The sequence below is a fragment of the Felis catus genome, chromosome F1, assembly GCF_018350175.1.
Source record: "Felis catus isolate Fca126 chromosome F1, F.catus_Fca126_mat1.0, whole genome shotgun sequence".
Lineage (NCBI taxonomy): Eukaryota > Metazoa > Chordata > Mammalia > Carnivora > Felidae > Felis > Felis catus.
In genome coordinates this window covers 31,604,514-31,674,668 of record NC_058384.1, presented here as the reverse complement: position 1 = coordinate 31,674,668, position 70,155 = coordinate 31,604,514, and the positions used below count along the sequence as shown (strand labels likewise).

General features: G+C 49.9%; 1 protein-coding gene across 4 annotated transcripts; it reads right to left on the bottom strand.

Moving 5' to 3' along the window:
- Positions 1-11,462: 11,462 nt before the first annotated feature.
- On the bottom strand, positions 11,463-24,632 carry RD3 (RD3 regulator of GUCY2D). 4 transcript variants are annotated; one of them, XM_019821847.3, is made up of 4 exons: positions 24,328-24,632; positions 15,936-15,978; positions 15,104-15,453; positions 11,463-13,287 (listed from the first exon to the last, which is right to left on the bottom strand). In XM_019821847.3, the coding sequence occupies exons 2-4, from the start codon at positions 15,936-15,938 to the stop codon at positions 12,990-12,992; spliced, it is 651 nt and encodes a 216-aa protein (XP_019677406.1). In that variant the 5' UTR covers positions 15,939-15,978; positions 24,328-24,632; the 3' UTR covers positions 11,463-12,989. The 4 variants fall into 4 exon arrangements, with proteins under 4 accessions (XP_019677406.1, XP_011289347.2, XP_019677409.1 ...); XM_011291045.4 differs by having other exon boundaries at positions 15,104-15,413; XM_019821850.3 differs by lacking the exon at positions 24,328-24,632 and adding an exon at positions 20,544-20,646 and having other exon boundaries at positions 15,104-15,413.
- Between the last annotated feature and the right edge of the window lie 45,523 nt (positions 24,633-70,155).

Here is a 70,155-nt window from a genome sequence, read left to right as displayed (position 1 = left end):
AATATTTTACAGTTTTGTCCGTTTACCTCTGTACCAGAGAAAAAAATATTGGCACATGGCTAGATGGACAGGTCAATGAACTAACACCAGAAAAAAAATACAGACAGATTTGATATCTGATAAATGAGTCACCTCAAATCAGTAGGGAAAAGTTGGCTTATTTAAGAAATAGTGTTGATACAATTAGCTATCTGGAAAAAAAATTAAAGCCAGGTCCATACTTCAAACTTGTATTCAGGTAGATTCCAGATAGATCAAATAGCTAAGTGCAAAAAAAAAAAAAAAAAAAAAAAAGAAAGAAAAAAGAAAAAAAAGAGAAACCAAAAAGAGTCGAAAGAAACCACTAGGAGATTATTAAAATAATCAACTGGAGAGTAATGCAGGGTCATTGAGTGCAACAGTCAAGAAAGAATTCTTGAGACATTTACGGCACAACTTACTAAGTTTATTTAAACAGCATGGGGACATGACCTGTGGGCAGAAAGAGCTGCACTTGTGCTGTGTGAGGCTGGTGGTTACGTGCTCAGTAATCAGAGGGAAGGGCCCATGCAGGGAGTATCAGATTACAAAAGTTTCTTCAAATTTCTTTGAATTTCTACTTGTAAAACTACTTTTGCAAGATTCCTCTGGTGCTTATCATTCTTCAGTATTAACTATCGGTGAGATATACGGGCAGTCAGGAGACCCTTAAAGAACGGAGCAAGCAGCACATTTTTGATCCTTATTGAACCTATGCAGGCTTTAGGTCAGCCATCTGGGCTAAGGGTAAACATTTTTCTGCTTCTGTCCCTCATCAGAGAGGAAGGCCTTTGTGAGATGTGTATATCTCACAAAACCCAGAAGCCATGAAATAAACAATGATAAATTATATCAAATACACATGAAACACCTAGCAGTCATACTCCTAGATATATTCTCTGAGTAAATTCATGCACTTTTATCCCAGTATACCTTCATGTACAAGAATGTTTATGGCAGTTTTGGTCATAACAGTCAAAATATAGAAAGAACCCAAATATCAATCAACAATAGAATACATACATAAATTATAATACAGGTGTATAGTAAAGAATTTAACCTTGCCCAAAGAGAGGTCTAACCTTTGCCCTTGACTTCTGGGTGGTAATATCGAAACCCTTGGAATGTCTTGCCTGGTAGTGTCTTTGTTTGCTTGGGGGCCTTGGATCATGTGATTTAGCATGGGGCATAGGCTGATAGTCAGTTTCAGGTGGACCTCCAGAGGGGCTAGAGATTGAGACCAGCCATGTGGGTAGTCAGTCATGTCCATGTAACAGAGCACTAATAAAAACTCTGAGTACCAGGGCTTGGGTGAGCTTCTCTAGGTGGCAATACTCCATGCATATTGTCACACATCATGCTGGGAATCCCTAACTTTTCAATCCATGTCAGAAGTGAGCGTGCTCTTGGGGATCCTGGAATATCCTTACAATGGGATACATTGCAATCATAAAAAATATTAAGGAATCCTTTTCTTACTGATTAGGAATGGCCTTCCAGTTATTAAGTCACAGATTGGTGTATAAAATATGCTACTGTTTATGGAAATGGTGGTGGAGGAAAGAACAGTTATACCTATTGGCCTATAACTGGATACAAATGTTTCTGATACACGAGAAATTTGCAAAACTTGTTGCCTTTGAGAAAAATTAGGTGGATGGTTGATAGGTGTGGAAAGGAGACTTTTTAACCTTTTAAATTTTGAACCATGTGAACATAATCCTTACTCAAAAGTAAATAAATTTAAAGAAAGTCTATGTATCTCTATTTTATTGAAGCAAATGATTATTTTTGTCTTTTTAGGACAAAAGATGAATCATAAAAAAAGAAAAAAAAAAGAAGTAGAAATAAAAGGAGGAAACAACCACATGTTAAACCTTTCCGAGGCATTGTGCACATCATGTTTAAAGAGTTTATTTTGTGATTGGTTTGCATTTTCACTGGTTTGTCATGATTACAGTCACAGTGTCCAATTTGTTAAGGAAAAAACTATGTGTATAATTTTGCTTGTTGATTGCATGCAATGTAAATACACTTTAAAATTTAGATTCCTAGTGCCATCTCTTAAATATCTCTATCAAGATTAGTAGAGCAGACCCACATACTTCAAACCATCAAACAATGCCAGTTGGGTTATTTTTACCTCTGTGCCTTGAGAAAGATGGCATTCAGTAAACAGTTGTCTCCTTTCAAATTTTATTTTTAAAAATACGTGTTAACCTAGTTTCATATAATGATACTAAACTCAGTGTGATTGATACACAGAATTGCAAGTCCTTAGTAAAGGAATCTGTTGAAAGCAAAACGATGTCCAATGACTCTCAAAGTAAATATGATCAAAGCAACAAAGATGGTTTTCATCTTGTCTTCCATTTTCTGTGGAACAGTTCGGGCAGTAGCTGCTCTTCCCCATCAGGCCTTAAAATCACACTTTAAATCTCTATGTAAGAGCACATAGCAAACAGTACTGTACTTGTTGCCAGTGATAAAAGTTGAGCTCTCAAGGAGAAACCAGAATTTTGGTAAATCTGTATCCACTACTCATTTTCCCTCTTTGTCTTACATCATGAGGTTAACAGTTTATCCAAACTTAATGACTTTTCTGATGAGATTAGTAATGATGTTAATGAATATGTATTTTTTATATTGTATAACTAAGGGAGTTAATTTTTAGAAGATCTGCATAACTTAGTAGACCAATATTTCTCAGATAATCAATGCACGATGTTACAGAATCATGGACCAGTAAAAGCCATTTGAAGTACGAAGTTGACTAATGGATTTTAGAGGAACAGAGTATGAAAATCATTGCTATGATTTCATATTCCACATTGCAACTAACTGTTTTGGTCTCTGAACTGTGGATAATTTGTTTTTTTTTTTTTTTAATTGTGGTAAAATGTACATAATATAAAATTCACCATTTTCACCATTTAAAAAATTTTTTCAATGTATTTATTTTTGAGAAAGAGAGAGAGAGGGTGAGAGAGAGCGCATGAGCTGGGGAGGGGCAGAGAAAAAGGGAAACACAGATTCTGAAGCAGGCTCCAGGCTCCGCGCTGTCAGCACAGGGCCTGATGGGGGGCTCAAACTGCAGGATCATGACCTGGGCCAAAGTTGGACGCTCAACCAACTGAGCCACCCAGGCACCCCTTAACCATTTTTTAAAGTGTACAGTTGAGTGGCATTAGGTGTAACCACATTAGGTGGTTGTGCAACCACCACCCATTACATCTCCAGAATTTTTCATCATCCCCAACTGAAATTCTGTACCCATTATAATAGTACCCTAGTTCCCCCTCCCAGCAGGATTGAAAAAAAAAAACTAATAAAATACTTTTCCCTCTTCTAAGTGCATATCTGTGAGAGGGTGAATTTTCTTCAGATACTTCAGTTAAAACGTCTTATCACAATAGGTTGAATGCAGAAGCAGGTATAAGTAGTCATACGTATTCATTTCCCATTACTGTGTAAAAAATAACCACAATCATAGCAGCTGAAAACAACACCCATTTATATTAGTTTCTGTGAGTCAGGAGTCTGGGTTCAGATGGGCCCCTCAGGGTCTTTGTACAAGGTCTCGCAAGGCTAAAATTAAGACGTTGGCCAAGGGCGCAATTTCATCTGAGGCTCAGGGGTCCTTGTCCAAGTGCACTGCTTGTTGGCAGAATTCAGTGCCTTGGAGTTGTAGCGCCAGAGTCCCTGTTTTCTGGCCAGCTGTTGGCCAGGGACTGCTCTCGGCAACCAGAGGCCGCTCACAGGTCCTTGCCATGTGACAACATTGGTCTTTGCTTCCCACAACATTGTAACTACTTCTCCAAAGCCAGCAGGAAAATCTCACTCCAGTCTGCTATGATGGAGTCGTATATAACCTAATACAGTCACAGGAGTGACTCTATCATCACTTTCGCCACATTCTTTTGGCCAGAAGCAAGTTGTCGGTTCTCCCTCACTCCCTTGGCTCACTGGGGTCACCTTAGGGTGTGTTTACTCCAGGCATTACAGATGTTCAATAAACGTAAAAACAACATCACTCTTCTCACTAATATACTAATATGCAATAGTATATGCATATTATAGAATATGCATATTATATGCTATGTATATGCGTATATACTATGTATATACTCTGTGTATACTATATATACATATATATGTATGTATGTATGTATATTTGTGTGTGTGTATATATATATATATATATATATATAGGATTAAAAATATGTTAATGTGTAATGGGTTTCTAGTTGTTATTTTAAATGAAGTTAGTAAAGATTGAATTTATCAATTTTAATTTCTAATACAGTAAATATTGATAGATATAACCCTTATAAACAACAGTTCTTTGGGCTTCTTAATAAATTTTAAGAGTATGAAGTATCCTGAGACAAAAAACATAAGAACTGTTAATATAATAAATCCTAATGGCAATTCTACACAACAAACAGTTGGCATTTTCCAAATCCTTTCTGGGACTCATAGAAATACATTTAAAAAAATTTACAATTTGACAATAAATTTCATAATAAAAAATAAATAAATAAAAATAAAATTGGAATGACACAGAAAAAAATTTGACATTTTTATTTACTTTTGAGAGACAGAGTGTGAGTGGGGAGGGGAAGAGAGAGAGAGAGAGAGAGAGGGAGACACAGAATCTGAAGCAGGCTCCAGGCTCTGAGCTGTCAGCAGAGTCCAATGCGGGGCTCAAACCCACCAACTGTGAAATCATGACCTGAGCCGAAGTCAGATGCTCAACCGACTGAACCACCCAGGTGCCCCTAGAAATACATTTTACATTGTGACCTAGCATACATATACATATGCATATATGCATATTCACGGATACATAACCAAGGCAAAAGTTTCATGAAGTAATACTTATGTGAGGTACACACTGATATTTTCTACTCTATTGCTAAGAAAAGCAAATTCCTAGTCACAACTCAATACACTGATTTCATGAACCACTCAATAGGTCAGGACCTTAAGTCTGGAAATCCAGGTTTATCATAGAACCGCTTGAAAAACATTTAAAAATACATATTTTCAGGGCTAAGCAAGTACTGTTTCCACCCAAGTGAACAGGAAAGGGGAAGAAAAAGAGTGAATCTATGCTTTCCTTCCCCCTTGAAGCACTCTTAGGAGAATAGCCAGGGTTGATATTTTTCTGGGGATTATCTGATTCTGGCCATGGAAGGACTGAGTCATGAGAGTACACATCCTGGGTTATTCTGCATTAGACATTTAGTTATCCTAAGCAGAAATGTTTCCAAGCAAAGAGAAGGTGTTACTGAAATGCCCAGCACTGTGCTTGTGGCAACTGTGAGCGTGCTAGGCTGTTCCTAGAGGATAGGATTTTATTGGAAGAAAAGCAGTTTTCCAGGAATCCAGGTCGCTGTTGGAGAGGTGGGGAGGTCTTTACAGCGGATGAGAAGGGGGTTCAAATTCTGGTATAGCAGTTACTCTCTGTACAACTTCGGAAAACTCACACACTGCCTAAACTCTGTAGAGTGGGATAAAAATACCTGCCTCACCATGTTGTTTGTGTGGATAAAATGACCTAATTGTGCACTGTGCCGAGCACACATAGTAAGTGTCCCAAGATGGCAGGTTGTTTTCTTGCTGTTCTTGCCACGATGTGCTCTTTGGTGTTGGGCATGCTAGCAGTGGTGCTGCTGCCTCACCTACCTCCCAGAGGAAGTGTGGAGGTCAATGAAAAAATGGATCACAGGACAGAAATATCGTGTGCTGTTAGATGGGAAGGAGGTGCCCAGAATGGAGCCTGGGGACAGGGCCCTGAGGACACAGAGGGCAGGTGAGTGGGTAGAAAGCAAGAGCCCACGGGTAGAAAGCAAGGTGCCTCTTAGCATGGAGGGAGGGACTCAGAGTAATCCCCTTCTGGTTCCAGGAGCTTTATGTGCCTTAATCTCAGTTAATCCTCACAGCAACAGGGTCATGTAAAAACTATTACTCAAATGAGAAAACAGACTCGACAAGTTTAAATTTTTTTTAATCTTTATTTATGTTTGAGAGAAAGAGTGTGAGCAGGGGAGGAGCAGACAGAGGGGGAGACACAGAATCCGAAGCAGGCTCCAGGCTCTGTGCTATCAGTACAGAGCCCGACACGAGGCCCGAACTCACAAACCGTGAGATCATGACCTGAGCCAAAGTTGGACACTCAACCGGCAGAGCCACCCAGGCGCCCCAGGACTCAACAAGTTTAAATAACTGGGCCCAGGTCACACAAAAGGAGAGGATATGATGTTGGAGCAGTATCTGCCCCTGCCCAGGCCAAGAGCCATCCCAGGCAGCCTTGTGGTTGGAGAGGAGAGGTAGTCTGGCTGTGGCCAGTTGGGGCGGGGGGGGGGGGCGGAGGGGAGAGACCTGTGTGTCGAGCTCATCCATGGGGACCCACAGCCCATAGGATAGACTCTCTGGCTGAGCTTCCCATGACCACCAGGGGGCCTTCATGCATCTTCTGCAGGTGAGACCCAGCTCAGTTTCCCAGACTGACTTGGGTCTGAAGACTGCTGTAAAGCCTCATGGGTCAGAGTGTCACCAGCAAGGGCACCTCCCCCCTCCCTCTGGCTGTTGCCAGCTGCCTCCTGGTCTTGCCACCTACTGGATTTCAACTCTCTGTCTCTCTCTTACACACACACACACACACACACACACACACACACACACAGCCTCATGAATAGTTTTCTACAACACACACCAGACAATTGTCATCCTACCCGATTGTATGCTTCCAGGTTTATATGAAACAACTCAGAATCCGTCATTCTCTCCATCTTTTCAGTTGCTATAAACTGGTCTTTTCAGCATTCTTTAAAAGATACATCTCATGTCCTCTCCAAGCATCTCCTGAACATTGCTAAGCAAAGATGATAAACATCTATGTGACAGTCTTGCAATCATCTGTCTCTAACCTAAGGCCAATGTAATAGTTCCAAAGTGCATTCATCTCCTATTGAGATGAAGTTATTTAGGCACGTGTTAGATTCAGATAGATTCAGATGTGACAACAGAGAATTTCCTGAGCCCCCCCCCCCCCCCCGAGAGTAACCTAAAACAGTGGTTCTCAGCCTTGGCTGCACAATGGAATCGCCTGAAGAGTTTTAGAAAACCTGATGCCTGAGACCCATCCTGAGTTTCTGATTTATGGAGTCTGGGTTGCAGCTGGGCACTGGAATAAAAGCTCTCCTGATGATCCAATGTGTAGCCAAGCCTGAGAACCACAGATCTAAAAGATTAGGGCAATCAGGTTCAAGAGCAATGATTAAAGAGCTGAGTCTGGATATCCCAGAGGAAGGAAGGTGACAAATGATCTTCAGTGTGTCCCATCGACTTTCCATTATCCATACTAATTGAAAGGAAAACTGTCACGAACAACGGTCAGATCTTAAATTTGAAAGTTCCTTTATAGTTTGCAATGCATTTGATCTTATTTTAACCTCACCACAAGCCCGGGAGGTAGACAGCATAGCTATGCTTATCTGATAGATGAGGAACAGGAGCCTCAGAGAAGTGAGTGATTTGCAAAGATGTAAGGGGAAAACCGTTTTGCGAGAACTATAACCCAGAATTTCCAGCAGCCCCAAAGTCCCCACAATTTTATCTGCACTGTTAAACTCCCCTCCAGCCCCCGAGGCAAGGCAAAATCTGTTTATGAGTAAAAGATAGGAAACCTTTTAAGAGCAGATGGAGTGGTAGAGAGAAAACCAACCAAAATGAGAAGTTCCTCAGCAGATGAGGAAGGATGTCCCATGGCTTCATCCAGGGATTATGAGAAGTGTCGCTGCTTTATTTCATTCACCACCTACTATGTGCCAGGCATATTTTGGGAGATACACACTCAAGTCAGACATGCACCCTGGCCTCATAGAACTTCATCCACTGAATGATATGGATACATCATAAAAGCCTTAGTGTTCATCCACAGCTCCACAGGGTCCAGCCCTCCAAGCTGGTGTCCACATGCACCCATCTGTTCAGCACATTTGTAAAGTGCCTACCTGCACCCAGAAGGTAGAGCCCGAGAGAGGAAAGACCTGGTTCCTGCGCTTAAGGATTTCACAGAGTATTGGAGGCAGCGGAATGGCTCAGAAGGGGAAGGAGTGAACAGAAACACCACATACACTTACATCCCTGTGTGATAAGTACAGCGATCAGGATCTGGGGGGCTGTACTGAGAGGACGTAAGGCTCTATAACACCGAGGAGCAGTGACACAACGGAAGGATCCGTGGCTTCCAGGTCTAGGCAGGCCACTTGCCTACAGCCTGAGACAAAACATAATACACCTCACCCAATGGTCAAGATCAACTGGAGATAAAGGGAGTAAACTGCAAAGGACCATTCAAATGTTAATAAAGGAATTTGCTTGAAGACAGAGCCATTTCCATCCTTAGCAATATCGATGCACTGGCTTATTTGGATAAAAGATGTATTCCTCCCGTTCCTTGTGCACATTAGGGTGGTTTCTTTGCCTGGTACCTTGATTTCTTTTCTACTAAGGACAGGCTAACCTCAACTAGATCCCCTCTGTCCTGTGTTCTGGAGCCTGGACCACTTGGCGAGAGCCGAGCAGAGGCCCCCAGTCCTGAGCAGGGACCAGAAGTAGATGCTAAAGCTGTTAACTTCAGGACTCAGCTACACAGAGACCGACAGCTTGTTCCCAGCATGGAATTCTCCCCACACCAAATCCTAGCTGGGAGGGGAGACTGGGCTGGAGAACTTCCAAGTTTGACTGCAGGGCTTTGGGCATGTTGCATTTGTTCCGGCAAGGGAATTATAACTGGAACGCAATACAATCAAATGTGCTAGAAAACACTCCAACTTCTGCTGGCTTGTGAATGCCTTTCTCACGAATATAAAAACTCTCAGACATTTTTAGAAACTTTAAAAAATCATTCTGTTATTTTTGCCTTGAATACGATAAAGTCATGATTTTTAGTCAATGTTTTTATTTTTAGATTAACACCTGACTAAATAGAATCATGTTAATTTAATACTCTGTGCAATAACACTCGTAAAAAGGAACAGATGCCAATTTCCCCATTTAACAAATGATGTGAGGTGTTAAATTGTTTTAAAATAACTGTCTAAAAATGATTTGTCGATAAATAAATTTTGAAATAACATTTTGTGTTATGTTGGGGAGCCATATGAATATTAAGACAGACCAAAATTTCACTACATGTTGAATAATGGCAATAAAAACTATTTTTATTACCTACTATTAGAATTCTTGAGATTTCCCCCGAGTTATTTTGATACATTTTAGTGTATGGCAAGAAAAGAGGAGGCTTTAAGGTTGCTATTTGCAAAAATGTCTCAGAAAATAAAGCACACAGACATGGAGAGCATTTTCATCAAATGAAAAGTCAAATTAGATATATTGCCACTATCCATATTTTAACATTACTTTTTAAGGTATTAGAGAATCTTGGTTGCTGTGGAAGAATTTTAATCAAATGAAAATAACAAGGATCTGAGTAAAGAGCATCCTTAGGCTAATTTACAGAGTTGTTCTCATTTATGTTCAGTCATTAACTTCTTGCATATTAACACTAATGTTCCATAAACACTTTGTTTAAGCAATTCTTCATTGTGAAATTAAATAAATGCTATCTGACCAAGTATAAAACAAATTATAAATTTTGTGTCAATGTGTGAGGCTTGATTAGATCCTCAGTTCAAAGAAATGAAACTGCAAAAATCACTTGTTGGGCATGGTTAGGGAAAATTGAATATGGACTGGCTATTAGATGATATTAAGGAATTACTGTTAATGTTGCTGGGCGCGATAGTACTGTGCTGGAGTCACGCAGGAAACTTCCCTCATTCCTTTGCTATGCAGAGCGAAGTATTCAGGGGTGAAATGTCATCCTGCCTGGGATTTATTTGAAAATACTTCACCAAAAATTAGATTAAAGCAAATATGGCAAAATGTTAATAACTACTAAGCCTTGGTGACAGGCATATGGGGGATTCTTACACCTTTCGCTATCCCTTTCTTCTGTTTGTAAATTTTCATAATAGGATTTTTAAAAACTCCGCGAAGTAAAATAAAATCTAATCACCAAGGGTTCCAAGCCCCCACTGGCGCCCTCTAGTGGCTGGTGGTGTTGAGCTGAGGGGACCAGGGCCGCCCTGCGGGGCCTTGAGCGTGCTCTACCCGTCCTGCCCAACTGTGACCGCCGCTACCACACGCTCACAAGGAGGCTCTCCAACTGTTTTGTTCTTTTATTTGTTCTTTTTGTTCTTTTAATGTTTGTTTTTGAGAGAGACGGGGCACGAGTGGGGGAGGGGCAGAGACAGAGAGGGAGACACAGAACCCCAGGCTGGGCTGTCAGCACAGAGCCGGAGGTGGGCCTCAAACTCAGGAACTGTGTGATCATGACCTGAACTGAAGTCCGATGCTCAACCCACTGAGCCACCCAGGCGCCCCTGTTCTTTTATTTGTTCTTATTGGGGATTTAAACATAGGAATTGAGTCAGAGATCATTACTCTCTTGTCATGACTTGAATCCAGAGGAGCGATTGGAATCCACTGCAGGACAACCGGTGTCTGAAGCTGGTGGGTTCTGCCTTGACCGGGGTGGGCAGGGAAGACTTTCACGGACGGCCCGTTACTTCACCTTAAAAAAGAATAGGACGTTGCGACGCCTGGATGGCTCAGTCGGTTGGGCATCTGACTCTTGGTTTCTGCTCTGGTCATGATCTCATGGTTTCTGGGTTCAAGCCCTGCATCAGGCTCTGTGCTGACAGCAGGCAGCCTGCTTGGGATTCTCTCTCTCTCCCTCTCTCTGCCCCTCCTCCCCTCAAAATAAATAAACAAACATTAAAAAGAAGCACACAGCATTGAAAGTCTCAGATCTTCTTTTTCTTTGGGGAGGATAGGGACATGTAAGGTGGTGGGAAAGGAGGAAAACAGTAGATATTCTCTTAACTGACCTCCTCTGAATTATCTCCTCCACAACCAGGTTGACCCTGACACTCCCTTCCCTCAGAAAAAACACCCTGACCCACATCCCGTGTATCCAGAAAGCTCACAGCTAGTCGATCCTATTCTAACTCTCCCTGCCCCTCCCAACTGAGTTGTCTGCTCACCAAGGGTCACTTCTGCTTGTTCCAAACTTGTTTGTGCCCATTATTCTTATTGGTATGGTTAAAGTACACACAGGCCAATAAAACTGAAGTGTGGATCTCCCGTCAGACAATCCACACATGTCACAAAATAATGAACACAGCTTGGCAATTGAATGAACTTTTTCTTACGTCTTAACATAAAATATGTAAGATGTTTGAGGTATATATTTTTATTTAGGTGATTTTCTTTTTTTTTTTTTAAGTTTATTTTATTTATTTTGAGAAAGAGAGTGTGAGCAGGGGGAGGGGCAGAGAGAGAGGAGAGAGAATCCCGAACAGGTTCCACACTCAGTATGGAACCCCCATGCAGGGCTCGAACCCACAAACCATGCGATCATGACGTGAGCTGAAATCAAGAATTGGACTGCTTAACCGACTGAGCCACCCCAGTGCCCCTATTTAAGTGGTTTTCAACTGCCACCAATTATGTAATGAGACAACTCCTTCATCTTGATAGTGTTCGATAAGGGGTTTTCCACCATCTTATGATTTTCTGTCCAGACTTGAATGAAAATAATCCCAAACCAGATGATTAAAAAAGTTTTTTTCTACTGAGCTTGGTCAGGGAATATTTGGACTTTTTTCCCTGTTGACTGATCTCCTGGCATTTTATTTAGACTAATATTAAGATCCACTTGCATTTTCTGAGCATGCACTGATAGTTGGGGACAGACACTTCCTCCACCATCCCACCACACCCCACTTCAGCCCTGGGTATGTGGGGAAGCCACTAGACTTTCCAGACACCGGAGCACCACATGTCCATTATAAAGGTCTAACCGTATTAGAAATGGAAGGACACCAAATGAAGCCTGTAGGGAGGCTCTTCTAGAACTTTCACTTGGTTCTTTGAGGCCAGTTAGGGGTTTAAGCATCACTTTCCTTGAGGACAGCCAAAGAGCACGTGTGACCAGATACAGAAGGTGCCCTGGAATCAGAGACCTGGGCTCTCAGAGCAGCGAGTAGGAAGGCCTTGAAGCTCTACCTCCGGAAGGAGCTGCGAGGTGTTGGCTACATCCTACATGATGACACTCTGGGGTGGGGCAAGGGTAGCCTACTTCTGATCCCAGCCACCTTAGACCCTCATGCCAATTCCAAGGTAGGAGATGTGTCAGACCACAGGGGGTGGAGACATGGCCCTTGGGTCTGTCCCATCATAGCCCAGCACTCAAGGACTCAGGGGCAGAGACTATGCCTACAGGAACAACCTCACTGGCTGCAGTTTAAGGTGTAAGAATGAGGCCCTCTCTGAGCCTCCGTTTATGCATTTCACTAGCTGAGGACAGTGGACCTATTGGCCTTTGTGGTCCCTTTCAACTCTGCCTGACCATGGGGCTGTGACCCATCAGCAGTGGTGAAACCAGCCAGTCACAGCAAAGAATGGACGTCACCCAACAAGTCCCACATTACCCAGGGTGAGGGGGTGAGTAGGACATCCTTGAATTGGGGATGAGAACCCAGGTCTTGGCAAAAAGGGCAACTCTTCCCCTTCCGGACAGATGGGGCCGGGGTCTTTCTGCCAAAACCCTGAATCTCTGCGAGGCAGGGAAGGGGACGCTGCAGCGGACTTCGACTTTCGCAAGGGAGGAAGGGGGGCCCGCTGCGGCTCCAAGCCCTGACCCTGAGCCGTGTGGCTGGTGGCAGAGTGTGGGCCAGAGGGTTGCTGCATCTTACAGGGCTGTCTTGGGACGGGGCCACCTCTTGGGCCCCTTGTCGAGGGCAGGTGGGGAGGTTCCAGGACTCGGACCCGGTCACCGGCCTATCATGCCCTCCCGCAGGTGTTCTTGGCTCCCGGGCAGGGTAGGGCACGGGTCAGTCCTCTTTGGGCGCCCGGAACTCGGGCAGGCTCCAGGTCCGGAGCGGCGGCGGCGTGTCCCGCTCCACGTCCTCCGAGATGGTCCGGATGTCGCTGGTGAAGGGAGAGATGCGCGCGCGGGTCTTGAAGGTGGCCAGCGCCAGGTTGCCGCGGGGCCGCAGGCTCCACTGGCGGGTCAGCTTGCGGGCCTCCTCCTCCTGCTTCATTCTGTCCAGGACCTCCTGCAGCACCGAGCGGAAGAGCTGGGACACCTCCCGCACCTCGGGCTCCTGCTCGGCCAGCAGCTGCCGGAACCTGCGGGCAGAGCGGACATGGCTGTGCGTGAGTCACGAGGCGTGGCCCGTGGCAGGTGGCGGGGGGCGGGGGGGGGGCGGGGGGGGGGTCTAACCCCGGGGGCTTCCCGTGCATGCCCAGGGGCCAGTTCCCGGTTCAGCCACTTCCCCGCTTCTGACGTCAATCAGAAACCACCCCACCTCCCCCACTGCTCCAGCCTATCCTGAGCTCAGCTCCCCGCTCGGCTATTTCTGGCTTCTGTGGGCCTCAGCTTCTTCATCTGTAAACTGGGGTCATAAACCCTTCTGTGGGGTTTAAAGAGCTACCACAGGTGAAGATCCTGACATTAACGTCAGGTTCTCGGTGCCAGAGAATTAAGGGTAGCCCACTTCCGTGTTAGCATGGCCCGGCCTTACCAATGTGAGGCTTTCTGGCTAACCTCTCCCACCCTTCTCTGCCCCCTGGCCAGAGCGATCTCTCCCAAATGTGTATCTGATGATGGCACCGGCCTGCGATACTCCTTCCAGAGCTCCACGCTACCCACTGGGTGAGGTTTTCCTCTGCCTCAAATATCTTTGCTTAGAGCTCAAAATGAATAACAGTTATTAGCGAGTCCATTTAACATCTGGTTTCCTCCACCACCTTGAGAATCAGGACCTCTCAAACTTTTCAGCAGTGAGACAGGAAATGTGAGTGGACAATCATGAACACATGTGTGTCCCCAGCCTCCTCCTCACTTAGGAGGTTTGGTTTACCAGCCTGAATTCTGTCAGCAACCCCCCCCCCACGACTCACCCCACCCCTTTCCCCAGGTGCTTCTGGAAGTAGGTACATTTGGCGGGGGAGGGGGGGTTCCTTGGTACAGAACAAGAGAAACGGGAGAGGGTAAGAATTCTCATCCTGGAGGAAGAAAGGGGGCCGGGGGTGGAAAAGACTACAAAATCCAAAGGAGTGTAGCTAGGACGGAAGAAGAAGGAGTTTTAAGGAGAATTTTCAAGAAAAAAAAAGGTATACAATAGATGCTTGTGTTGGTTAAAGAGACGGGGGACTAAAGATGTGGGGAGACTAAGTGGGGTGTTCAGATGCTTTCCTGTGGATCTGTATTCCTTTACGAGTGCTTGGGGAAGTGAAGCTAAAGAACTTGAGTGACTTTGGAAATTATTGTTGGTTGTTGGGACCACACTTCTTCCACATCACATGAATCCAACTAGGACCGGGCCATGTGGGTCCAAGCTTTAGCAAGGTTACATTTATATTCATGAGCATTGTGGTACCCACGCTCTAAATCTCTAAATGTTCAGTGCCCCAGGCCTCCGGACGCTGTACACACACGCATGCACACGCACGCACACGCACACACACAACACAAGCCCACGCACACATGCACTCACACGTGCGTGCACAGCCCCCTTAGGCGAGCTAATATGAAAGCTGGCTTGAAATAGGATAATTGAAAACTCAATTTTGGAGAGATTACCTGGAAAGCCTTTCTAAGAAGGTAACATAGAAGATGAACTGATGAAGGAGGAAGAGCCGGCTACGTTAAAATCCAGGGCAAATGTAAGCCAGGCGGGGAGAACAGAAAGCTCCAAGGCCCGGGGTTCTCTCCCGTCAAAACTCCTGTGCCTCTGGGAGCTGCCTCCTGCCTCCTTCTGAACCCCCAGCTCTGGGCTGGGATCTTTCAGGGTTGGCCTCCTGCCTTGCTCCTCTTAACAGGTAACTGGGTCATCTGGGTGCCCCGGCTCCCGGTCCAGTGGCCTCAGGCCACCGCCACGGCAGCCACACCCCTGGAGCCCACAGTGCAATGGCTGGGCCCGGTGCCAGCGGCAGGGGTTACCTGAGGATGGCGGGCCCGCAGTAGGACGGGTGGATCTTGGCACAGACGTCCTCCAGCTGCAGCCGCTCGCCAGGGCTGAGGTCGTAGGTGGGCCGCGGTGTGCTGGCCAGCCAGCTGTAGTCCACCCCGGTGCAGATCTTCCTGACCGCGTTGCTGCGCTCCCATTGCTGCCTCTCCGCCTCTCGCATCTGCCCCGCCAGCTCCATCATGAGCGTGTCCAGCACCATCTCAGCCGGCCTCCGGGATGACGGCCGCGGGGGGCCTTCATTCCACCGAAGCCATGGGATGAGGGACATGGCCCCCCCAGGCCCTGCCGAGACAGGGCAGGAGTGCGTCTTCCTTGGACCCCTCTGTCAGTTAAGGTGGGGAGAACAAGGGGGAGGGAGGACAGCTGGGACCCCAGCGAGAGAAGAACTGCTCCGCCCTCACAGCTGGGTGGCCTCAAGTAAGTTGCTTAACCTCTCTGAGCAATCATTTCTAATTCTGTAAGACAAGATCGGGCTGTCGTGAGAAGCAGTTGTGAATAAACTCGGGGCTCTCTGCACACCACGTACAAGTAGTCTCACGTTATAACGATCCCTAATGCACACAGATGGCTGAGCCCAGAGACACTGCCCTCCTGAATCTCTGCTAATTCCAAACAAAGAAGGAAATATACTGTGTATGGCTGAGCACAGTCTTATCCCTATGATTTAAGGGGGAAAAATACACACCTACATCTTATGTTAACCTGACAGGAAAACACCCTGAGTTTCTTAATGCCCCAACCTGTTGCTGAAGGAAGCTTGGAACTGTATGGGGTTGACATCACCCTGCAAAAGACACAACTTACCATTCATTTATTCAGAAGCCTTAATCAGGTACTGTGTGCACACCTGTGGGAGGAACACAAGCAAGAAAGCATGTCGGGGACCCTGCTTTCCAGCAGATATCAATAGAAAGAGGTAAACGTGACTGATGAAGCATAGCATCAGTATTGATGGGGAGCAGAAGGAGTGACTCTGGGTGATGACAGGGGTCATGGAAAGCTCGTGGACGAGAGCAGGGTGAAGAGGGAATGCAGGCTTCAGACACATGGACTGATGGAGAAGGTGTCCCAGGTGGCGAACCCAGCCATGATACAAGGAGTATCGGGTGCAGAAGCAGAGACCCTAACTCATATATCCACAAGGTCTTGTGCAATACAGGTTTGGTGACTGACTGACTAGATGAATAGATGGATGGATGGATGGATGGATGGATGGATGGATGGATGGATGGATGAGTGGATGGATGGATGAGTGGATGGATGGGTGGATGAGTGGATGGGTGGGTGGGTGGATGGATGGGTGGGTGGGTGGGTGGGTGAGTGGATGGATGGGTGGATGGGTGGATGGGTGGGTGAGTGGATGGATGGATGGATGGATGAGTGGATGGATGGATGGGTGGATGGATGGGTGGGTTGGGTGGGTGAGTGGATGGATGGATGGATGGATGGATGGATGGGTGGATGGGTGGGTGAGTGGGTGGATGGGTGGATGGGTGGGTGGGTGGGTGGGTGGGTGAGTAGATGGATGGACGGGTGGATGGGTGGATGGGTGGGTGGGTGGATGGATGGATACATGATTGGATGGATACATGAACTGCCATCTCAGACACACCCCAATGCCTGTCAGAGGTGGGTTTGTTCCTCTGATAGCAGTGAAGATGAAGGCCATTCCTGGGCCCAAATCTGAAGTGGGTCTTTAAGATGCCCCAACTGCCTTTTCTATGACCTTCCCCCTCTGGGGAACCCTCTGTTCCATGCACCAATGGTCTTCTTCCTGCCCAGACCCCCCAGAGGCCGAGGAAAGTGATTTGATGAACTCAGCCTCCACAACATGGCCATGAGGCATGGACACACACACATTTTTAGGCAGCCCTCCCACCACCCTGCAGAGAAATGAATTGTTAATGCTGGAGAATCCGACACAAAGAGGAAAAGTATTATGGGGTAACAATAGCCTTCTGGGGTGGCACAAAATCAAACCTCTTCTTTATTCATGAACAATCCCTAGCAACCATTATACCTAGGAAATTAAAAACCTTCATCTTCCACTCAGCCTAAGTCTATCACGAGTGGGGGCCTCAGATTACACCCTGATCCCTTCCTGGGAGGTTGGGAGAGAAGGACAGACCATCAGACCCTGTCCTTGGGGTCTGGACAGTTAGGATCTTTTCTTCTCCACCCTTAACTGCTTCGTGTGTTCAGAATAATTGAGGCTGGGTTGTAGTGTGGGGAAATGGGTTTGGGGGGGGGTGGGCTATGTTCTGTCCTGAGAGCCGTGAGCACCAGGATCCTCTGTCCGAAGCCAAGGGATCTGACTGAATCAGGCAAAAGGACACCTTGTAACTGTGTTTGTGTTTTCAAAAGTGCATGGGTCAGGTTGATGCTTAATATCAAAAGAGTGAATGGTGTCTTCATGGTGCCTCATGAAGGGCACCCCAACTAGAGATGGACGAACAGTCCTGTAGGTGCTGCCGAAGATGCTGGCCACCCACAGCTCCATACTCTCTCTCTAGTGTCCCTCCCTCCTCTGCCTGGGGACTTAGCTCTAGGGTCAGCAACTCTTCTGACACGCGTTTCCTGATGTGACCACTTTCCAGCTGGTACCCTGAAAGCATCCTGTACAGACATTTTTCATAGCACCAGGGACACTTAATGGAGTGTGACAATTTACCTTCCACCACCCCCTGCTCTGTGTCACATGGGGGCAAGGACTGTGCCTTAATCATCCTTCCATGCCTGGTGCTGGGTAGTACTGCGAATGAATGAGTGAATAAATGCATGCACAAAGGAATGAATGATTAAAGAATGCATGCATGCGTGATGGTGAAAGAGCAAGTCCCCACAGACCTGACCTTCCCCAAGTGAGGGGGCGTTTGTCAGCGGCCACGTGGAGGACAGTCTCCTCTGGCCCCCATGGCACCACACTCTGCTGTCGCTCAGAGATCCCTCCTGAGGATGAGACACTGGCTGAGCTGTGGGGTCAGAGGTCATGTGGGGACCCCTGATGGAATAGTTCCCTCTCTGCCCCATGGAGCCTCACCCAATGATGCTTCCAAACCTGGCCCTGGCCCTCCTTCCCCAGGAAGACTTCCTTGGTTGACCTCCCTCAACCCCTGCACCCCAACATCCCCGCCCCCCTCCCCGCTATCACCAGTTCATCCTGCACCTGCACCTGAATGCTGGGCACCCATCCCTGGAAGATGATTGGAGGAGAAAGAGACTGGTGAGGCTCAAGGCAGAGGGATGTGATGCCCTTGAATGGTCTCTTAGTGCAACCTGCCACATACACCCTCACCCCCACAACCCCCCCCCCGCCACACCCCTGCCGACTGGTTAGCACATGTCCCAACTCACCTGAGGCTGCCCAGCCCAGCCCACTGACCTCTCCTCCCTGTGGAAATAATCTTTCCTTGGCTTCCATTAGACCACAACCCTGGGTCTACATCCTGCCTCCGTCTGCCTCCTGGGACTCCCTCTCAGAGCCCTTATGGGCACCCCTCCCCCGGCCTTCCTTGGGTTGTTGCTGTTCCCTGGCGCTCCATCTCAGGCTGTCCATCTCATTTCAACCTGCCTCATCCGTTCACGCGTCTCCACTGACAGTGGAGATAGTTCCCAAATCAAAATCCATACGCCACTTGTCTCTTCAACCTGAGGTCAGGGTGACCAGATGCTTCCTGACACCTCCCCCTGCAGGTTCCACTCACACCGTAACCCACTTCCCTCCCCACTGGCTGCTGCTTCTCCGTAGCCCCTGCTTGCCAGTGGGCATCACCTCATCCCTTTGCTTCATCTGTCAAGTCCTGCATCCAATTCCTTTTGATTCTCTCAAATTTAAATATTATAGTTCTCCTAAGTCTGTCTGCTCTCTCTCCCTCCTTTAGTTCAGGCCTTGCCCATCTGCCAGATATATTACAGCTGCTGCCTCCTAGCTGGCAACCCAGGGCTGGTCCTTCTGAGCCAATCTCCACTCCATTTTCCTTTAATTGTGGTTAAAAAAAAAAAAAAAGACAAATAACATAGGGGCATCTGGGTGGCTCAGTTGCTTAAGTGTCTGACTCTGGCTCAGGTCACGATCTCATGGCTTGTGGGTTTGAGCCCCACGTTGGGCTCTGTGCTGACAGCTCAGAGCCTGGAGCCTGTTTTGGATTCGGTGTCTCCCTCTCTGCCCCTCCCCTGCTCATATTCTGTCTCTCTCAAAAATAAACATTAAAAAATAATTTTAAAAAAGCAAATAACATAACATTTACCACCTGAAACATTTTTAAGTGTACGTAGTGTGAACTGTTTGGATTAATCCCAGAGTGATGGATGGGGTTGCCTTGTGGTGCTTTAGTCCTTGTTCTCTCTCTCTCTCTCTCTCTCTCTCTCTCTCTCTCTCTCTCTCCCCACCGGCCCCCCACCCTGCCCCCTTGGGAGCCCCTTCCTACTCCAAAACTTCTCACCCTTCCTAAGACCTATTCTGAGGGACTCACCTTAGGGTCAAGCATTTCCCCCTCAAAGAGCCTTTTTTCTTCTTAGCCTGGATTTGACCTGAGCTGGAAGGAGGCAGCAGGAGAAGGAAGGGCCCGGCCTGGAGGGCCTTCCTGTGGCAGGGGGAGCACAGAAAGGGGGGATTGGGAGGCACTGAAGACTTTCCTCTCCACCCCAAACTGGTCTCCAGAACGCGGCAGCAAGGCCACTCCAGGCCCGGCCAGGGCACCACGCATTTGCTAGGGGACTCGGGCAGTATCGCAGATGGAACCTCACATTCCATGCGTCTAAATATCCGTAAGTTACAAATTGGGCTAATGGACTATTAAATAAAATATGTTTTGCTTCCTTGTCAACCGTACCTTCATAACAACTTGGAGGCTCAGATTCAAACTGAGAAATCTTGGACTCCCGAGAGGGCTCTGCTAGAACACGGAGGCGTGGGTTGAGCGGGCTCTGGCTCCCAGCCTGACCCCTTCTCTTCTCACCCCCTGAGGGGCCTGGCAAAGGTGTGGGGACACCCCAGCCTTCACGTCCAAGGCCCATCGGCACGCCTACCAACAACCACTTCTTTGCCACTTCCGTAGACCTGGGATTGTTTACACTGGTGGTGTGGCTCACCCTGAGGGGACGGGGCCCTGGAGGGGACTTGCTCACGTTCTGGAAGTAGGCTGGGGACTGTCTGGCCAGGGAGTCCCGGGTCTCAAAACTTAAGGCCTGACCTGGAGGGAAGTGACCTCAAGATGTGCACGTCTTCCTAACCCCGAGACTCCTTGCTCCAGGTGGGTGAGGCCAGAAGAAGGCCAAAATGCGGCCGAAAGTACAACCCCAGGTGGAGTCCCTTTCCCCTGGTTTCAAGGCTGTGCCCCTGACCCCAGCTGGCCTCTCAAGACAGGTGCTCACCCCACGGCAGATGGCAGGGGATGGGCGGGGTGACCTCACCTAGGTCCTGGGTTCTGTGGGCTCTCAGCGTCTCTGGTCCAGATGGTGGGGGCCCCTGAGGGCAGGGGGCAGGTTCTGAATCTTCCTCCCACCCCCCCCCCCATGCTCCTCCCCCAGCCCTCACTGGGGCCGGAGCTTTTGACAGAGACCAGGTTTCTGCCAGAGCTATTTCTGTCTCTGGTGCCAGCTGCTGTCCCGGAAGGCTCTTCAGCAGCTCTGATTAGGTTCTTAAAAGGGCAAAGGAGGGAAAGAGGGATAGACACAGGGACAGCCAGGAGAGAGAGTCAGGCTGGCTACCCAGATGCCAGAGGTCATTGGCTTAGCTCACAGCAACCCCAGGACCTGACCCACAGCCGAGCGCCCATGTGAGTCTGTGTTGTGACTTTGTGTTGTGACTGGGGAAGAACGTGATGGCCAAATGTGGTATGACAAAGACACCCAGAGGGTTCATCAGAACGGCAAAAGTCATCTTCTCTGGGCACTTTGCACAATGTGGATTTGACTCCTCCCTACCCCCCAAATCTGGATTAACCCCCCTCCCTCTGTGGCAAAGCCAAACTCCTCAGTGTAAGCTTCAGGTCCCCTCACACTCCCGCTCACCGCCAGGCCTCACCAGCACCGTGGTGACTCCAGAACCTTCCCATCATGAATACCTGCTTCCCATTCAGTCAACGGCACCTACAACCTGCCTCTGATGCGCAAACATTGATTGAATCCTTGTTGAAAACAGGACTTTGGGGGAAATTTGAATATGAACTGGAGGTTAGGGAATGAGTGTTGATTTTCTTAGGTATAAAAGTGGTGTTATGGTTGTAGGGGAGTGTGGACAAATAGCCCAACTTAGGAGGCCATGTTGATGTGCCCATGGCTGAAGTGTCCTGATGTCTGCAATGTCCTCCCTTCCAGTCCCTGAGAAAAATGTCACCTATATATGTGCGCGCACACACACAGGCAGGGCAACTATGGCAAAGTAGTAACGGTCCACCTTCTAGGGGGATTTTATGTGTGTTTACTGCATTAGTCTTTCAATTTTCCTGCATCTTGGAGCATATTCACAATTTAAAAGTTGCGGGAAAACTCTAGTTCAAGACTCACTTTCTGTAGGAAGCCTTCCCAATTCGTTCTACCCGGTGGGCTCGACTCCTCAGCCCCTCTGCCCGCTTTCCGTCAGATTTGTTGAAGCGCTGCAGGTTTCTCCACGGAGGGGCGTGGGCGCGGCAGTGGGGAGCCGCGGTCTGCGGTGTGGACACCGAGGCCCAGGCCGGTCTGTGACCCATGAGGCCCCGCACACACAGGTGGGAGTGTGCAGGGGGCCTGCACTGTGCCTGCTTCGGGGCTCCATCAGGGAGCGCCCGTTCAGGAGGGGAAGGAAAACAGGGAGAGGGGCAAGGGGCAAGGACCTTACTGCTGAGGGGCGTGCCGGGTGGCGGTGTAGCCCCTCCGCGAGGGCACTGCCGTAACCCGGCAGAACAGCTCGATGGAGGGCGTACCCGCCCTGCCCTCTGGTGATGGGGTGATCGCCAGCTCAGATGAAGCAGGCCGGGGTTGGGGGCTCTCGCGGAGACAGCCCGAGTTCCTATGCCTTTTCCTCCCTGCCAGAGGCTTCCTGTGTCCAAGTCCCTTTCACTGCTCCCAGCCTCAGTCTCCCTGTCTGTAAGATGGGGTAGTACGAGTACCTACTCCATGGTACTGTGAAGAGCAAAAAAGGATGTTCACGTAAGTGCTTTATAAATTAACAAGAGGCATCGAGGTTTATGGATTCAGGTAGGAAAAAAAAAAAACATCTCTACTTTCACTAACTTTAACTGAAATGTGGGATTTCTGTCAGTTATGAATGCAGGCCACCACCGGCCAGAGCTGTATGGGTGACTTTATCTCCAGCAGAGATCACAGGTATTTTCATAACACTTGAAAGCTGTCATTCTTAAAATATGGCTTATGTTTATCACTACTGTGAAATCATGATATTAACCCTGCCACTACATTTTATTCTTTTACATGTTGATAGGCACATATATTACCATATCTTAAACTGATTAAAAAAAATATATATATATGTATATATATATATGTATATATATATATATATATATATATATATATATATATATAACTACATTTCAATATAGCTGGTTTCTTTCCTAATACTATGGACTTAATTTTCTGCATTTAGAAACATTTTGCTAAGAATATGTCCAAAGCCTTTACAGATTTCCAAAAGGGTCTGTCTGTACCATAAAAACTAAAGGATCCCGTCCGTGGTTTTGGTGCAAGCTTCACTCCAACCTTGTTCCTGGCCTTGCCCTAACCCTGAGTTCTGGTCATGACATTGGGAGAGCTGAGCCCCCTGGATGAAGGGAAAGCTCGGGCGGGGGAGCCTCAGTTTACCCCCACCAGCAGGAAAGTCCTCCCATGCTCTCTCTGCCTTTTGGCATCGCTCAGCTAAGCCCTCTCCCTTTCATTCTCTGCTTTACCCTCTCCTCCCTCCCTTCCCCTTCATTACCCTTTCCACCCCCACACTCTCTGAGCTCCTCCTTCAGCCTATTTTTGAACATCCCTGGGGATAATCTTTTCCATGGCTCCCTGGGAGACACTACCACCAGCTGTGGCTCGTTAGATAGTCTAGAAAAACCATCCCCATGCTCAAGGGCAAGAGGAGGGGTCTGGTTCCAGAGGAGATCGGGGATGTCTCTGGTGGGAACATTCAGGGGTGTGCCCTCGGAGTTGGGAGCCAGCCTCCGATACCCAGGCAGCAGGCATGAGAGCTTCACCTGCTTCTGCTGAGATCAGGCCACCAGCCCCCTGGCCAACCAGGGAGGGGCCGTGCAGTCCCGGCCAGGAAGCAGCTGTCTCAGTACAAAGGGAGCCACGCCCAGGCCCCTCCTCCGATGCAGGGCTCCAACAGCTGAACTGGGTGTCTGCTGCTCAGGGCGGGGGCTGCCTCGCATGTCCCCCAGGCCCATGGGCATGGAGCGGTAATTCGCTGGGCTGTCCCAAATTGCCCACTGCTTCATAGAGCAGGCAGGATGGCCCTGCTGAAGCCAGACCCTCTATCTGGGCAGAGGCCTCGAAGCAGGTGCAGAGAGTAAATGCTCCCCGCCGTGACCTTCCTTCCAGCCCTGTTTTTGCCAAGGCCCACGGCCAACTTCATAGATTACAAACTGACCTTATTTCTTTTTGGCATCATAGAAAAATAACCTGGAATCCACCAAGCCAGGTGTGACTCGGGCTGACTTGCTGATCTGTGGGCTTCCGTCCTCCTTGTGAGTCCTCCTTGTTCTGAGGCACACGTGCAACCAGGAGGGGTCAAATGCTCAGGTACTACTGACCACGGTCATGGAGGAGGTGGTCCTCCATGGAGGAGGAGCTCCACCGACTTCGTGGGTACTCAAGTCGCAGTTCTCAAATCGAAGAGAGAAATCTCTGGCGAGTTTCCCCTTTCTTCCCCCTGACTGGGTCCTCCCCAGCAAAGCAGGAGAGAAAATGCTGGGGCTTGCAGAGCAGATGAACCTATGGCTTCCCACGGGACAGGCCACGGCCCTGAAGATACTGCGGAATCCACCGACCCTTGTGGAACAGATTAGGACCGATGAGGCCTCCCTGAGGCCATCTGGACCCTGGACTCAGACTGCTCGGTAGGCTGTCCCCAACCTGCTGCAGCCCTGAAGCCACCCCTCCCAGCTCTCAGCCTCTGCTCTCATGTCTAAAAGGTTTCGGGACCGGGTTCCTGCTTCCAGACTTCAGGTGGGGAAACCACAGTCTCCTGGGGAGACCACCCTCTTACCTGGCGTTTTGAGGTCACCCTCTCCGGAGGTGAAAGTTCTGGTGGGGGGCCTTTCTGCTTCCCAGCCTGGGAGAAGAGAGTGTCCAGGGGAGGGTGGGGTGGAGGGAAGACTATACTCTAAACGTCTTCTTCTTCTTTCTCTTCTGCTGCTGCCTGCTACCTCATGCTCTTCCCTCTTTCTGTCTCTCGGAAGTTGTGCTGAGAGAGAAAACAATCTTGACCAGAGGAGGGATCCAGCCCGGGCTGGTGTTAGTGGAGTGTGTGTGTGTGTGTGTGTGTGTGTGTGTCTCAGGAGGCTGGAACCACAGCTCCTCCTCCTGAACCTCAGAGGCGGGCCAACCCCTGATCTGCGTTGCCATGGCGACCCACCTAAGCCTCTTTCACCTGGAGCTGTATTATCCGTAGAGGGAGCCCGCCTGACCTGCCACAGATGCCTGGGAAGACCCAGGTGGTGACAGGGCACCTGTGTCCAGATGGCATTCCTTACTGCGCTCTGGCTGGCGCACCTGCTGGGGACAGATGATTCCATCTTGGCGAAGCTCCCCTCTTCCCACGTGCTGCCCTCCACCAGGAGAGGGGACGTTCTGGGGGCTGTCCCTGAAGAGCCATGTCTTCGCCTTTGCCTCACCACCTGTCCTCCTCTTTGCTAATTGAAATTCTCTCTTTCCCTCAAGCAAGATCAAGGGCAGGAAGTTCTGCTGACTTTCTCAAGGAGAGGTGAGGCTGAGAAATAATCTGGGGAGAAGAGGGAACATGGATCATGGGGATGGATTTTGAGGTATTTGAGGTAAATGCGGGACTGGCAGGAGTCTTCTGTTGCCCTTCTCCCGTATCTGATACTTGAGTCTGAGCCTCCCGTCTGTCTCCAAGCTCTGGTCGCTTTATCGCTTGCAGAGTATTTTGGTTAGGGGCCCAGTGTATCCAGGCTGTGTGCCCCCCCCAGACATTAGTGGGCACAGACACGCAGGCATGTCGCCCTGTGAGCGGCATCGACCTCCAGTGATGGGCACCGAGCTGCGTTATAATAGATCTCAGGTGATGCTGTGCCAGGTACCAGCTGATGGAGTGCCTTCTGGACACATCTAGTCCTAACTGTGTTGAAAATAAAGCAGAACGCATAGCCAAGGAGAAATTACACTATGATGAACTGACTCGGCTTGTCCACCTGCCTGCCTGTGTGTTTTGACTTTCTCCCTGGGTGCTGTGCCACTTGGTGCTTGCTCTGTGGTTGCATCCCCTAGGTGAGTCTGCCTCCCTCATCCATCTTCTCAAGCAGGAGTCTTAAGTCAGGATCTGGGCCATTCCTTCTCTCTCTCTCTCTTTTTTTAAAGTTTATTTATTTTTGAGAGAGAGACAGAGCGCGCGTGTGCTCATACAAACTGGGCAGGGGCAGAGAAGGGAGAGAGAGTCCCAAGCACTAACCGTGCAGAGCCTGACTCCGGGCTCGATCTCACAAACCGTGAGACTGTGACCTGAGCCAAAATTAAGAATCAGACACTTAACCGACTGAGCCACCCAGGTGCCCTGAGCCATACATTAGTCTTAATACTTCACCCTCAAATACACACACACACACACACACACACACACACACACACACACACTCACAAGTAATGTAAATGAGGTTATACAGGTCAATGTCGTCAGCTATCAAAAGGAAGATCTCATTGCAGCAAGGGGTGAGGGGTGAGCTTCAGGACCCCTGACCTGTGACTCTGGAGAACATGCACACAGATGACCAGGTTTTTTTGTATCTTCCTTCCTGGCACAGCTGGCTCCTTCCTTGCACTTTTCAGTGATGTCCGTGACCAGGAGAGACGGTCATCCCCTCCCTCCTTCCCTCCCTTGCCTGCTGCCTTAACACTGTAGCTCAAATAGGGCTTGGCGTTTGTGTTGACTGCTAATTTATTTTGATTTGTTAGCCTGTGGAGGCTTTGTGATTATCCATGCTGAGTGTGAATTTGTACTAGAGAGAGAAGGTGGTGGTTGTTTTTTCTCTCATTTGACATCAATGGAAGTTGCTGAAGCGTAGTTAAATATTCAGCAGCCATTCAGATGGAGAAACACCAGTGGGGCCCATGACATTGCCTCACAGATGGCGCTTGATTAATAAATTGGAGATGTGGATTTAGGAAGCTGTTGAGCGCAAGGCTAGATTAAACACCATGAGGAGACTGGAGAAGATCCCCTATCCCAGATGTCAGGCTGCCCTTATGGGGGTTCTCCTCCTGTTTCCTCCTCCCTGGCTTCCTTCCAGGCTGTGAGGAGTGTTCCAAACCACTTCTAGCCGCTCGGTCATGCATGGGGCTTTCAGAGTCCTGCAGAAAGTCCATGTAGCCCAAATCCTGAATGAGATTGGATTAAACTAACATAATATTCATAGATACAGACCACACTCGTGTTTACTCACACCTCTTCTCTCCAGGAAGCCCTCTTGCCACTCCTGTGGCCCCATTTCCTTCTCCAGAGAAAGGCAGCATTGTATCTGACTACAGGAAAAACGTGAATGCTCGCCTTCCTCCTCCCAGCTGGCTGGCTTAAGCCCCTGTTCCCTTTCTCTGTCCTTCTCCCCTGCTCCTCCCTCTAGCTTCATTCAGGCTAAACTACATTAGGCTAAACAGAACTCAGGAGAGAGACATAATGCATTTCTCATTCATTCATTCACCGCGTTAACTGACCATCTACTCTGTGCTAGACAGATGGCTCATTTCCATAGAATCCAATCACTACCAACTTCTTTTAGATTCTGCCCTGTGTTTTGACAGACTGACCTGAGAGCCCGTGGCAGAAACAGCTAGCTATCCACCAAAGATCCATGCCCCCTCTCCAAGTGTAGGCACATTTCTGGGAAGCAGCTGTCCACCCAGGGACTTCATTACCCAGCCTCCCTGGCATCTAGGGAGCACCACATGACGACGGAATGTGGGTGGAAGGGATGTGTGCGACTGCAAGACTTATGGAAGTCTCCAGTGTAATTCTCCACCTCCCATCTTTTCCCGCTTGCTGATGGACAGCAAGGACTCGGGCTCTGAAGGATGGCAGAGCCACAATTTGGAAGGAGCCAAGGTATAAATTATGTGGAAAGCCGCCTGCCAGTCACCTATGCTGAGCTCTAATGGCACAAGAAATGCATTGGGTCAAGCCATGTGGAGTGTCTCTGCCACAGCAGTTGGCCCTACCCTAACAGAGAAGGAACGGATGTGGGACCTTTCTGCCCTTCCCTTGGTTCCTGGAGATCAGAGCTCTTCCCGACATGTCTCCTCCCAGGTCTCCCATCTTCATCCCAAAGAAATTAACTACCTCACTCCCCATTGTTTCATGACTTTGCGCACAATGCACCCTCTGCCCCACACGTGCCCGCCTGGGGAAGTCTCACTTCCCCTTGAAATTTCGCTCCAGTGGTAAACCCCAGTAATCCTTCCTGTCTTCCTGGTTGCTCCATCCTCTCCACAACCTGAAACTTCACTGGATCTTCATTACTCATGGATTCTCTTTTTGCAAATGTTCCTACTTGCTAAAATCTGTCGTCCCCAAATCAATGCTCACAGCACTTTTGTGGTCATTCTGGACCCGTACAAAGCATTGAAAAATTTGACTTGCCTGGTGAGCACATTCCCAGCTGAGGTTGAACAAAGCCACCCTCCGCCTTCTTGTCTCAGCTCTCCTACTATAAACATGTGTCCCTTTCATGGTCTAGTTTGTGCCACACTTTTCATACTTGGTGGCTTTTGTTGGTGATTTCTCTGCTTGAAAAGGCCCCAAGTACAGTGCTGAAGTGCTCTGTAGTGTTCCTAAGCACTGTGACGTGCCTCACAGAGAAAATACACATTACGTAAGCTTAGTTCAAGCATGAGTTATGGCACTGTTGGCCATGAGTTCAATGTTAATGAATCGACATTATATATAAGTAAAGTGTCTTTAAACGGTAATACACATGCAACAAGGTTATATATTGATTGATCGGCAAAGATGTCATGACCAGAGGCTTTTAGGAAACTAACCCTGTATTTCCCCAGGAGCGATTGTTCAGTATTTGCTATTCCAGCATTTGCAGTGACTTTGAGAACGTTCTCGTTATCTCAAATAATGAGAATCAGCTGTGCTTCACACTGTTTCTTGAGCGTTTGGTTCAGCATCCCTGCAGAGTCCAAGCTCCTCAAGGGCAAGGAGCCCAAGGCCCAGCACATGCTAACTGCATGTTTGTCATACATGTGATTTAAAGATGATAGCTAGAGCGGCACCTGGGTGGCTCAGTCAGTTGAGCGTCCGATTCTTGGTTGCAGCTCAGGTCATGATCTCACAGTTCATGGGATGAAGCCCTGTATCAGCCTCTGTGCTGACAGTGCAGAGCCTGCTTGGGATTCTCTCTCTCTTTCTCTATTCCTCCCCCACTTATGTCTGCTCTCTTTCTCTCTCTTAAAAACAAATAAACATTTAAGAAAAAAGATTATTATTAGAGCACCCTGAGCCTGATGCCTGTGCTAAGCAAATGTCACAGACCTGTCCCTGGGCTTTCTGGAACCCGAAAGAGCCCCAAGAGATGAATTGTCACAGGCTCAAGGACACACGGGCACCAGGCACAAGCCAGGCAGGAATGGACTGTGAGGAGCTCAGGTGCACATGCCAGGGAAGGTGGGTAAAGCCGGGGGGCCTCTGGAGGGTGGTCTGGGAGCCTGGCCATTCTACTCCCAGGTCCAGGCAGGGTCGGCCTAAGAAAGCCAGAGAGCCCCTTCCTCTCAACCTGGAAATGTTTTTGGGAGGAGGCCAGGTCATGGAAAATCAATGGGAAGAGGGGGCCTGCCATGTGGCATTGCATTTGAGAGAACCAAACCTGAAGGGGCACAAGCAGATGGGGGCCCTGGGGGTAGACACCGCGTGAGACTATGGGGGAGGGGTGCCCTGGGGCCTGGGAGAAGGTATGACTGTGCAGGATGAGACAGATTGTCCCATGTGGGCCTGAACATCGCATGTGGATCTTACTGGATTCTGATGTCCGTTCCCAAGGAAGGACATCAGTGAGTCCGGAGCAATGGTGCCAGCCCAGTGATTAGCTCCCTGCCTGACCACCAGGAGGCTGCAGGGACTGGGCGTGGAGAACAAGGGACGGGGGATTGTCTGGGAGCTCTGACTTCGATGGATGGTGGTGAGACATGACACCCACGGGGAAGCCAGGCTCAGCTCTAGCTGTGTGGATGTGGAAGAGACAGAGATGGGGTGATTGTCGAAGATACAGATCTGGGAGGTTGTCAGGGGCTGGGACCACAAGAGGAGAGCGCCTGGGACAGACCCCCGGGCCCCAGAGGAGCAGGCTGAGAAAGCGCCAGGAGGCCTGGCAACATGTCCTGCCTAAACTCGTACAAAGGAACACAGGGAAACTAATATAAGCGTCCCTTGGCCATGTGTCTCCATACTGTCCTGACACCATCCCAGGGCCCTGGCAAAACCCTGGGCTGTATTAAATAGTATGTGAGCATTTAGAAAAGGGAGTGGAGTGGAGCCTGGGTGGCTCAGTCGGTTCAGTGTCCAACTGCGTCTCAGGTCATGATCTCTCATTTCGTAGGTTCAAGCCCGGCGTTGGGTTCTGTGCTGACAGCTCAGAACCTGGAGCCAGCTTCAGATTCTGTGTCTCCCTCTTATTCTCTGCCCCTTCCCACTTGTGCTCTGTCTCTCTCTCTCTCAAAAATAAATAAACTTAAAGAAAAAAGTTTAGAAAAAGGAGTGGAGATCAAGCAGAGTTGGCAGATATTTATTGACAACAGGTCCGGAGAAGCACCCCAGAGAGACGGGGGAAAGGTGGTCAGGGATAGCAGCAACGATGCCTCCGGTGCCCCCAGCGCATCCCCCTGCCCCTCTTCTGCTCTGAGCACAGCTCTGGAGTCCAGTTCTGTTTGAAGTCAGATGTTCCTTTAACTGACAACATCCTAGCTCGAGCTCACAACCGCCTGAGACTGAGGAGGCCCTCTGGGCCCACATACAAGTGTAGTCCCCAAACATGGGGCATTTAGTGTCACTGGGGACAATCTTCAACCTACAGGGGGTTGGAGCTGGCAGATAAATGCTCCAGACTTCCGTCCATCAGGTTGACAGTTCTTGAAAGGCATGACGTTACAATTCCCAAGGGGTCCCCAGGGATCATACCTTGCTGCCCTCGGCAGTGACCTTGCTAACACACCCTAGGCTGGTTTCCTTTCTTCCTGTCTCACTCTCTTGTGCCCTCACTCCTGCCTCCTCCATTACCTCCCAAGCCCCAGGATCTGCACCCATGTCCTGGGCTCTGCTTCTAGAAGAGACAGAAGGGAAAAGTCAAGAATGTAGGGGTCGTTTGTGACATTAAATGCCACCAAGAGGTCCAGTAGCATGATGCGCAGGAAACACCATTAGTAACAGGGAGGTGGTGCAGGTCGTTGTGGGGACACTGCTGTTGGAGCACGGGGGCAGGACCAGTACCCCTGCGGCAGCCACCCCAGCATGTAGACACTTCTTGTCTCTGCAACCCTGAACACTGGGCTGAGCCTCAGTCTCTGGAAATACTTATTCCCTAAACCAGAGTTGACTGAAGGGTTTATGGACAAGCTGAATGGTGGGGGGTGGGGGGTATTACACCCTGCACTGCAAACCCTGTCAGCCCCCTTTTGGACATTGACTCTTCTCTGCCAGCACCAACCAGGTCCCTTTTCTGATGCCTGGGGCCCTCTGCCCTGCTGCTTCCTGGACACCTGTCCTCCACATAAGTGGGCTGTCTCTCTTGCCGCCACCTCCCTGAGGGCTGGGCTCGCCCATTCGGTGACACTGAGCAGTGAGCCACAGAGAGAGGTTTCAGGTCTGAGTGACCCTGTCCTCCGTGGGGTTCCCACATCAGCAGAGTGTCTCCTCCTCCAGTGGCTTTGTACAGAGAAGACCTGCCAAGGACAACAGAGAGGCTGATCTAGTACAATCTTTCCCCGTAAGTCAGAGCCGATGCCTTACTGTCACACACAGAGGCCCGAGAACAATTCTCTCTGGAAGTCTTTCCCTCAAGGTCTTTTACGATAGACTCATAAATGGCTAGAGCTTACACGAGCCCTCTGGGAACTCCAAGTGTATTGTTTCATTTACCACATCCGGCCTTCACTGCGCGTCCTGGCCCCCATTCATCTCCCCAACGAAGCTTCGCTGAGCAGGTACTTTGTGCCAGCCCCAGGCTCAGTGCTGAGGGTGAAGGTGGAGAAGGCAGGCTCATCTGTGCCCTCGGGGGCTTCCAGCCAGAGAAGGGGAGCAAGGCTGTGTGCCGCTGGGCTGATGGCCTGCAGAGATCCAAGGACACCCCCAGAGAGTAGCCCCTGGCTCCCCAGCTCCCACTCCCTCTCCCACACCATACTCTCTTGCCCCCGGATTGCTCAACTGAGGGTCCCAAAGCAGCAGGGGCTTAGATGCCCTTTACTCCCGCACCTGCTGAGATGAGTTCAGAAAGGTCAAGCAACTTGCTCTCACAGCACAGTGAGTGGGTAACAAAGTCAGGATGATAATCTCTGCTCATTTTCTCCAAAACTCCCCTGCCCATTGCTGCCTTTGTGGCATCCACAAATCAGATGGGCACGTACGCCCTAAGCCTTGGTCGTGAGCACCAGACACATCTCATTTTCTCTGTGTTACAAGTATTTTATCTGGAGCGATAAGGAAGTACTGTGTGTGTGTGTGTGTGTGTGTGTGTGTGTGTATGTGCGTGTGTGTGTGTGTGTGTTGTGTAGAATTCCATGTTACTTGCTCTTCTCATAATCCTGGAAGGCTGCTTGGAAAAGGTGCTTCATCAGTCTTCCACATAGATAGATGTACTTGGTGAGTTGATTAACGAGGGACCCCAGGGACAAGGAGGGGCGGGGGATTGAATCTGAAATCCAGGGCTGATGAAGAAGTCAGGATGTCAGCTGAGGCTGAGCCCTGTGCTGTGTAAGACCCTGTGCTGGCTGCTAGAAATTGCCCGAAGGTGGCAGCAGGCTCCCCAGAGTTCCTTTCACCTGTGCCCTTGGTTCTCAGAAGATAAAGCAAAAGCTTAATTTAACTTCCTCCTGCCAAACAACCAGTCAGGAAAGAAGAGCAGAGCCATCCAATCAACCACAGACAGGCAACAACACAGAGAGGCTACAAGCCGGTGTTGAGGCCCCAACATGCTTCTCACTGGGGCAAGGGGCCCCTTTGACTTCTGGGTGGAAGCTGAGTGCCTTGTGCCAGCTGCCTGGGATCTCTGGAAACCTCCTGGGGAGGAAATTGGGAACAGGAATTGAAAAGCCAAGATTCTGAAGCTTGTTCTGACACATACTGGAAGCAATCTAGCTGTCTACCAATGGAGCGGCTACTTACAAATTACGCTGCATCAACCTCCCAGACTTTATCCCGCCGTAAGACGATAATTATGCCAAAATTCGCCTAGAAACAGCAGGGCCCACAGTGGTGGGTGTACTTGTGGATAAAGGCGGGGATAAAGGCCAATTTATTGCACCCAAGAACCCCCTGGTGTTGTGCTGGAATTAATTTAGTAGCCTAGATGAAGAATATGACTTCATATGTGCAGGGATTCTTTCCAAGGTGTTTGAATAATGGTTACGTTGCCCTTTAAAACCAGGGTATAGGGGCACCTGAGTGGTTTAGTAGGTTGAGCGTCCGACTTTGGCTCAGGTCATGATCTTGAGGTCCGTGAGTTCGAGCCCTGGCGTCGGGCTCTGGGCTGACAGCTCAGAGCCTAGAGCCTGCTTCAGATTCTGTGTCTTCCTCTTTCTCTCTCCTACCCCGCTCATGCTCTGTCTCTCTCTTCTCAAAAATAAATAAATGTTAAAAAAAAATTTAAAAACCTAGAGTATAATATTTTTTTAAAAAAGGGACTCTTGAAGGAAAAAAGAAGTTTATTCATTTATTTTCTAGCCAATAGCTCTTCAGTTTCCATTAAGTTCACACTATTTTCTTGACGTATGTGAAACCCAGAGGGAACTGTAGGGCTTCTTTTGAGCTTGCCCATTTCCTCAAAGGGTAAGAGAATTCAGACTCTCTGCCTGTCCTGGTTTTCTTAACAGGCTAAAAACCAACACGCACCTAACAGTTAAATCTGTCAACACAAAAGAGTCCCTTTGGATCTAAAGTTGGAAAAGATCTCTTAGGGAATGTGTAATAATAAACTATTTGGTGCACACTGTACTGGGCGGAAAGTTGTGTAAGACTGTGATTGTGGGGCTTGATCAATCTACTTTAGGACTTCACTAAAGAAGGATTAACCACAGAAACCCAACCTCATAGTTCCTTGGAGAGGCATTATGCCCACCAGGGAAAGTAAATTGCAACCATGTTGCATTTGCATAGTGGCCTGTCCATTTGCAGTCAAATGCTCTACCTCTGAGCTATACCGCTCCCCCCCACCCCCAGGCCAGTCTATTTGTAAAACCCTTTGACTTCCTTTGTTTCATTTTCTTAACAAATAACCATCCTCCTCCTCCAGAGTCCAGGGAGGAGGGCAAGGCAGGTTCCTGAGTGTTGGGGCTGTGGAGAATCCTAGCGCTCATTCTCTGAGTTCAGGAAGCCTCAGAAAACATTTGCTTTCTGGTGTCTGGGATGAGTTACCCAGAACCATCCTTGTCCTCGTGGGAGCTTGGCATAGAGGCAGATGGCCTTACGGATGAGGAGGGGCGCTCTTCAAAGACTTAGGTCTCTCTAGTTTCAAACCTAGACTCAATACTTGTCTGCTGTGTGATCCTAGCTTTGTGTCCCAACTTTTCTGAGCCTCAGCCATAATTTGGGGGCAATAATACCTTCCTTGGAGAGTTGTAAGGATTAGAGGAGATGCACCGCTGAGATTAGCCACCTCAATAAGCCAGCAGCTAGTTCCAGGTTTGGGGACCCCGAGTCAGTTTCTCTGTGTTACTGCACTGGCACATTCAGAGGCAGAGCCCATGGCCCCAAACTCCTTTGCTCTCTCTAACAAAAGACACCTCAATAAAGCAGATCTTCCCTCTGTGAGAGGCAGCAGGGCAGTGAACTGGCTCTCCCGGCTGTGAAGAGGGGCCCGGCCAGGGTCTCCTCTTGTCTGGCCAGGAACCATCACCTCTCAGACCAAACCCTGAGGTTCCTGACAGAGTATCCACAGAGAAAGTCTGCTCCCTGGCTGGAGAGATGCTGTTTTCATGGCCCAGGCTGGGCACTCTGTGAGAATGGGGGCAGAGGAGGCTGAGACTCACCTCAGGGTTCTCCTGAAACTTGGGGAAACCATCACTCCGGCCCTTGTTCGCTTGTGCAAGCCCAAGTGTCAAGGCCGCATTGGGTAAGACTGGCAGCCATACCTCAGATGCCATTGGGCACCTTCTCTCCAGTTCTCTCCCTCCTTATCTTCTCATGGTGGCTGCTTCGCACACAGGAGGAAGGGCCTAGTCTACCATAGCCAGGCCTCTTCAAGGCCGCTGACACATCAGCCCATCTAAGTCCCACAGCCGCCCCGCGACGGCATTCTTAGTGTCTTCCTGTGCCAGTGATAAGCTGAGGCTCAGGCAGTTATTGTTGAAAGTTTCAGAGTTAAACTGGCGTCCAGTCCCTTTGCATTACGCCAGAGGTCGGAGCTGTCACTTGCGGTTCTGGTGATGGCTGCACAGGGTCAGAGGCCCCCTCAGGCTGATGAAACAGGGAAGGAACCTGCTTCTTATGGAGCCTGGACCATGGCTTTTGAGAAATGGAGCCAATGCTAGGCACACCCTTCTCACTCCCATGCACCCTGGCCTAGAGCCCTGCTGTTCACCTATAGGTGCTGTACTTCCTATCCCATATTCCTCCTCAGTCCTCTCGTTCACTGGGGCAAACTCCACCGCCCCCAGCTCCCTTGTCTGATGGGTGGCGGCAGAGCAGGGTCAACGGCAGTGCTCAGAATTCCCTGCTGGCCCCTGAGACTTCTACCTGTTGATGCAGAAGTCAGGCACCACACCTAAGGGGCTACTTAGAGAGGCTGCTCAGAAAACCCAGCTGCACTCCTCCTGCCCTACCCTTAGTCCCCAGGGCCACCTGAGCCGGTAACCATGGCAACAGGAGTCACCTGCCCTTATTACCTGGCATCATCCTGAACTCAAACATCTCTCTCTCACCAGCCAAATAGACACTGAGGCAGCCAAGCATTAGGCTCCAGCTGGGAGGCCGGGTTATTCTACCCATCATGGGCAATGCCACTCTGTCCCCAAGGGTTTACTGAGGCCTCATTGCATGAGTGCCCTAGAATAGCTTCCTCCACTTCTTCTAGGGTCCTGAAATTTGGTGGTAATAATTTGTTTGTTTATGATTCACCCTCTTTCCAGGGGTGACTGGGTGGCTCAGTCGGTTAAGCATCCCACTCTTGATCTCAGCTCAGGTCTTCATCTCAGGGTTGTGAGTTCAAGCTGTGCATTGCACTTGTGCTGGGCATAAAGCCTACATAAAAAAAAAAAGTAAAGTCTAATCTGCCTTCTTTCAGAAACTGCCTGATGCACAGAAGCATTCAGAACATTGGTTAATAAAATTATCTACTTACATATATTTACATACATGCAACACACGATCGAATTAAATTTTTAAAAAATGGATGCTAAGGCCTGGACTGTGATCTTGAAATGCCATTTATCCCCAAAACTAATGAGGGTTTCTTGGAGAAGAGGCTGATTCCAGGTCCAGGCAGGGAAAGTACAAGACAAACCTGGAACTTCTTCCATTGCAAAGCAAGGGAACCATCTCAGACTACTAGGGTCTACAGATCTGAGGGCAATGCCAAGTCAATGCTGGTTTGAGGAAGGACCCAGCCTTGTTGAGGGGGTGCACGTGGCCAGAGGTTCAGTGATTCACCCGTGATCACAGAGCTAGAAAGTGAATCCAAACCCAGTGTTCTTTCCACCACTCCACACCGCGGCTCACCACACAGGGGCCTGGGAACCATGTGTTGGGAGCAACCTTGAGAACATGAGCACTGTGTTGGGCTGAGCACTGAGAACATGAGCACTGAGTTCAAGTCGAGCCCTACCACTTGCTAGCTAGACGGTTTTGTGAAAATGATGTAATCTCTCTGTGCCTTAGTGTCCTTGTCATTGTCCCTCACAGCACCTACTTCATAGGGCTGTGTGAGGATTAAACAAAAGAAAATAGAGAAAACAGGTAACTCGGGATCTAGAACATGGGGAGTGCTCAATGAAAGTTGAGCTTTTATTAGCAGGCTGTATGCTGCATTGAGTATGGCTTTCCCTGGGTCCCTGAATGGGGATACCGGGTGGGGAGAGAAATAGGGGTGTTGAGAGAAGGAAAAAGAGAGGATGGAATCGTCAGAACCAGCTGCATTCAACTGTTTGGAGCTTGTCATGAAGGGAATAAAACAGCACCGGCCACTATGCACCCTTACCGCATAGTGCTCTGCCGCTGCAAACACATTGTCAGACGCTGTCTCGTTCTGGCCTCTTAAAAGCCCTGTCCGGTTGCCAAAGAGGAAATGGAAGCTCTGAGAACGTAGGTCCTGCCCAGGTTAGGTAGCAAGATGGGGACTGCAGGTTAGTGACAGGCTGACCACCTGCAGAGGAGCAAGACCTCAGAGGCAGCGGGGCCTGCAGGATGACCTATATCAGTGCTTCTCAATCATGAGTGTGCAGCAAAATCCCCTGGAGGGTCCGTTAGAAACACAGATGGCTGGGTCCACCCCCAGAGTTTCTGATCCCAGAAGTCAGATCCAGAGTTGGTCCAGCCCAATGCCCCCTAACTGTGAGCAGCAGCGACATCTCGTGGCGAGGAGGGGGACGAACCTTGGGTTCCCCGCGAACCTCCGTGCAGGCAGTGCCCAGGGGTCCAGGATGATGCTGGATCAGGGCAGCACCTCCCACATAGAATGGAATCGGCCCAGTCTTGTCTCGGAGTGCGCAGGCGCCTGCGTGCCTCATTTTACCCTAGGGATTGGGAAACCTAATCTTACTTCTCGGAACTTTCAGCTTCATTTCAGAAGCTTTTATCCTCATTTCTGTGAACGGGTTCCTTCCCTGGTCTTTCCACCCCCGCAAAGGCAAGGCCTGCGAACCAATAGCTTAAGGTCTCAGCCACAGATGGGATGGCTCCAGGGTCCGGAGAGGGATTTCTGGGACGGAGCGCCTCACTTAACAATTGCTTTCAGCCCAAAGGAGCATTTTATAATGTAGCTTGACATGAATCCTTGGCAGGATTTTCTGACTGATTAAGGTTGTAGTGATGGCTCCTGAGCAGGTGCTGACCCTTATTTCCTCTACTCCTGTAGTCCCTCACTTGGTAGACTGGGGTGTAGACGCGAGTTGGGCAGGTGTGGGGACAGAAAGCGACAGTGGGCCTGGGTCTACAAGACCTTTGGTTTGCCTCTGAGCTGTGACACCTTGGGCACCTCACCCCAGCATTCTGAACTTGTTCATCCAGCAAATGGGGAAGACGAAATCAGCCATTTAGAGGAAGCGCCCTGCGGGGGGCACGGGGAGGCGGGAGCTGGATGGACAATTGGTAAGAGGAAGCCGCCGTATGGCGCCCCGAGGGGGGCTGGCCCGGGAGGAGGGCGCCGAGGAGGGGGCGGTGTGCGAGGAGCAGGAGAGGAAAGAACTTAACGGTTCCATACCACCTCCTCCGGAGTTCCCTCCACCCCCACCCCAGCCGCGTGCCCGTGACCTCATCCCGCCCGGGCCTCCGCCTCCCGCGGTAAAACGCTTCCGAGTGCGCTTCCGAGGCTCTCACCCCATCTGAGTCCCGTGGAACTTTCGCCTCTAGCTGGGAGAAAAAAATTAATAACTTCCAGGTTAACGGGGACGGCTGGGGCTCGGAGGGAGCAGGGTGCTTGCCCCCAGTCCGGATGGCCCCGGGGGTGGGGGTGGGGGGAAGGGAGCGCAGGCCGCCCTCCGCAGGTGTGCGGTCACCCTGCGCTGTGCTCGGCCTCGGCCAGCTCCTTGCAGCGCTGACCTCCTCGGGGAGGAGGGCCTCCCCGGCTCACCGCGCGCTCGGCCAGCCAGCCTCCTTTGCTCGTCCCGGCAACGCGCCCCCTGGCCCTCCGTACTGGCCCTGCAGCTCCCAGCCGGCAGGGGCGCCCGCCCGGACCGCCCCGGGGGCGTGACCTTGAGTGGGGGAGGTGGTGCCTTCCCACAAAGCCTGAACTCTCTCGCAGCGATGACTGGGTGGGCTGAGCCCTATCCCCCAACACCCCACCCCTACGCTGGACAGTCCCAGTTTCAAAAAGGGGCCTGTGAAGTTATTCAGGGAGCCAAGGTCAGCCTCTTGCCCAGCCCTGTCCAGTGGAACTTTCTGCAGTTATGGAAATATCCAGTATCTGTGCTGTCCAACCCAGGAGCCGCTGAGCGCTCCAGGTGCTCTGAATGTGCAACTGGGGAATTTTTTGTTTCATTTTTATGGATTTGAATTTAAATACCCACATGTGGCTAGTAGCTCCTTTATCAGCCACCCCCCCCCCCCCAATTGTCCTGGAAAAGATCAGACAAGTTAGTGGACAATGAGAAGCATGTAGTTCACATCATTACCCCTCCTCCACCAGATTCAGGGCCTCCTGGCAAAGAAACTTGCACACAAAAACTGGTAGTAGGTTTTGGAGGGGCAGAGGAGCCCCAGCACCTGGAGATGGTCTTCTGTGACATCCACTCCTGAGGTTAAAGTCTTCTTGGGCCCCAGAAGAGTTCCCCCATTCTGCTGTGGGGGCCATAGGGCCACCAGTGGAGATGCAAAAGTGTTCTAGCGTTTCCCACCTCCAAGTCCCAGGAAATCCTACTTTCTCTGACTCCCCCATAGATTTGAAGTCAAGGAGGTCACTTAACATTTTAATCTGGCGCTGCCTGCCAGCAGGTCAAAGATCACTGCCATGTCCATCCAGGTTTCGCTTTAACTGCAGTGGAGGCTCTGATGGGACTGTGCTGGGCAAGCTGATCCTGGGTGCTGTCCCTGCATCGAGTGGTGTGGGGTGAAGGGGGAGAGGAGCTGAGAATGCTGTGGACCCAGGGAGGAGACCTTACCAGGAAGCAGAGAGAGCCGCCCAGACTGTCCCCACAGCCCAGAGCCAGTGGGGTGCAAATCAGTCCACAGGGTCCCTGTGCCTTCTCCTGTCAGGCTCTCTGCCCAAGGAGTGGCTGAGAGGGTGCAGGGGGGTGACAGGGACAGGCAGTGGGCAGTAGTGCAGTTGTGGGTGCTGAGAGAACACGATTCTGACCCCAGTTGGCCACTGCATACCTATGTGTGGCATCTAATTTCTCTGTGCCTCAGTTTCCCCGGCTGTAGATGGCACTCATGGTAACTGTCTGGGCTGCCTTAAATGGTTGCTGTGGGGTTCAAATCAGATAACAGGTGTTCATTCATTCATTAAATGTTTATTAAGCACTTGCCTGGAACAGGACAATCCGTCTTCTCAGTGGCAGCAGAAAGATCAAGAAGGACCCCCGTGGGAGTGCCTGCCGGTCTTAAACACCAAACACTGGCAATTAATTGCTCAGACGGGCTTGGCACCAGCCTCTCCTGACCTGTGTGAGAGGAGGCCAGCTCAGGGGAGGAGTAGGAGGAGGAGGAAGAATAACACAGGAGGGAGCAGAGAGGAGTGTGCTACAGGGTGGGGGACACAGGAAGAGGGGTGAGGCAGAGGAGGCTGGCTCACCCGGAGGGCCTCATCAGGGCCCTGGAGCTCACCAGTGAGCTGTGACTTCAGACAGTGCCAGGCCCAGTCTCCCGTGGAAGCTGCCGGGAATTGGTGAGCAGGGTATGCCTTGGTAGCCCCAAGTCTGCCCGGCCAGCTCAAGGGCCTTGGCACGGCCTTAGGGTCTCTCCTCCATCTGCTCTCACTTGCTCACCCCCGCCTCTCTGTTAACTTTCTCCTGTGCCTGCCTTCTCCAGGCCTCAGTGATGAGTATTTGGAAATGGTGAAGCCTGCAGAAGGCTCCCCTATGTGGCACCTGCAGGAATCAATCTCATTCCTCATTTTGGGCCCAGGAAAAATGACCTTTGGACCTTTCCCTCCAGCAGAGGTTCTGCCAAGAGAGCCTGTACCAGCCTTGCCTGATGGTACCTTCCAGGCAGATGTGGGGCTGGGCCAGCGTGAGAAGGCGGGGTTCTCTTATCAGGGGTAGGCGCTGTGCCTGGGGCTCCTGGGTGCACTGGGTAGTGAACCAGGCTGTGTGGTCAAAAGGGGCAGGGACCACAGGGGCAGAAATAATAGAAAGGACAAGGCAAGCAAAGATGGTGTGGGGCAGACCTAGTCCCTGGCACAGAGGTGGCTAGCACGCAGTGTCTCTGCCCCAGAGTACAGACTCGATCTTGTCTTGTTACTTTCCTCTCGTCCGGCCAGGAACTTCCCAAACACGTAAATCGTGTTTCCTCTTCATCTTACACCCTCAACGTGTTGCATAAGAGGTTTATCCCTGAGAGCTCAATCCGCACTTACAGAGCACCTGCCAGCCCGTGGGCCCGGCTTGCTGGGAGGGAAGCAGGGCACCAGCTACTCCCGGCCATCCTGAGTGGCCCGCTTAGCCAGTCTGGGCCCCAGTCCTACCGGTTATCAAGCTCGGCCTCCTGGGCATACAGTGTTTGGAGAAGCTCAAGGGCAATTTTCCATGCAACTTGGCAAACGTTGCTCTCCACCTCCTCATCAGTTTCTGGGACGTGCATAGACTCAGAATTTCTCTCTCTGGTTGTTCAGAAGAGACTGTTGGCACAGATGGAAGTAGATGGAAGTAGATGGAAGTTCAGCAGCTGGTGTGGGACCCAGCAAGGTCCTGCTGCCCGACCCTCCTCATGTCTCCTCCCCAGATGGTCCCAGCTGGAGGTCAGCCAGTCAGTGCTATGGGTCAAGCACGTACCGTGGGCAGAGCTGGGTGCTCAGGGTGTGCTAGTTGCTTTTTGTTTTGCTTGTCCATCATCCCTTCTCCCTTATTCTGGCAAAGGTGTTCCAGTTCTGAAGCACCCACCTGTAGCCTATAAGATTCCTGCAGGTCCCATCGCCAGAAGCTATTGCCTGGCCAGTAAGAGGTTTCACCCCACCCCACTCTGGCCACAGCTCTTGGTGCAGGGATCAGCATCAAGACTTTTCCTGGGGGAGAACAGTCTCTTCTGGTACAACATAGGAGTCTGGGACTACAGGTGGCATCTTGCCACCATGGGAGGAGAGCCAGGGCAAAGAACAGAGAAAGACCAATCCCTTGAGCTCTGAGAGCCATCATGCCTGGAATTGTCCAGCTATGGAAGCATCAACATTTCTTTTTCTTTTTTTTTTTTTTTGCCTAAATTAATTTGAGTTGGTTTTCCATCACTTGAAACTAAGAGTGCTGGACGAAATGGGGAGAGGGTGGGGCAGGGGAAGTGAAATGGTTTCTGCTTTCAGAAAGGTCCCAGGCTGAGGGGAAATATGGTTTCCATTCTTGGGTATCTGAACACATGACCTTCCATTTTTTAAACCAGTGTGTGTGTGTGTGTGTGTGTGTGTGTGTGTGTGTGTGTGTGTGTGAATACATTCAGAAAAGTGCTTATACTTTTTATTTCTCTACCAAGTAATAATACTTAATGGAAAAAAAAAAAGAAAGGAAGGAAGGTCACTTGTATCCTACTATTTGCTGTTACTCATTTTCAATGCATTTAAAAATGGCAGTAGGGTCATATTTTACATGTCACTTGAGCCTGTTTTTCTTCACACTTACCAGAACATAGTGATCTTCTTTAGGAAAATACAAAAGAAACTACTAGGGTGTAAGTTTCACGGCACAACCAAATTCATGTGTACCTCACTGTCGAACCCCCCACCTGTTTCAGAAAGAGGCACAGGAGGCCATCTGTGGACAAAAAGTGGTGATTTTTCTTCATCGTGTCATCTTTGGAGAAAGTCTGAAAAAATGGAGCATTCATTAATTCACTTGTTCAGTGAGCCAATATTTAGGTGCCTCCCACGTGCAAGGCACTGAACAAGGTGCTTGAGTTACGACTAGACACGGTCTTTCCTTTCATGGAGCTTACGGAATAGTGAGGAGAAGTCATTCATCAAATACTCACCAAGCTAATGTAAAACGTGAGCTGTGACAATTGCTACATGAATGTGACCTAGGAGGGTTCTGACCCACTCAGGAAGGTTTTCCTGACAAAATGGAGTTTGGGCTGGAAATCTCAAGGATGAAAAGGCATTACCCAGGCCAAGGGAGGGAGGAGAGCATTTGATGCAGAGGAACAAGAAAGTACTGTTCCTGCAGAGGAACAGGAAAGCTGGAGAGGCTATGGCGTGGGACTGTGGGAAGTCAGTGTAGCTAGTGTGGAGGAAGGAGGAGCATGTGTCATATGACATGCGAGCGGGCGGCAGAGCCAAGCAGGAGCCAGACGATGTAGGGCTCTGGAAGTCATGTTAATAAATTGTGGCTTTATCTTAAAGATGAAAGGAAGCCACTGAAGTTCCCCCAAGCTAGTGTGTGTGTGCGTGACACATCTAGATCTGTGCTCTGTGAAGGTCATGTGACGGCCTTGTGAGGGATGGTCTAGGATGGGCTCGGGTGCCCTTAGCAGGTAGATGGCTATTGCGGTGGTTAAGACGTGAAAGGTCAGGGTAGCTTACATTAGGGTAATGATGTAGGAAGTAGAGAAAAGGAGAGGGTGGTTAAAGAAGTATTTGGGAGATAAAATCAGCAGAACTCGGTAACCAATTGGATACAGAAGGTGTGAGAAAGAGAGTGTGTGTGGGTTTCTTTCTGGCTTGCTCAACTGGGTAGGTGGAGTCACCAGTCATGGAGCCAGGAACCAGAATGAGAAGATTAAGTGTTCACTCTTAGACACACTGAGCTGGAGGAACCTTTAAGACATTCAGAAAGAGATGTCAAGTAGGCAGTTGGCTGTTTCAGTTAGGAGCTCGGAGATAATATGTGTGAGTCATTTGCAAACTGTGTGCACCGACCCATGAAACAACCAGCTGGTGTGGGTTCTGGTCCCAGCTTCATTGATCAAATCACTGCCTGCCCCTGGGACTCTGTCCTCAGTGTTTTATGGGGCATGGACCAAAGCTCTGTCCAGCTATAAGAGTCTCTGAATCTGTGAGCATATGAGGATGAAGCATTGCCCAAGCATCCCAGAATCCTCCCTGTCCACCCCCCCCCCCCAACAAAACCAGAGAAAGAAGCATCCCAATTTTGGGAGTGTTCCCAGCTCTGTTAGACTGGCCGTTGGGAAGTTCTTGTTGTGACCTTGGCTGCCTCTTCCCTGGTCAGATCGAAGACCGTCCTGAGCACCCTAGATTCCTATTCTTGAGTGGGAAACTGAGGCCCCTCACCATTGTTTGAATGCAAGAGTGAACTGCATAAGCTGCTGGTACACAGTCAGGCAGATTCTCTGATGAAGGTTAAGGTCAAAGGTGTGAACTGTGGAACAAGGATGTTTTTCTTGCCACAGACCCTCCAGGGTACTTGCCTCAAGGTTTTCCTCTCCTTCCTTGCCCCCAGACTGGTATCTCCTGAACTCTCTGCTCTCTGCACTCTTTCCAGAAATGTGTTACTGGGCTTCCATGCCGTGTTTGCTTATTTCACAAATGACCCAGTTCCTGATGATGTCCCAGGTTCCACTGACCTTCCTTGGCCATGGAAACAGTATCTTCCTGGAACAGTGTGCCACCCAACTGTCTCTCCTGGATCCTGACCAAGAGCTAAGAACCATTCATTCAGGGCTCACTATTAATGTCTATTATGTGTGTAGACACTGGAGATACAAAATGAACAAAGCCCAATCCTGGCCTTGGAGAAACCTTCCCTCCAATGGTTTTGAAGTATGATCTGGACTATTTCCCCTTAAACTCATTACCAGCCTCCTCACCATAGGAAAGCCTCTTTTCTGCTCCCTCACTCAGCTTTTGAGTTTGTCCCAAAGATCAGTGATACCAGTGGTGACCATTTACTGAGGGCTTATTGTGTATGTCCTGATGGCAAGCACTTCACATTCGTCATCCCGTTTAATCCTGGAAAACAACCTGTGAAGTAGGTTCTGGCCCTTCCACTTTACTCGTGATGGCGTGAAAGAGACAAAGTCACTTGCCTGATTTCAAATAGCCCAGCTTTACGCCCAGGTGTAGTCTGACTTGAAAATGCCAGGCTTTCGTTACTCCGCCGGCTTTGTCGGGACGACTGAGCGTTTCTCACCTGAAAACTTGGTGTTAGCCACAAAGTGCCAGTGATTCCACCGTAGGCCCCTAGAATGTGGGAGCGAACCTCATTGTATCTCAGCCCTCGTCCCCAAACATCTAGAACAGGGCCCTGCAAATATTTGTTGAATCAATTTGAATTAACGAAACACTTTGAAAAGCCTTTCCCCCCACACCCACTATCATCCAGCACAGCTTTTTTTTTTTTTTTAAGTTTATTTATTTATTTTGAGAGACACAGAGAGAGAACCAGCGGGGGAGAGGCAGAGAGAAAGGAAGACAGAGGATCCAAAGCAGGCTCTGTGCTGACAGCACAGAGCCCCACACGGGGCTCAAACTCACGAACCGTGAGATAATGACCTGAGCTGAAGTCAGACGCTTAACCGACTGAGCCACCCAGGTGTCCCTCACCCAACACAGCTTTGACAAGCGCCAGCCTCCGTGTGTGCAATACATTGGTAACATCAGGAGAGCAAATCTCTAGCTGTGGGGCTCAGGGAGCTCTCCAGGCTAAAGACCCAAAGCAGTGGTTTATGAAGCCATTGATAAATGGGTAGGTACTTGCATTTCTCAGGTAGGTTTGAATTTCTTCTTTTTACCCAAGGAAACTAGTTCGGTGCCCACACTGTCATTTGCCAGTCACCCGTATTAAAAGTGAAAGGTTTGGAGCAAACAATGAAGCAACTCTTTGAGAAGAAAAGAGTAAATCGAGGGGCGCTTGGGTGGCTCATTCAGTTAAATGTCTGACTTGGCTCAGGTCATGATCTCGCAGTTCATGAGTTCGAGCCCTGCGCTGGGCTCTGTGCTGACAGTTCAGAGCCCAGAGCCTGCTTCTGATTCCGTGTGTCTCTCTCTCTGCCCCTCCCCTGCTCACACTCTGTTTCTGTCTCTCAAAAATAAATAAATGTTTTTTTTTAAAAAAGAGTAAATCGAAGCGAAGTTCATTATTTTCTACATTTGCTTTTCTGTTGAGAGCTCTTGGTGTTGGCATATGTCGGTTTTCAGAGACTCCCCAGCCCTTCAGGCCAAAGCCACCTTCCTCTGTCCACACCTCCCTGTGGACCCTCCAGGCCCCTCCAGCCACATCAACCACATCAGACTCTCCCTGGCCTTTGTCCTTAGGGTTTTGTCCTTAGGGTTCCCTCAATGGAATCAAATGTCCTTTCCTTTTTTCCTTGCCTAGGTAAGTTATATTCATCCTTAAAATTCAGGAAATCTTTAGTGGCCCCACCCAGACCCCACCACCACCACCCATGTGTCTCTGTTCAGTATTCCCTATAACACCAGTCCCATAACATACCGGTTTTTCTTGTCTTTACCCCACATTCTACCCACCCAGACACCCTAGCCTCCCCAGCAACCCCAGTCTAGAGCCCGGCCCATGCTAGGTAGCATGAAATAGTATTGTGGTCGATTGCTTTCCTGCTGTGTGCCAGGCTCCTAATCCACATGGTTCCCAAGCCTTGCAATAACCTTGCAGGGTAGGTTTGATGACTCCTACTTCAAAGAAAAGGGAGGGGTGCCTGGGTGGCTCAGATGGTCGAGCATCTCTGACTCTTGACTTCGGCTCAGGTCACGATCTGACAGTTTGTGAGTTTGAGCCACGTGTAGGGCTCTGCGCTGACAGTTTGGAGCCTGCTTGGGACTCTCTCCCTCTCCCCCTCTCTCTGCCCCTCCCCCAATTTCTCTGTCTCAAAATAAATAAACATTAAAACATTTTTGAGAAAAAAATAAAAAGATAAAGAAAAGGGAGCTGGAGCTCAGAGGAGTTCAGTAACTCATCAAAGGACACACGTTTGGAGCTGGACGTAAGCTCAGGACTTTAGGACTGAAAAGCCTGTGTCCTTTTCCTGCAAGCTCCCGGCTTCAAGTCACCCCCCAAATCTCTGTCACCTCCAAACTCTAAACTCTGTAACTCAAAATAAAATTTGCTTCTCAGCTATATGGCCTTAGATGAGTCGCCTCACCCCACTTGGTCTCAGTTTTGTCAGGTGCAAAATGGAAGAGGGGTGGGTCACGTGAGCCCCAAGGTGCACGATAGCAGAGCGGTGTCCTGATCACGCCAATGAGGACAAGATGGAACTTCACCTGAAGCCAAACAACACCGGAGCACGACCTAGCTAGAGTCTGCTGGTGTTTCCTAAACTGGGCACGCACAGAGCCTCTGTGAGTGTGGACAGATCCCACACATGCCTTCCAGCCTCTGTGAGCGTGCACATAGCCTGGGCATGTTCCAGCCCATGCGTGTGCAAAGAGCGCCTGGGTCCACCAAACCTGCGGGCATGCCGGGCAGCGAGGTTGTTTCTTTTGTGGAATAAATTGTCTCCTGCCGCTTCTAGGCCGGCCTCCCCTCAGGAGAGATGAACTGAAGCCGTTCCCCGGGAGCTGAGTCAACAGCCAGGAGAGGCTCTCCCCAGGTGTGGCTTGACCATCCTGCTTTCTGGGGCCGCAGGAGGCCTCACCAGGGCGCCAAGCCTTCCCCAGCCCTAAGTGCTTTCTCCTGCTGCCCTCCAGCTGCCCTGCTGCCCCCTGTCTGCCCCTCAGCAGGCGGAGACTTGTTTCCAGGAGCTGAGATAGATGCTCCCCCTCCCCACCCCCGAATGGGGTGGGCCTGCCGGCAGCAGTTGCACAGGCCGGGATTATCAGTGAGAAAAGTGCTCTGGAAAGGCTAACGGGGCTACAGGGTGCTAATCATATGTTCACGATTTAAAAATCAAATAGCTGGCAAGAGAGTGAGCAAAGAAAATTGAGAGCCAGAAAGGAAAAAGTACAAAGAGGTAGGATCTTCACAGCCCAGGGTGGGGATGAATTCCTCCCAGGTTACCTAGAGTCCTGCCCCAGGGCCCTCCGGAGCTAACCACCCTGGACCAGTCAGAAGCCAGCTAGGGCTCAGGCACCCCAGGTCCACCCAAAAGCCTGCCCAGGACCCCTGTTCTTGTTTGATCCTGGGCCCAGCCAGCCACTGTGAAGGCACAAGGAAGGGACTCAGGGCCCACTCCCTGCTGGTCCCTCCCTCCTGCCTGGAACCTCCAGGAGTGAATACAGAGGTGGTCTAGGGAGGAGGCTGGAGCAGGGCAGGCTGGTGGGTGTGCAGGACCACAGGGAAAGAAAGGCGTTTGATGTCAAAGCCGGCTTTGCTGCAGGAAACAAAACTTCATAAGGATTGGGGAGGAGACGCCTCATCTGGCTTCCTTCCTTTGGGGCCCTGGTCTAGGAACAAGCCTGGAGCCAGAAAGCTCCTCATCCTGAGACACCCTGCATCCCTGCACCCGGCTTCTCCTAGTAGGGACGCTCCCCTTCTCCCACACACCGTCTCCTAACCCCGGCTTCCCCACCATGGGGGTCCCATCTTCTGCTCAGACTCAGGGCTCCTGACATGGTCCCCACCCCTGCAACCCCTGCCCAGACAGGGATGTGGCCCAGGGGGACCGCAGTCCACTTCTCCCCGTCCAGGGCTTGCAGACCCCAGCACCTCAGAGAAGGAGGGAGGAGAGAGAATGGGGCCCCTGGGAACCTCCCTGTGCTGTGCTCTAGACAGTCCATGAAGAGCATGCAAATGCCCGGCAAAAATAGCATGCAAATCAGTACATCTCCCACCTATTCATCCTCTGTCCCTCCACCCCCACCCCAGGGTCCCACGATCCTTCAGGCCCTGAAGTGGAAGGTTACTTACTCTCCTCACCCAACAGCCTCAGCAACCTTTCTACTGCTTGCTCTCCCCTCTCCCCTCCCCTCCCCCTCCCTCATCCTCGCCACTCCCCTCCCAGTGCACTGCCTGACATCTGGTAGTTTGTCAAACAAGATGTTTGCTACTTTGGCTGCAGCATCTTCAGGAGGGACTTCTCTGTGGGCTCAGACCCTAAAACAGTGATGGGGACAATGGAAGAGGACAGGCCTGGCCTGGGAATCCATCCCAAGCCTTAGACCCCTTGGCACTTTGCCAGAAAGCCCAAAGACTGTCCAGACAGGAAGGGGTAAGAGTGTTCTCTGCTTCCGGTGGGATGGCCTGGCTGAACCCCTGTTACTATGATTACGACTGCCATTGCGATATTATCATTAAGGTAGGGGCCCCTGGAGCCCAGAGAGTGGGATTCCTGATAAAGAAGTCGAGTGGCATTTAATTGTGACGATCATTTCACAATGGATACACGTATCAAAACATCACGTTGTACACCTTAATTATTTACGATTTTTATTGTCGAAAAACAAAACACAAAACAAAACAGGAAGCAAAAGCCAAGTGGGTATCAGCCTTGAGCTGATAGGCAGCCAAATTTAGAACTTAGCATATGGAGAGTTAAATGGAAGGCAATTGCTGAAAGCTACCTACACTGGCTCTTTTAGTGAGCTGCCGTGGGTCCTGCGCCCACAGGGAGCTATCTCAGGCTGCCTCGGAGGGACAGATATGGAGCTCTGCGCCCCGGTTCTCCAAGTGCCTGGCTGCGTGCCTCTGCCCCCATACTTGGTCCACGCCTGACCCCAGCGGTACGTGCTCAGCCAGGCCCTGCCTCGTCCCCAGCCCTTTCCTCGTCCCCAGCCCCTTCCCTGAACTGGAAGGAAGGTCCCCGTACCTACTGCCTTCCCAAGCTTGGCCCTGACTCAAGCCAGGCCTGAGACAGCAGCGGGGCAGGGAGGAAGCTTGGCCCACCCGTTAGCCTGACTCGGCCTGGGACAGGAAATGCTTCAGCCAGTTTCAAAGGCTCTGTAGCCAAGGGAAGGAAGCCACTTGAGGTGGGTCCCCAGGACAGACCAAGGCTTTCTAGAAGGTGGAATAAATAAGAATGCCAGGCTTGGAGCCTTGGGGAAAAGGTTGCATGCCCTGTGCCTGGCTAGGCTACAAAGTTCACAGTGACCAGTGAGCAGGACTCAGATCTGCCCCCTAAATGCAGTGCTTATAGAGGACTGAACCTGTGGCTTCCACACCAGCCGCACCTTCTTCATGGCCTGGCCTCCAGGGGTGGGAGACAAGTGGGCCTAAGTGGCCCTCCCCCTGGCATGTCATTCCTACGGCAACAAATAGATGCCCAAACACCAAGTGATGAAATTCTCTCTTCCTTGCAAAGACTTTTGCAACTTAGCTTGGCGTCCACCCCTCCAATTCACATCTAACTCTGGTCCATTCGCTGACCTCCAAGTCCCTTTATCTGTTTGTTCTCAGGAAAGAGAATTCTGAGTCAAAAAGGTGTCTGGATAAAGTCAGGCAGATGGTCTCCCCAGCCCCACACTGGCAGCCTCCTGGATCAGCCCAGGCAGGGGCTCCCTGGGAAACCAACTTCCTCCCCACACCTGACTTCTCCTCGCCCCTTGAGAAGGAGCCCCTGGCGAGCACCCACCCTGTGCCTTTTGCTAATGTTGTATGTGCCTCCTCTGTTAAATCAGCAGACCAGCCAGGAAGCTAAGGCCTGAAAGCTCCAGTGTCTCTCTCAAGGCCTCAATGCTGTTAGTAAAGGACAGAACCAGGACAGGAATCCAGGTTTGACTGACTCCTTAGGGACCTTTTACTTCATTCTCCCAAGTGCTCTTAAGTCATAGTGGCAGAAGTGAGCCACCAAGTGAGGACTACCTGACTTTTTCTTTCTTTTTGTTTTTTTGGTTTTTTTTTTTTTTTTTTGACTCTGGACACTTTATGGGCAACACCATGCCACACTGACTCAGTGGCGACAAGAGGGTAAGTGTCCCTGGAAGGCACCTCTTGAAGTTAATTGGGACAAGCCCATCTTCTGTTCAGCCCTCTACATAATCCTTCCAGGTCTAGTCGCTGCTTCCTCTCACAGGAGTCGAAGGTTTTTAGTCCTTCAGCCTCTTCAATGGGGCAACAGACATCAGGGAATATCTTGCCCACCTCTCCCTTCTCCCTGGGACCAGAGTGCTTGACCCATTTCCTTGATGCAGCTATTAAATTCTTGTAGAAGGGAGGAAGTAGGGAGCTGAGTAGAAAATTGGGAAAGAAGGAACAAGACTGCAGACAACCTACTGCGGTAGGTGAATCTCCAGCCATACATTTATTCCAGAATAAATAGAACCACTCACCTTTTATTTGTAGGCAGATTGGAGATGTCGCCACTAACAGATGTCACCTGGACACCAGCACAATCCACTGGGGCATCTCACAGCAGCTCTCAGAACATGTGGACTGTCTCATGGGCTAACTATGGAGAAACCCTACCCAACAGATCCCCACCCAGCCCACTGGCCACCCTCAGCCTCCCACCCCCAGACTCCCTGGATCCACAAGGAAGCCTTGATTCCCCTAAGGTTCTGGTGAGAGCTTCACCAGAACATGGAGATCCTGGCTCTAAAATCCTACCCAATCTTTTAGTCCTGTCTTGTGGGAAATGGCCAGGATAGTTAGACTGGAAGAAGGATCCCATTCCTGACCTTAAAAACCCTCCAATCTCTCACATACTGCTGGTGGAAGTATAAGTTGGTACAACCTGGAAAACTTGCTGACAAACACACTACAGTTAAACATAAGCCTAGCAGTGCCACCCCTTGTATATAAGCAATAGAGATTAGTGGTTATGCTCACCAAAAACACGCACAGAAATGTCCGTTATAATTCTATTTGTAATAGTTCCAAACTGGAAGCAACCCAGATGCCCATCAATAGGAGAATGGATAAATGAATGGGTTATATAATCAATATGTATATCATTTTATATATTTGTTTTATATTACCTACATATATGATTTCTATATATTACATTTGCTATGCAGCATTACATATGCCATACAGCAGTTAAAAAGAGGAAACCACTACATATAGCATCAAGCGCGAACCTCACAGACATTCTGTTGAGCAAAAGGAGCCAGACTCTAACCATATGATTCCATTTCTGTGAAGGTCAGGAATAGGCAAAGTGAAATATAGCAGTAACCTCTGCCCGGGAGCAGGGTGTTTTCTGGGAAAGTGCATGAGGAAGTTCTGGGGTGCTGGAAATGTTCTATACACGTATCCAGGCTGAGGTTCCACACGTGTATATATACATCACGTATTTCAAAATCCATCTGGCTGTATACTCAAGATTTGCCAACTTCATTAGGTAAGTTACACTCACCACCTACCCTTCCTGCTCCCTGCCAAAAAAGAAGGCAACAAAAATTTCAGATGATAGTGTTTTGGTTTATTTGGTTTGTGTTTTGTTTCTGATTAATTTCACCGCTGGGAAAAATTAGTGGGCAGGCTCAAGTCTCACTTAAGTCCGTCGTATTATAGGTAAATACTATTTCATTGTATATGGCCAGGGAGAGAACAGCTGTTCCCCAGTGTCTTAGCTAGGTCTGAGACTGGTTTCCTGTGAGCATGTGTGTGTGTGTGTGTGTGTGTGTGTGTGTGTGTGTCTGCGTGTGCATGTGTGTGTCGCATGATGTTCAGTTAGATGATGATCTGCCAGGGGTCAGAGACTGTGTGTGTCAAATTCCCCTTAACACCCGCACCACCCACAGAGATTGATTTCAACAAAATTTATTGTATGTCTACTAGGTGCCATACTCTATTCTGGGGACTGGAGATACAGCAATAAAACAGAAAAAAAAAGTGCCTAGTTTTCGTGATACCAATCAAGATTGGTCGACAGTGGTTATAGGGTGGAGGAAAGATCGTTTTCAGATTCTTTCCAACTTCCTCTGGGATCTGGGGCAGGCCTCACATCCTCCAGCATTTTGCCTTTTCCAATAAAGAACTCCAAGTTGCTCCTCTGCAGGCTGGAAAGAGGGGTGGGGTGTGAGCCAACAGGTCAGAGTACCACAGTTATGCCACCAGTCAAAGCCTGCAAATGACTAATATGGTTTCAGCTAATATGAAGGACCCCCCAAAGCAGTCAGGGACAATCACTAAAGTGTCAGGTCATTAGGAAGGGCAAGCACAGACACACTTTGGTTCCTGGTCCTGCCGCCTCCTCTCTGGGTCACTGTGGACAGGTCACTTAATCCTCTGAGCCTTTTTTCTCATCGGTAAAATAGGATGGTCATGTCTACCTCAAAGGGCTATTTGTACGGGTAAAATAAGCTAGATCAGCGCTTCCGTGGCACACAGTCATTGGGAAATATGTAGTAGTTATTGAAATTAATTGGAGAGACAGAATATACACATCCAAACTGAAAACGTTCACTCACCTCCCACTCGAATCTAAAGTATGCCTGTTCCCACTCCTCAGCCTTGCACACAGCTCTTCAAACTCCTACACCCTCTGCCAAATCAGGAAACTTCCCACCTTCAAAACCAGAGACATGCCATCTTCAGCAAGGCTTCCCAAACTCACTTGTTCCTCCGTGGCAAATACCCCTGCTTCAGACCTCACATCTCTGCTGCCAGGAAAGCGGTTCTCATGATTGAACTCCCTTGTTTTTCCATCAGACAAGGAGATGCTTGTGGGCAGGGGCTGTGTCCCCTGATCAGATTAGAGTTCTGACACCAGCCGCTATGGAGTCCTTGACTCATGGCCTGCAGAAGCCACACCTGATTCCACCTCCAGGTCTTAGCACGTGCCCCGGCCAGGACCTGGGATGCTTGCTGCTCTGCTCCTTTCTCTCCCTTCTCTCAGCAAGTTGCCAAATGAACTCTTAGGTCCCCTCCAGGACTCCGCTTAAACACCACTTCCTTCAGGAAGCCCTCCTGGACTCCTGGACTGAAATTCCCTTATTTTACCCTCTCAAGGCATCCAGTAATTCTCCTTCAGAGCACTGACAGCCAAGAATAATTACATACCAGCAAGACTCCTTTAAATGTTGCAAGTTCAATGAGAACAGGTACACTGTTTTCCCTGGTATAGTCTCAGCACTTAGTTAGTTCAACGTTTGGTGGGTGCGTCACAGAAGTGCAATAAACACTCTTTAAATGAATGAGTGAATGAGTGAGTGAGTGAATGAATAAATATAGCCTCTCCTCACCATTCCCAGGTCTTAGCACACATCTGTCCATGCAACACCCTCAGGTGCCAAGGAAAAGGACAGATAAGAGGACCGTCATCTGCTTCTAGCTGAGGTATATTTATTTGTTCCTGGGAACTTGTTACCTTTTTTCCCGGTTGAGCCGTGAGTCTTCAGGTTTTCTGGACAACACCCCCCACCCCCACCCCGTACACACCCTGTGCCGCCAACACTGAAGAACACACACGTTCCTCAGTCAGAAGCAAAGCTTCCAAAGGGTTTTCCCCAGCAGGGGGAACGGGGCAGCAGGCTCATACCACGGCAGCGACCACGGGCTAAATATACCCTGCTTTGCATCCTGTGTGCTTGAAAGCACACCTGGTAGACACGCATCACAGGCTTGGAAGCGTACCTCACCCGTTCACCCGCTCCAGCTCCAAGAAGCTGCCCCCATAGCCCCCACAGCCCCCACTGCTCCCACAGCCCCACTGGAAGAACCTGGCTGGATCCTCTGGTCTACCCCCGCCCCACTTCACCCCCACTACCACCCCCCCACCCCCACCCCGGCCCTACCACCCCCACCCACCCATACCCCCACCACACCCCACTCCACCCCACCCCACACCAATATTTTGCCTTTGCCCAGTTCTGACACGTGGTTAGACAGGTGCCCACCAAAGCCTTGGGCAGCAGTCAGAATCCGTGGGGCTGTGGAGTGCGGATCCCCACCCCAGGGGGCGGTGGCCAGGAAAGCACTGACGCAGGTGGCCTGCAGTCTGGTCACTGTCTGTTCTTCCTGCTGCAACAAATCACTGTATTTCTCTGAGCCTGTTTCCTCAGTGGTAAAATGGGGGTGGGGAGTGATCATACCTGTGCGTCCCACCCCCCAGGCTTATAGTACAAACCAACCCAAGCTGGGAGAATGGAGAGAAGGCCCTGCAGTGGGCTGGCCACCGTACAGAACACTGAGGAAACAAACATGAAGGAGAGTGGCCCCTGCCCTCGAAGAGGCCACGTCAGCAGTAAACAAACATTCACAATCCAGCGTGACAGAGGAGTGGGAGGGGTGCCACCAATGGGCCACACAAGAGGAGCAGATGCCAGGGTGATGGACACCTGTGGAGCGTGTAAAAGATCCTCCACCAGGAACTCAGGCCAACCAGATCATAACTCTTGCCCTCTGGCTGTGTGACCTTGGGCAAGTTACTTAGCCTCTCTGTGCCTGCTCTGTGTCATAGAGGTGATATGAGGATGAGGATACGTAAATGAACTTTTGTAAATGAACTTACGTAAAGTACTTAGAACAGTTCCAGGGGCAAAGTAGGCACAAAATAAATGTTAGCTGTTATTCTTATTATCTTTAATTCATTCAACCAATATGTACAAGGCTCTGTTTCAGGCACAGGGAACATGTCAGTAAACAGAACAGACTGGAAAAATCTGCTCTCGTGGAGCTTACATTCTGGGAGGGGAGGGAGACCTATTTAATACACAGTAAAACCTTGGCTTTCGAGTTACTTGGTCTGCGAATGTTCTGCAAGACAAACACACATTTCTAATAAATTTTAACTTGATAAACAAGCGATGTCTTGCCATATGAGTAGTATGCGATCACGACAATGATTCTTGAAATTTCCTTTGATGTATAAGTGCTTTGGATTACAAGCATGTTTCTGGAGCGACTTATGCTTGCAAACCAATATTTTACTGTATTTGATGAGGGTGCTTTGGAAAAGAAGGAAGGAAAGAAGGGGAATAGAGTTCCAAGCCATGGGGGAGGGTTTCCATTTTAAGCATGGTGGTCAGGGAAGGGCTCACTGGGAAGGGGACATCCACCAGAAGAACCAGGGTACAAGCAGAGTAGCATCAGGGGCCGTCTCCTCTGGTCCTATGAATACATCTTTAGTTGCAAAAGAGAAATGACCAGGAATGTGAGGATTAAATTAGAAACTACAAAACGCCAGGCATACACTGAGCCCAGAATAAATGTCAGCTCCTCCCTTTCCCTTTTGTCCCCAATGACTCCTCTCCAGTCATCAGGGAATTTGAGATCTCCCAACCAGAACATGCTTCCTTCTCGAGCCTATCTTGGCGCCCTTGCCTGGGTCCTTGCAGGCAGGGTGGTCTCAGGTCCGAGGAGCGTGCAGCGGGCTGCGGAGTGGTCTCAAGAAGACTGAGAACCTGAGCCTGGAGGCCGGAGGGCAGCTACCAGCCCCGCAGCCTTCTAGCGGTGGGACCTTGGCCAGGGACAACAATAACAACTGTCACTTATGCCAAGCACTTATTCATTTTGTCCTTCCATCAGCCCTGGGGGGCGGACAGGAAAAGTGACCCTTGGGGAGGTTCACCGGGCAAGAAGCAGAGAAGCTAGGGCCAGATCCTAGCTGTGGCACTCCAAGGTCCCAGCTCTCAGATTTACCAGAAAGAAAGGAGAAATCAAAACCAGAACACCGGATTAAATTTGAGTTTCAGATAATCAAGAAATCGTTTTTTAGTATAAGTCTGTCCCAAATATTGAACGGGACATACTTATAGTAAATTATTACATTGTTCGTGTGAAATTCAAATATAACTGGGTGGTCTGTGTTTTACCCAGGCTTTCAGCGGATCTATCACATAGGTCTCCCAACATCGGAAGTCCGCCTCCCGGGGACTTGGAAAATCTAGAGGATCTAGACGTAAAGGCACCAACCGAGGAGGCCAGTAAAGGTCCTGGCACGCCCCTTGCTTGAAGTGAGCTCTCACTTGAAGGTGGGTTGAGGCTCATCCCATACAGCCAGTAAGCAGGCAGAGGGGCCCCTGATCTAGCTCCTGAGCTTTAGGAGGCCCGGACATGACTCTTCAATGGCCAAAAAAGACTACAGGGCCAATAAATACCCACCCAGAGCCTGTGTCCCCCAGCTGAGCTCTAGCACGAGGACCCCGAAAGTCACTGCCCAATGGGCCCTGAGCCAGCTTGCAAGGCTTGTGAGGATTTCTACCCTGGGCCTCCTGAGGGCCGACCTCATGGCTGGTGGGGACACCCCTGATTAGGACTGCCCGATAAAATACAGGGAGCCTAGTAACATTTGAATTTCAGACACACAAGGAATACTGTTTTAATACAAGTATGTCCCAAACTTGACAACCTTTCCCTGGGCCCAAGGACGCCCATTGCTGTTTGGCGATGTGTCAGTGTGCGGGTGGGGCTGTCTACATAGGCACTGGTGATACTGGTGGCCCCCCAAGATACAGGATGGAACCAGAAATGGGAAGAAAAGGTGGGTGGGCCACCGTCTGGGAACACATTTGTTCTCCTACGCTGAGCCCTGCAAATACCAGCACCTCCCACTTCTCTCTGCTGTCCCCACCCACCTCTGAGCTACCAGCCCTGCCTTCCCCAAAGGGACTGCTCTTGAGTGGGGCACCAGGGAGCTGGCTGGCTCGTCCTCTGTCCAGCCCCCCAGCCTTGGACACCAGCCCCGCAGCCCCTCCATCCCTACCCTCAAGCCTCTATCTGCCACTATCTCTGCGGCCTCCCCAGTCCTCCCAAGGTTTGCTCTCCCCACAAGGCCCCGAGGGTGTCAGTTGAAGAGATGGGTTGGAGAGATTGGGTAATGGGTGTTCTGGTCTAGACAAGTCTGACCCAGCCAGCCCCACAGGAGGAAGGTCAGAGACTGGCCAGCGGGGAGAGCAGCGGGTCTGGGTGGAGGTGGGGGTGAGGGCTGCTGGGAATTCAGATGCCCTCCTTGACCCATTCTAGAACCCTGCGGAAAATGCTGTTCTCTCCCCTGGAGGAGCTTCTCCTCAGGACTGAGGTGAAGAGTGAGGACAATGAACTTCTACCCCTGGGCCCCAGGCTGCAGAAAGGCCTCTGCTCTGATCGCCTCCCGTATCTGTATCTCGTTCGTACCTCAGTCCTAACACCGAGTATGTGTAGAATGCTTGCATCAGTGCCCGGGACGTGCAAGTGCTCAGCACGCTACTGCTTCTATCATCATCATCACTACTTAAGAATGATACATGACGACATTTTTACGCTCATCTTACTCACTGCATGGTGAATTCCGAAGGACTGGGCAGGCCTGTGTTTCGCTCATTTTAGTGGTCCCGGCGCCTGGCACAGACAAATATGTGTTCAGTAAATGTTAGTCTAGTGAAAACAATGGATAGCGTTTAATTGTTCCCGTTTGCATGTCCCTGACTTTCCCCCAGTGTCTCCGTGCTACGTGTACACGGACCACGATAAACCGTCCCTGGCTTCTATTTTTGCCGTGCCTCCTTTTCACAAGGCCTCAAACCTCTCCAACTCTTCACACCCCCGTTGCCTGTCCCCACCCCTAGATGCTTCCACCAGGGTTTTCGCCTCCCCAGTGCTGCCCACTGGGCGCCACCAGCCACTGCTGCCAACGGCTTGGAGTGGGGGTGTCAGGGGTCCTGGACTGGGGTGACGGTGGATGGGGTCAGAGTCTTTGAGGGAACATCTTTCCGTTTTATTTGCAGTCCTCTTTCTAGTGCTTGGAGAGTATCAGGCTGGGCTGTCTGTCCCCTCCCCTGATGGGCTGCGGGTCACTTCTCCCCCTAACGTCGGGAGTGCAGTTACCCACCTCCTTCCCGGGGCGAGTCCTCCTCAGCGGCTGCAGGGACTGGGGAGCAAGACTTCTGTAGGACAGCCCCCCAGCCAGACACGTCTAATCCTGTCTCAGGCCTGTGAGGGGCCCTGCTAGTCCGAGGAGTCATGGGCACACACACTCACCCTCACCCCCACACACTCACCGTCACATACACACCCTCCTGCACACTCTCATACACTCACGCCCTCACCCCTCCTGATCGCCTCTATTGTCAGCAGCTCCACAGATAAGCTACAATGTGACCAACCCACAAAACACACGCTGCTGTCGTAAACCCCGTTTAGTACTTAGGAGCCCCAGTTAGCGGGGGACGCGATGTTTTAAAAATCTCTATTTTCATTTTTTTCAAAATTAGCACTTTTTCAGAATCCCTCTACATCCCCTTCTTCTAGACCTCTGCATCCCCTCTGCTCCCTCTCTCTCGGCCCAGAACTTCTTGCTTGGTGCACCCCATCAACACCCCTAAAGATCCAGAGCTAGGGAGGCCCAGCCCCGCGGAGGGCAGGCTGGGGAGGGACAGAAAGACTCTGCACGACCCCTGCCATCTCCGGACACTTTGCTGGGCTTGTGAGCCCGGGGGCCCCAGGGGAGGGCATCAGAGGGCCTCGTGCTCAGGGGCAGGGCTGAGGACACCCTCTGTTCTGGGCATCCGGGCGGCTTGCCGTCTGGCCTCAGCCACCCACACATGCAGTGATCTCTCAGTCCCGGGCTCAGCCTGGGTGCTGTTGGGGGCCTGCACTCTGCCTCCCTCCTTGTCTCTCCTCTCCAGCCCTCTTCCGCTTTCTCCTCATCCCTGCCCAGGCCCCTGCGGGTCCCATTTTGCTCCCCCACCCCCACTCCTTCTCTCCCCTGCACCTGTTTCTTCCTCTTTCTCCCTCTCCATCTTGTTGGCTCCTCTGAGTCACTTGCTTCCACACCATCCTCTCCTTAACTGATAGCCGGTGGCCCCTCCCTGTCCCCTGAAGTGCAGGGCCTTTCAGGAATCCCCTTCTGAGAGCTCTGATCAGGCCTCGGGGGACCCGAGGGGCAGGTGGGGGAGGGGTGGATAGCAAAAATAGCTCCTTATCTGAGCCTGAGGGAGGCCAGAGCAGGGGAGGAGCTGCAAGGTTTCCAAGCCCAGTGGAGAGGACAGAGGACCAAGAAACCGGCACCTGTGATAGTGTCTGTGCCTGAAGTGTCTGCAGGGTGCCCCTGGTCTTCCCATGCCAGGATGTGCCACTGGCCACCAGAGCAATGGGACCTCCCAGGCACCTGGCCTCACTGCTCCTACTGTGGGGTTTTGAGAACTGGTGACAGGCACAAAGACACTGAGGCAGGTCTTACAACATCAGGACTGGGGTTGCTTATGCCATTCCCAGTGGCTGCGTGCCCGAGGGGAGCTGGGTGCAGTGCTGTGCTGAGGGCCCCCATCAGTTCCTGCTCTGTACCTCCGGGACACCCTTCCCTTCACGTGGACATCTTTTCCCTTCCGCCCACCCAAATCTCCACATCCCAGGGCCCACCCTCTGTGAAGTCCAAGACTGTGGGAAACCCTCCCTTGGCCTTTCGGTCTCTTAATTCCAGCCTGTGCCCAGCAGGCGCTACTGGTTGCCCGTTGTTCCGCGGGGGTCCTCCCACCTCCCGACTGCCGCTCTGCTGCCCGATGACAAGGGCAATGCCTTAGACATTTTTTTCTGAGACACAAATAAGCAGCAGCAACATTATGGTCATTATGAGTTTATTTCTCTTATCATCGTATGGTTGAATTCTCCTCCAGAAAGAAACTCCCATTTGATAAAAGCTTTCAAAATGCCCTTTGCTTCCAGGACACGATTTCATTTCATCTTCACTGCACCCCTCAGGAGTGGACATTGTAGCTCCCATTGAATAGGGGAGGGGAAGGGAGCTCAGGGCCCTGTGAAGACAGCAAGACTGGATTCAGCGCCACCCTGTACAACTGGACCTTCCCTCCTCGCGAAAGCTCTCTCTTCACTTGGCCTCAAGGACACCAGCCTTCCTGGCTCTCCTCTTGCCTTCCTGGTTGCTCCTTCTCTTCTCCTGGGCTTCTCAGAGTCCCCAAGGCTCAGCCCTTTTCCTTTTCTCGGTCCGCACTTATACTCTTCATGACCTCATTCAGGCTCATGGCCACTGTCTAAAGGACGACACCTCACAGTTCTAGTCCAGACCTTTCTCTTGCCTACATGCCTACCTGACATGCCCAGCTGGAGTGACAGACATCTCAGATGAAGTAGATCTGAGGCTACTCCAGTTCTCCCCAGGCCTCTCTGGAACCTGCACCATGGGGCACATGGGTGGCTCAGTCCATTAAGCATCAGACTTTGGCTCAGGTCACAATCTCATGGCTTGTGAGTTTGAGCCCCACATGGAGCTCTATGCTGACAGCTGAGAGCCCAGAGCCTGCTTGGGATTCTGTGTCTCCCTCTATCTCTGCCCCTCTCCCACCTGTGCTTTCTCTCTCTCAAAAATAAATAAACATTAAAAAAAAAGAAGAAAGAAGAAAGAAAGAAAGAAAGAAAGAAAGAAAGAAAGAAAGGAAGGAAGGAAGAAAGAAAGAAAGAAAGAAAGAGAAAAACTGCTCCATTCTGTCCTTCCCGGTTTCAGCCCCTGGAAACTGCAACTTCTCTTGTCAAATACCCGGAGGCTTTCTTTGCTTCCTCTCTTTCTTTCCGTCCCCAAATCCAATCTGCAGGCGATCCCTCTGGCTCTTCCCTCATCTATACCCAAAATCAACCTCTTCCCCCACCACCACGGTACCTCCCTTGCTCCAAGTTGCCCTCCCCTGTGACCTTCGGGTCCCACCAGACCCTAGTTGGTCTCTGTTTCCACCTTCTACCTGCCCAGCAGTGGGAGTGTCCTTTACACATAGAAGTCAGATCGCATCACGTCTGTGCTCAGAGCTAGCCTCCATTCTCTGCTCTGGACCCTGCCAATCCCCATCTCTTTCTGCCTCCCTGCCCCACCCCCTTCTCTCTAGCTCTTGCTCTCAAACACAAAAGCCTGCACTTTCCTGCCTCTGCACTTTGACCTGGCTGTTCCCTCTGCCTGGAATACTCTTCCTCTGGAACTACATGGATAACTCCTTCACTTGCCCTGACCACCGTGTTAGGATTGCAGCCAGAATCAACCTCAGCCCCAGTCACACACACTACTGGTCCCCGTTTTTCTGCTTCACTTAATCGTTATTTCACTGTCTTTAAGATCTAATTTACTTATCTCTTACAGTGATTATGGACTGTCTCCCCATTCCCCACGAGAAGCAACCCAAGGGCAGAGGCGTCAATCTTTTTGGTTTGCTGCTGTATCTCAAGTACCAATAGTGGCGCCTGGCACATAGTAGGCACTCAATAAATATTCCATGACTTAATGAACAGATTATCCCTTTCTCCTCTTTTGCTTGTCTGTGTGCTAGAACTTCTTGAGGCTCCAGCTAAGAAGCTGGCCAGGTGGACATGTTCTATTTTCTTAGCCCAGTAACTTAGGAACAAGGCAGGGGAGGCCTTAGAAAGCCAGGAAGCTGCTAGGACAAGTTTGGCTGGTCCATCAAAAAACAACAACAACAACAACTGCTTGGGTTGGGCTGAGCCCAGCCGTGACCTGTGCATATGGCGCCTCCCTCATCGCCCTCCCATTCCAAACCCAAGGGCCCCAGCTGAGCCCGTGTCACCTAGCCTGCAATGTGCCCCACCTACCGCCCTGACCTGTTTTCTCTCATTCACTCCTCCTCACAGCTTCTCCAAACCCCTCCCTGCCGGGGAAGCTGCCTCCCAGTTCCACTCCCACATGGACCAAAAGATGTTTGCATGGATCTGGACGCCCTCAGCACTGGGTACAAGCAACTTAAATACTGCCGCCCCCCACACGTACACCCCCAGGGTGGTTTATACCACAGGAGCTGCTATGGAGGCAGGCTACTTCCACTCAAATGCAAGCGCCACTGCTAACCAGCTTTGTGAGTGTGGACCAGTCTACTGTGCTCCCCAAACCTTAATTTCCTCATCTGTAAAGTAGGACCTGTGGCTGCCTTTGAGGGTTGCTGTCAGAGAATCTATTCACAGAGAATCTAGTGCTGCACCTGGGGCCCAGTGGGTGCTGAATCATGGTTACTGCTCCATGAACTCCCACTTCTTGAGGGCCCACGGTGTGCCAAGCACTGTTAAAGGTGCAGGCGGCCGTCAGGTGCGTGGTGGGTGGGGGGAGGGGACAGCGTCCTTCTTAATGGACGGGCGTTGAGATGAAGTGTTGCCGCCCGGAATTGTTACTGGAATTCTGCCTTGGATTGCAAGCAGATAGAAGACACGGTGCGTGTGACTTGGGGCAGGGTGGGGTTGGGGGCGCCCCAGAAACTGTCCTAACTTCTTGCTGTCTGAGAAAGGAGCAACGTTTATCGGGGAAAAATATCCACTGGTGTTGCAAAAGGACTTGAGGCTCATCTGCAAAACTCACGGAGGGTGAAAGGGCTTGGGGTCAGGCAAGTCTGGCTCAAAGCCCAGTTCCACAGAAAAAAGACTGGAAGGATATTCTCTTCTCTGCGTAGGGCTCACTTTCTCTCTCCAGGTCTCTTGTGAGCATGCTGCTGGCAGTGATGTCAAAACCGGCTACCACCACTGCGTCCTCAGCGTCTCTGACATCAGTGGGCAGTGTGGGAGGACGGCGGGTCACCAGCAACCAGCTGCTTATTGAGGCCATCTTCTCCAGAGGTGACATTGTGCTGTATCTGTGCTGGCTGGCACCACACCCCGCACCTCTGTTACACTGCAAAACTTTTGCCTTCCCGGCTGGCTGAGCCAGGTGAGCTCCCCCTGAAAAGAAAGAAAGGAAGGAAGGAAGGAAGGAACAAAGAAAGAGAGACCCTTTTCTCTTTCTTTCTTCCTTCCTTCCTTCCTTCCTTCCTTCCTTCCTTCCTTCTTTCTTCTTTCTTTCTTTCTTTCTTTCTTTCTTTCTTTCTTTCTTTTTATATATTTTTGAGAGAGACAGACGGACAGACAGAGCATGAGCAGGGGAGGGGCAGAGAGAGAGAGAGAGAGAGAGGGAGACAAGGAATCTGAAGGAGGCTCCAGGCTCTGAGCTGTCAGCACAGAGCCTGATGCGGGGCTCACACTCACTAGCTATGAGATCATGACCCGAGCCGAAGTCAGATGCTTAACCGACTGAGCCACCCAGGCGCCCCACAAATGTCTTTAAAATGAACAAAAGAATGGAAAACAGAGTAGTTGCTGCTGCTGCTGCTATGAACCTCTAGGCAAATTTAGGGAAGCCAAGCTGCCCTTCTGCACCCCTGCTTGGTTTCCAAAACCTTGCTCCTCCCTCCATCCATTCCCAGGCTCTGCATTTACATCACATATTTAAATATTTACAGTTTGGGGGGCACCTGGGTGGTTCAGTCGGTTGAGTATCTGACTTGGGCTCAGGTCATGATCTTGCAGTTTGTGAGTTCGAGCCCTGCTTGGGGCTCTGTGCTGACAGCTCAGAGCCTGGAGCTTGCTTCGGATTCTGTGTCTCCCTCTGTCTGCCCCTTCCCTGCTCATGCTCTGTCTCTCTCTGTCTCTCAAAGATGAATAAACGTTAAAAAAATTTTTTTAAATATTCACAGTTTTGCCTGAAATAGATGAGAATCATGAAGCTTGCAATGTTTCCCAAGGATTACCAAAATCTCTTAATCCCCTTCTTTCCTGTAATATCCTGTAGGGAAACTGATTTTAACAAATGCATTTTTAAATTGCTCAAACGTTTTCAAACACATGGCTCTAGAGTATCAGGAACAGCTTCCATATTGAGGCATCAATGGTAGTCTTAGTTTGCACCAAATTGTGTGTGTGTGTGTGTGTGTGTGTGTACGTGTATTTTTTAATCCCAGCTTCCTCACTTACCTTGGGACCTGTCCCCAGGTGTTTGGCCCCCTGAGCCTCACCTGTAACACCCGCATGACATTCCTCCAGGAGGAATCCACTGAGCACCTTCTATGGCAAGACCTTCTCCAAGCCCTGGACACAGAGTGAGCAAAACAAAGGAGATTTAACCTGTTGTGTGAGAGGAGCCAGACAACTAGTTATGCACCTCAGATCATTTTCAGCATTTAGAAGAAAAACGAAGCAAAGGAAGAGCACGGTGACCTACCTGCCCCTTGAGCTGCTGTGTGGATCGTACCACGTGTCGGGCCCACGTAGGAGCCTGGTTTCCTTGTCTCACTCCGTCATCTCCTACAGCACCCTGACCAAGGGGTGGGAACGTCCCACCCACACTCCACATTATGAGGTATTTTTATTTTTTCTCTTTATCAGCAGAAACCCAGGATAGGAATGGCAGTGGGCATGGTGGTGGGCGTGTGAGATACTTTTCTATTTCTTCTCTTTACTGAGCCTACTACGTTCCAGGCAGTTGGCCTGCACAGCCTTTTTAAAATTGGAAACTTTTACATAAACACCCTGAGTTCTGGATCCTCTTGAAAAATTGGGACTCTAGCAGCACTGGGCATGCCTTCCCTTGGGGCAACAAGTAGCCAGTGCCAAGAGGTGGCTGGTTACTTTCGAGAGCGTGAACGTTCTCTGGCTCACTAGCCCTTAAAGTCTCTTACACACGGCCAGCTTTGCTCACCTGACTTATGTGCTCATCATAATGAATACATACAAACTAAGGGAAGAATACTGACAGAAACATATCAGGTTTTGACATTCCTCCCATGGAGAAGAGTCTATGTCCCTCCCCTTGAATTCGGGTGACTCGTGCTTGCTTCAGCCAACAGAGTCCAGTGGAAGTACCAATATGTCAGAGGCTAGAACATAAAAGCCCTTCTGCTCTGTTCACTGGAACTCTGTCTTCCAGAGTCCCAAACTACCATGTAAGAAGTCCAATTGCCCTGGGGCCACCATACTGTAAGGATGTCCAACCCACATACTTCCAAGTCACATGAAGAGGCCATATATGGGGACTCCAGTTGGCAGTCCCAACTGAACCCAGCCTTTGAGCCATCCCGGGCCGGGCACCAAACATGTGAGTTAAGATGTGTCCAACATGTGAGTTAAGATGTTTCCAGATGATTCCAGCCCTCAACCAGCCACCTGTTCATGTCTTCCACCCTGAGGCCTCAGACATGTGGACAAGAGAAAAGTCATCCTCACTGTGCCCTTTCCAAATTCCTGACCATAGTAAAACGATTGTTGTTTATATATTTTGGGGTGGTTCATGATGCAGCAATAGGTAATTGGAACAATGTCCATTAGGAAGGATCAACTGAGCCCAGAGCTGAAGGTAAGTAGGTAAAGAGAGGGGCACTGGAGCAGAGCATTTTGAATAGGGGTTTGGGAAAGACAGCAGGTACAAAAGCTCTCTGGTGGGAGGAATCTGGTATATTAAAAAACAATAAAGAAAGCAAGCAAGCAGAAACCCCTCTAGGTATTTCCAGCACTAACTGTTTAATACAGGAAGTTAAATGTTTAAAAACAACAAATCGCTAGGGCTGAAAGACAAGTCAGAGAAGCTGCCATAGAATTCAAATTTAATACCAGCTTTCAAGATTCAGGAAGTTTCAAGAAACACAGGAAACCTTCCACAGTGATCTGACTCTATTAGGAAGGCAGGTGATGTGACAGAAAGCACCTACAGGCGGCTACAAATCTTCTATCTATGAACCCAAAGCTCATGTAATTGTCCACCACTGCCCTGCTAGAGACACAGTAATATTTCTGCTTCTCTTCTACTTCCAAGTCTATCATAAGTGCCTCTCATTTGTGGAAACAAACCTAGAAGCTTATTGGCTGAGGATTCTGGGAAATGTGGTTTCTGGGCTTCTGGCTCCGGCAGCACTGGGGAGAGCGCAGAGGGGAAGGGGGACTGAGGTCAATGGGCAATCCAGCACACAAGGCACGACTGACCTCTCCTTCATCTCCTTCATCACTTCTGGTCATCTTGTCTTCCATTTCACTTCAGCTGCTCACCCTGTGATCATGCCCCATAATCTCAATGTCGTGTCTCCTGTCTTCCCAATTCACTCCCTCTGGTACCTGAATTCCAATAATTCTTCTATCTCCTGAGACTTACCCATCCTTCCTTTTCCCTCCATCTCCCCAGTGCCCGTCTCACCCCGATTAGATGATCTAGTCAATCACTATAGACACTCATTTTAATATCCTCAACTCCCTGCCCCCTCTTCCTTCACTGTATTCTTCTAGAAAAATGCCAGCTTTGGCTAAATCTAGCTCTCCACCTACTTAACACCTGTACCACAACAGCTAAACGTGTCTAGAAAACATCAACGATGGTAACTGACCTTACTGTAAATTCACAGCCAACTGAGGTCAGGTGGACACTTAGGGCTCCCCAGGAATCCTACCTAATTTCTCTTGTTCATTCGCCCTCCCACTCTCTAAGAAGACTTGCCAGAGAACTTTCATATGCTCCCACCACATCTGCCAACTTAAGTCTGTGTCCAGATATTACACTTTCCTCCTGTTACTCTGGACACTGTTAGTGCTCCTTGCTGAAGCCAAACCCTCTCCTTAGAAACTAGAGCCCATCCTGTCATCTACCCAAGGACCTTATTCCAACAGTGTCTCTCTCCTTCATCATCACATTTTCACCCTCTATCATGTCACTCCCATTAGCCTATGGGCATAATGCTATTTCCCTTATCTTTCAAAAATAGTCTTCAGGGTCCCTGGGTGGCTCAGTTGGTTGATTCCAGCTCAGGTCATGATCTCACGGTTAGCACGTTTGAGCCTCACGTCGGGCTCTGTGCTGACAGCACCGAGCCTGCTTGAGATTCTCTCCCTCTCTCTGCCCCTCCCTGGCTTTGTCTCTCTCTCTCTCTTCTCTCTCAAAATAAATAAATAAATAAATAAATAAATAAATAAATAAAACCTTAAAAACAAAATAGTCCTCTCCTAATTCCATGTCCCATACCAGCTACTGACCCCATTTCTCTACTTCTTTACAGCGAAACTCTTCAAAAGATGTACCTGTACTCAGTGTCTTCAATTCCTATCCTCCATTCTCTCTTGACCCCACTTCCATCAGTCTTTTCCTCTTACTTCTCCACAGAACACATCACCTCAAGGTGACCAATTACTGGCCAACACATTGATTCTCACTGAACTTGAACTGGGTATGAATTGAACATACCCAATTCCCATCTCACTTGGCCCCTCCGGACTTTTTAACTGAGCTGGTCACATGTTCCTTGAAACATTTTCTTTCCCTGGCATCCAGGACCCCACCCTCTCCTGGTTTTTCCTCCTACCTCACTGGCTGCTCCTTCTCTGTGTCCTTTGCTGACTCTTTTTCATCTTCCTGACCCCAAATCATTGAAGTGCCCCAGGGCTCTGTCCTTGGACTCCTTGGTCTTCTTAAGAGCCCATTGAGGTGGGTGGTCCCGAATTTAAATAAGGACAATTCTCAGCCATGCTCATGGTTTTAAACACCTTCTATAGCTGATGACTCTTAAATACACATTTCCAGCTAGATCTGTTTCCTGAATTCCATTCTTGAACATCCAAATGCCTATTTGATACCTTCTCTGGGATGTTTAATATGTATCTCAAATTTAACACGTCCAACACCAAACTCCTGCTCTTACCTGCAAAGCCTGCTCTCCTATAGTCTTCTCGTCTCTGTACATGGTCAATCCATCTTTCCAGTGGTTTGGGCCAAAAGCTTGGAGTCATCTCTGACTCCTCAGTTCCCATCACACCCAGTCCTGAAAGCCCTGCCAAGCATCTAGATTCTGGCCACCACTCAGCACCTCCACCACAGGGACTGTGTTCAAGCCTCCCTCATCCCTCTCCTGGATTCTGACAAGAGCTTCCTAACTGGTCTCCCCAATCCTGTCCCTTCCCTCCTTCATTTTATTGTCAAAAAAAGCAGGCAGGGATCCATTTAAAACCTAAGTCAAAGTCATGCCATTTCTCAGCTCAAAAGCTGCCATCTCACTCAGAATAAGAACCAAAGTGCAACTGCCTGGGTTCTTCTTTGATCCTGTCTTCTATCCCCTTCTGTTGCAGCCACACTGTCCTCCTTGTTCTTGAGCATGGAAAGCATGCTCCCACCTCCGGGCCTTTGTATGTGCTGGTCTCTGCCTGGCATGTGCTTGCCTCATATGTCTGGCTTGCCTTCTTTTTAGGCCTTTGTTACAATGACACATTGTAAGTGAGACTTTCCTTGACCATCCTTTTAAAATCCTGGCCATCCTTCCTTCAAGGCCTTTCTTCTCTTTTCTTTCTTTTTTTTTTTTTTTTTAGTGTTTATTTATTTATATGAAATTTATTGTCAAATTGGTTTCCATACAACACCCAGTACTCATCCCAACAGGTGCCCTCCTCAGTGCCCATCACCCACCCTCCCCTCCCTCCCACCCCCCATCAACCCTCAGTTTATTCTCAGTTTTTAAGAGTCTCTTGTGGTTTGGCTCCCTCCCTCTCTTTTTTTTTTTCCTTCCCTTCCCCCATGGTCTTCTATTAAGTTTCTCAGGATCCACATAAGAATGAAAACATATGGTATCTGTCTTTCTCTGTATGACTTATTGCACTTAGCATAACACTCTCCAGTTCCATCCACGTTGCTACAAAAGGCCATATTTCATTCTTTCTCATTGCCAAGTAGTATTCCATTGTGTATATAAACCACAATTTCTTTATCCATTCATCGGTTGATGGACATTTAAGCTCTTTCCATAGTTTGGCTATTGTTGAAATGTTTATTTATTTTTGAGAGAGAGAGATAGCACAAGCAGGGGAGGGATGGGGGGGGACGACACAGAATCTGAAGCAAGCTCCAGGCTCTGAGCTGTCAGCACAGATCCTGACGTGGGGCTTGAACTCACGAACAGTGAGATCATGACCTGAGCCAAAGTCCAACACTTAACCAACTGAGCCACCCAGGCACCCCTCCTTGATCATCCTTTTGAAGTAGGACCCCCTTTTCCCCTCCCTGTTCTGTTTTTCTCCTTAATGCTTTATTGCCAGCCAACTTGCTATAAATTTTTCCTGACTCTAGAATATAAATGCCATAAAAGCAGGGACTTTATTTGGGTCACATGAGTATCCTCAATGCATATATCCATGCCTAGCACACAGTAGGCATTCAATACTATTTGTTGCATTAATTGAATGAGTAGGCGTGGAGGTCATGGCTGTTAGGTGGGGCTGAGAGGTGGGCAGGAGCCAGATCAGCAGGGCTTTTAGGTCTTGCTAAAGATCTGGGGGAGGGCTGACATGATCATAGTTGTGCTTGGAAAAGCTCCCCTGGGCTCCAAGAGGGAGAACACTTCCTCTAGAAAGGTGATTCTTGCCTTTGTGGAATTGAGCATAGGGAGATAGGGGGATTTGCATTTTAGAAGATGCTTCTCTAACTTAGAAGGGGCAAGGGGAATGTGGGGCTAAAGAGATCTCTGCATTTGGACAGGACAAGACTCAATACCACACGGGGCTGTGATTATGGGTAATCAACCCTGTACCTCTGAGTCAGCAGCTCAGTAAAACCCTTTACAAGCAACAGGCCCTCCTGCACTGGGGGGGCCCACAAAGGCTCACTGCTCCAGAGATTATCAGAACGTAGTGGATGTGGCATTCTCCCACCTCCCTTGTCACCCCGCATCAACTTCCCTTTTCCTCCTGCACTCAACCCGGAGAGATTTCAGTGGAGATCAAGTCCAAGGACAAGAGGCTAGTGAGCTTCTCAGGCCCCCAGAGAGTAGGGGAGGAACTGTGGGAAGGGACTGGGGCTGAGCAGAAGCAGCCTGCAGACCCTCTTGGGGTGGAGACCCCCCCGCCCCCCCCCCCCTTGCCATGAGGTGTGGCCCTGGGGCAGCCCTCACTCAAATGCTCCCTGTCACCAACACTGCAGTCACCCAAACAGCTGCACTATTTATTCAGCATTTCCCTGGCCTGCTGGGCTCCTCAAACTAAATTTGCCTTCTGCACATTCCTTGAGGGTTTTAATAACCTACCAGTAAGAACAAAAAGTCCGTTTCTACTAACCTAATGTCAGGCCAAGGTGGAAATACCTTTCTAGGGCCCCTCCCTGTCCAGCTCAGCTGGACTCTCATTGCAGAGGGAAGCAAAATTAATTTTGACTTTGCTGCCGAGATGCACCTAATTCCTTCACTTTGCCAAGGAAGGGGGGAGGAAAATCACAGCCAGCAAGGCAGAATGTTCCCTCCCCAGGCGCTCAGGAGTTTGGGATTCTTTCCTACCTTCTCGTGTGCTGGGTTGCAGGATTCTTGCCAGCTGCTGACCTCCCATGTCC

Excerpts from the sequence above, each read along its gene's own strand:
- RD3 (XM_019821847.3), bottom strand. Across the intron at positions 13,288-15,103 it reads TGCGGGCCCGCCATCCTCAG|GTTCCGGCAGCTGCTGGCCG; the intron begins GTAACCCCTGCC and ends CTCTGCCCGCAG.